At 46.0% G+C, this 72,089-nt stretch overlaps 1 long non-coding RNA gene across 1 annotated transcript; it reads right to left on the bottom strand.

Annotated features, from left to right (window-relative positions):
- Positions 1-51,069: 51,069 nt before the first annotated feature.
- Positions 51,070-51,757, bottom strand: LOC311594639. Its single transcript, XR_014778170.1, has 2 exons — positions 51,459-51,757; positions 51,070-51,376 (listed from the first exon to the last, which is right to left on the bottom strand). It is a non-coding gene; the product is annotated as an uncharacterized lncRNA (long non-coding RNA).
- Positions 51,758-72,089: the final 20,332 nt, after the last annotated feature.

The following is a 72,089-nucleotide window of genomic DNA, read 5'->3' as shown; positions in this document are numbered from 1 at the left end:
CTTAGGGGATCTATTCCCTTCTATAGTCTTGAAAGAGACTCTAGCTCACATCTAAGTGCCAAACAACAGCCACCGTGACTTTCAGACTGAGAAGGCAGCTATAGAATGGGATGATGGTGGGTAATCGGGTATCACCGTGGACTTCCATGCCATCACCTGCTTTTGCAAGCCTTGGTTGTGAGTGCCGGAGCACAACAGGATGTGGTCAGAGTGTTGAAGCTCAGAGGTCTGAAAAGCCCTGTTGGGCAAGACAGAACAAGGTATCTGAAAACCCCCACCTATAATAAGTGGGTTTTATGGATGTTAGGAAACTCAGTGTCATTGAAAATATATTTAGTTAATGCCTACTGTGCACACAATACCGTTCTAGGCGTACAAGAGACAGCAGCTGCTTGTAGTAAGGGTGCAATGCTCTTCAGACTGAAATAAGCCCGATCTAAGCTCCATTCTGGAAAGACTGTGGTTTTCCCACTCTGCCATTATTAGCTGGGGTCACTTCTGTCAGGCCATCTGAAGCAGTACCTAAGAGGGTTCTTTCCCTCCCCCACCCAGACAAGGTTTCTCTGTGTAGCCTTGGCTGTCCTAGACTTCCTTTGTAGACCAGGCTGGCCTCAAAGTCGCAGCAATCTGCCTCCCTCTGCATCCTGAGTGCTGCGATTAAAGGCATGCGCCACCGTGCCTGGCCTAAGAGGGTTCTCAAACAATGCATCTGTTGGAAAAAGACTGAACCAAACGATACCCCAGAAATAACTAGGTGCTCATTGGCATAAAGCGCACTCAGACCTGTCTAAACACACAACTCTAAATGGCATGTGTTGGGTTCTGAGAAATGATTCTGTCTTCTTGTCACTCGGGCACTAGTGGAAACCAGGGTGAAGACAGGGTCTGAGTTCGGAGCCTGGGGGTTGGCATCATCTCCCCACGGTGCTGGTTGCAACTCTTTCCTCTCTCTGGGCTGAGAAAAGGCATCTCATTTTCTCTCCATTGTTCAGCAGTAAGCGCAGCTGTGGGTGCTTTTCCTGCACATGCCCCCTGAGCTACCTGTGCTTCAGGTGAGAAGATGGGAGGGGAGAGTGTGCCAACAGAAGCCGCTTCCGGAGGCTGGTGGCTGATATAATGGCCCCTGTGTAAACCAATCAACGTCCTGTGGCTTGTTCTCTATGGTAGCTTCTGATGTGAGTCCTCACAACGTCAATCAGGGCAGAAGCAGGAGATCCTCAGGTAGGAAATCCCTATCTGCTATGGTGACTACAGTGGGTGTCTATAAATGTTGAGCATGTTCAGCCACACTTTACATGTTGAAGCCTTAGTCCTTAGAACCTCATGATATATTTGGAACCAGGACCCTTATAGGTGGCACTCGTTAAGACAAGAGAGTGTGTGTGTGTGTGTGTGTGTGTGTGTGTGTGTGTGTGTGTGTGTGTGTGTAGATTTGACATAGAGATGTACGGAAGAGAAGAATTCCTCTGAAGAGTGGAATTACATTGGATTGATCCTGGGGACCTGGAGCCAGTATCTCTGTAGGATCTTCAGAGGGACTGTGGCCATGCCTGAATTCAGCTGTCTGGTCTCTAGTATTGTGAGGCAAGAAATTTTTGCTGTGTAAGCCACTTTATCTGTATAGAAAGCCCTGGCAAACTAAGAACGTGGCCTGTGGCAAGGAAATTCTGAGGTAAATAAGTGTTCCTACTTTACGGAGTTGTCATGAGAGTTCTGTTGGTTAATATTCACACAGCATGAGACCCTAGGAGGCCCTAGGAGGGGGTGCAGGAGTGAAAAAGGACAGGAGACACGAAAAATGGGAGGCAAGTCTGGATTCTGATTAAGCCTCGTTTATTGAAAATTTCACAGGGTTTTATAGGCAATCTCAGGGGTAAGGACATTTGGGGTAGGCAGGGTTGCTATGGGAACTTAATGGCAGATGTCCTGTTATCTATCTTTGGTAGTAGAAACCTCAAGATAAGGAAGTAAGTTCTGAGGGAATGTAGCTGTAAAAGTAAGATAAACAAGCGGTTTCCCAGGACCAGCTACGTACCAGGCAGAGATGTAGAAAATGGAGTCTACAGACAAGGTGGGATTGCCTGATGTTTTAAGCCAAGAGCCACTAAGGGCAGCTCCCCACAGTGACAGGCACACAATTTGATCTTACAGTGGTTAAAAAAAATCCCTTCTAAACCAGGCATGGCAGCTCACACGTGTAATTCCAGCACTCAGGAAGGCAGAGGTAGGAGGATCTCTGTGAATTCGTGACCAGCCTGATCTACAAAGCAAGTCCAGGACAGCCAAGGCTACGCAGAGAAACCCTGTCTTGAAAAACTAAAAACCAAAAACCAAACAAAAAATAATCCCTTCTATTCCTTGTGGCACAACAGGAGGCATCACAAATTCTGGCATAGGTTCTCATTTGCAAATCACTGTTGTGATGGGACATTTTACAATATCTCTTTAGTGCAGAGCAGGGACACATAAGGTGAGTGACAAGTATGGGGCTACTGTGACTGTCCACTAGACATTAACAGAGCAAGTTCTCCATAACCACACAGAGCTAAGTGTCTCATGTGGCCAGGTGGGACCAGTGGGACCACAGGGAAAATTACACACATTTTCTTTCCTAAAGTAAAACCCTGAAATCAGAAGGACCCTACATTTTAAATCAATTCTTGTTTTCCTATGACTTAAATAAATAAATTAGTGTTTATGTTACTATCAGAAAACTCAAATTAGCAGGAGAATTTCACTAAACATAAAACACATGTAAATGAAAGAATTGAATATATTGGGGGAAAATGTCCAAAACCAAAGAAAAAATTTTTCATTCTTTTTTGCCCCAGAGGATCTTCTGCTTAAACGCTAGTAGTACCCTCTTTGCTATAGACCACTAGCTGTTGTGGAGTTTTTTGTTTTTGTTGTTGGTTTTGTTTTTGTTTGGGTTTTTTTTTTTTGTTTGTTTGTTTGGGGTTTTTTTTTTCTGAGACAGAGTTTTATTATGTAGCTCAGGTATCTTAGTTATTTTTCTATTGCTGTGATAAAGCACCATGACCAAGGCAAGCTATAAAAAGAAGGCATTTAATTGGGCTGACGGTATTAAAGGATTAGTTAGAGTCCATGATAGCAGGGTGAAGGCATGGTGGCAGGAACAATTGAGAGCTCACATCTCAAAACTGCAAGCAAGAGGCAGAAAGCACAGTGGGAGTCGCATGAGGCTTTTGAAACCTCCAAAGCCCAAGCCCAGTGACACAGTGACACACATCCTCCAACAAGGCCACAGCCCTGAATGCTTGCCAAACAAGTCCACTAACTAGGGACCAAGTATTCAAACATAGGAGTTGATGGGGGTCATTCTCATTTAAACCAACACATCAGGCTAGTCTCACACTCTCCACAATCCTCCTGTCTCAGCCCCTCAAGTGCTAAGATTAAAGGCACGAGCCATCACACCTTGCACTTGAGACTCTTAATTAAAGTGTATATGAGCCGAACAGGTTTCTGGGGTACAGTGGTGTAAATTTCTCTACCCTCCTGGCCCTAAAATGCCACTAGGAAGTGCATTCTGTCCAGTCACTGAACAAGGATTTGTCTTGAGCAGTTACTGTAGGCATAAGGTTATTGTGTAGTTTAAATTCTGACTTCTGTCTCAATGCTGTATAAACTCTGCTCCCCAATTGTCCCCCTGATATGTCAATAAAGCATCTTACAGCCAATAGATGAGCAGGGGAGAGACTAGGGCGGGACTTCCTGCCAGCCAGGCGGGGGAGGAGGAAGTAGAAGTGCGGGAAAGATCATGAGGAAGGAACTGAGGCTGAGGAAAGCTACTAAGTGCAAGGATCGCTGAGATGTCTTCTGGGAGTAAGACAAAGTAACAGAGAGGGTTAAGAACAGACTTAAACTGCTCAAGACTGTGTTGTGAAACTTATTTCTAAACAAGTATAAAAGAGTCTCAGTTATCTGCGTGATAGCCGGGTTAAGAAGTAAGCTTAGAGAAACAAACACTGTTTTGTAAAAATAACATCAACAAATTACTACATGCTGGGTACTGTTTTAGGTGTTGAAAATATGATCATAGATCAACACAGTAAAAGTCCATATATCCAAGGAAGTGTCAGAGAAAGAGGTCCAACACAAAAAGTAGGTAAAAGCCATAGTTATAAGTGCTAGTTAAAAAAAAAAAATCAAAGCAGGAATATATTATTCGATAAGAAGAGAGGTTGAAGGTACAGTCTGAGATAAGGTGGCCAGGGAAATCTCACTGAGAAATCGACATTTTTTTTTTTGTAAGTAGTTGAAAGAGGTGCGAGAATAGCTGTGCATCATCCGGGAGAAGACGGAGTAGAAGTGCAGAGCCCTGAAGCAAGAGTGTGCTTGGAGTATTGAGAAGAGGAGGGAAGCCAGGGCGGCCTGAGAGGGATGACGGAGAATGCAGCGAAGGAGATAAAGATGAAAAGTGGAGGAGTCTGACATCATCACAGAAACACCGGATTCTGCATTGGGTGTGAAAGGAGCCACAGGACAGACCTGCGCAGTGTGGTCTGTAAGAGGGAAGCTGGGAGGCTGACTTGGTAACTTAAAGCAAGAGGTGACAGTGACTCAGCCAGGACAGTGGCAGAGGGGGGTGATTCTGGGCCTATGTGCAAAGCAGAGCTAGTGAGATCTGTCAAGGTGTGACGTGCAGGTCCAGGGAGGACTTCTGGATGACTGGAGACTTGGGCCTGAGCAACTGGGGAAGCAGAGCCGTCACTGTCCTGAGACAGGCTCGCTCGGGCCTGCAGGGAGCTGGGGCCTCGATACGTAGGGGCGAGATGCCGAGCGGATGTCGTATTCATTTGCTACAACTGACACATCACCAGGGACACCTACGCTTAAAATAACTAAACTCCCTTCGCAGTTCTAGAAGCTAGCCATCCAAAATCAGTCTCTCTAGGCAGAAATTAAGGGATTGGAAAGGATGTACTACTCTCTTGTGAGCTTTAAGGGAGAACACACCCCTTGCTGTCTCTAGCCTCTAGTCCAGTGGTTCTCAACCTTCCTAACGCTGTGACCCTTTAATACAGTTCCTCATGGTGACCCCAACCGTAACATTATTATTTTCATTGCTACTTCATATCTGTACTTTGGCTACAATTACGAATCATAATGTAAGCATCTGTAATTTTGCTGCTATTATGAATTTTAAGTAGTTGTGTTCTCTGATGATCTTAGGTGACCCCTGTGAAAAGGTCGTTTGACACCCCCCCCAAAGGGTCACGGCCCACATGTTGAGGACCAGTGCTATAGTGGCTCCCCACATCTCTAGATATGTCACTAGATCACTTCAGCCCCACAGTCATATTTCCATTTCTTTGTCTGTGAGTCCAGGAGATGTCCTGTCCTTTCCTTCCTATCAGGACCCATGGTGATGCCTTTTATGATCCACTTAGATAGAACAGGATCATCGCCACCTCAAGACCCTTCTTCACACAACACGTATGCAAGGTTGGTGCCTTTTAAGGTGCACATGCGGAGCAGGGGCCTGAATGTGGGTGTTTCTAGAACGCTGTTTCTCAGCCTACTGCAGGGACCCGGGTGGGAATGTTGCCTCAGCCATGCCCTAGATGAGTCTGGACTTCAGAAATGAGGCACACCCTGTGTTAAAAGTGTGCAGCGGAGGTTAGGAGTGAACGGTGGAGCTGTACAGAAGCATGGAATCGCACCACACGACAGATCCACTTAAGAGGTTTAATAAAGGGATACAGAGACTGTCTCTGGAGACACACATGGAGAGAGAGAGAAAGAGAGAGGAGGGGTGAGAGAGAGATAAAGAGGAGAGGTAAGGCAAGAAGTAGAAGGAGAGACATGAAGGGTCTGTCTTTTATATGGCCCTGAGCAGGGCCATGTCCCCGAGGCAGGGCCACGCCCTCATGGCAGATAAGCAGTGACATCACAGGTAGGCCGACTGAAGCAGAATCCTAACACCCTGCACACCCTATACCTGCTAGGTAATGCTGTTAAGTCTGGAACAACAGGGAGTGAGGACAGACAAAGATGTCCAATGTGGAAGTCCCTAAAAAAAAAAAAAAAGGAAGTACCAGTTGATCCATCAATCCAAAGATCACAAAGAAATATCATTTCCACAGCCACTCCCATAGTGTTTGCAACAGACAAGACATAGAAATGACCTAAATGTTGTTAAATAAAAACTACATGATTCCTCTGTACTGAGCTTTAACAGACCACATTTAAAGCAAATATGGAGTCACTCAAGCTAACGTTCCCTATCACCATACTGGCACTAAGTCATCTCATTGAACTTCCAAGAGCTTTTCTAGGCCCGTTGTCCAGAATGGTACTACTGGGCCAACTTCCTTTTCCTGCCCCAACTCTCAAGACCATCTGTAGCTGATCTCTCTGGAATTCTAGGAGCCAGCAAGAGAGAAATGGATTTAAAGCTTTTCTCCGTCTCTTTTCCCCAAAGTCTACCTCGTGAGTCCTTCTAACAAACTCCCAATAAGAAGCTTGTTCTTAAAATTGAACCACTCCTTCATAATGAAAGGTGACTGTATCCCAACACAAGCTCCCCCCCCCCAAGCAGGGATGCCTCAGCCCTTAGGTAATTGTTGCACAGCCAGCTCCGAGGTTCTGAGCTGGTGGCAGTCAATGCAGGCAGTTTATATACTGACTCTGGAGATACCGAGCTAATTATCTTCAGACTAGGCAAGTTTCCAGCTCTCCCAGAGAAGTTTATTTATGCCTATTATAACTCAGGGCAACGACCACAGCCTCTGATTTTAATTCCAGGTTCTAGAAATTGTGAGGCATTCTTTCAGTGCTAATGGCGAGAGGCATCCTGAATTAGCAACAGCTTGTAAGGAGCCTGCTAAAGAAAACCACAAGGCTCTTGCTTAGGTTGCCAGAGGAAAAGGGTTAATGTACTTATCTTTTCAATGGGGCAACACTTAAGGGGTCACTAGGACCATTTTTAATGAATACTGAACATACAGCACCGGCTACCACAAACTAAGTGCTTGCTGGGTGACAAGTATGGACCCGTGTGCTACATACATGTGCACTGTCCTTTAATCTTCATACAAGTCCTGTGCAACAGTGGCTCTTCCCAGCCTCGTTTTGTTTGGTTGGTTGGTTTTTTTGTCGTTGTTTTGTTTTTGTTTTTTTGTTTGTTTTTGGACACAGGGTTTCTCTGTGTAGCCTTGGCTATCCTAAACTTGCTTTGTAGACCAGGCTGGCCTCGAACTCACAGAGATCCACCTGCCTCTGCCTCCTCGAGTGCCACCACGCCTGGCTCCAGCCTCATTTTACAGGCAGCTGAATGAGACTCAGTGGAACTATATGGTAAGCAGCCTTTTCCTTGGAAAGTGCAGATGGATACATAGCTGTATGCGGAAGGAGCCTGTAGCTCAGAAAGAGAACTAGACCCGAGGCCTTGGGAAGAGGCCCGATGTCTAGATGTCAGCCTGGCTCATTGCCCTACACCTGACCTTGCCAGTGCCTTTGATCTTCTCCATTAAAGGAGCTAAAGAGGTGGCTCATCAGCCAAGAGTACTAGCTGTTCTTACAGAGGATCGTAGGTTCAATTCCCAGCACCCACACTGGATGCTCACAACTGCTTGTAACTCCAGCTCCAGAGGACTGACAGACATGTGGCTCACACAAAGAAAAGGGAACACACATACACACACACACACAATTTTTATGGGGGGGGGGGGTGTTTCCAGACAAGCTGTCCTAGACTCAGTTTGTAGACCATGCTGGCGTCGAACTCACAGCGACCCACTTGCCTCTGCCTCCCAAGTGCTGGAATTAAAGGCATACACCACCACGCCCGGCTCACACAAATATTTTTAAAGTATACTTAAAAATCACATTTATAAAAAATATCCTCCATTAAAGAACATGAAATATTTCACTTGTAAGTCCAGAAAGAATACAGAAGAGAGTGAGCATAGGGGGGAAAGGTTGTTCCTTGTTATAAAATAGGCTTTGTAAACACAAAGGCATTTATTTGTGAACAGGGCAGTTCCCTGAGTACACTGGAGGCTGCTTTGTGTCACTCAGCTGGAATACCAAGTAAAGAGACAGTAGGGAGCCAGGGTGGTAGAGAACCTGTTTTGTGTGCCTGAACTCCTGAGTTCAATTCCCCAGTGCTGAAAAAAGACAAGAGGAAAATATTTAAATTTTCGAAACCATCCTATAATACGGGTGCTGTTGTCTTATTTGGAAAAACAGAAAATGAAAGCACAGAAGGATCAAGTCTTCCTGTAGAGGAATATTAATTTAGAACATGGCTGTTCTGACAAGAGATCACATCCAAAGATCTAGGTCTTTGTGATCCGGCTGGAATACAAACACGCCTTTATTCCAGGAGACAGAGGCAAGCAGCTCTGAGTTCAAGGCCAGCCTGGTATAGAGCAAGTATCAGGAAAAGAAAAACTTAGACCCAGGAGTGGTAGTATTCACCTTTAATCCCAAATGAAGGTAAAGTTAGTTTGTAGAAGGAAGCACCCATATTTGAAAGTGATGTCTAATTGAGTGACAGAAAAGCATGAATCAGATAAGAATTGACAAAATAGGATTTACTCAATTCACATGAGAAGAGGGAGGAAAAGGGAAGATACTTAAGAGGCTGTTTGTGTATTGTAGTGTGGTTATCCTATATTGTGTGGCCAATATCCTCCTATAAGTGAGTATTTACCATGCTTGTCTTTCTGGGTCTGGGTTACCTCACTCAGGATGATCATTTCTAGTTCCATCCATTTGCCTGCAAATTTCAAGATTTCCTTATTTTTAGTAGCTGAGTAGTATTCCACTGTGTAGATGTACTACAGTTTCTTTATCCATTCTTTGGTTGAGGGACATCTAGGTTGTCTCCACAAGGGAGAGTGCTTAATTCTCATTCAGAAGGGCGAACAGAATAAACACTGGAAGTGGTTGAAGAGAAGGAACATGATTGGAGCCTATCATAGAGGTGCTCTGGAAGATTCCACCCAGTGGGAGATTGAAATAGATGCTGAGGCTCACAGCTAAAAGTTGTGGTGGAGGGCAAAGAGTCTTATGGAAGAGTTGGGGGATAGAAGGACCTGGAGGGGCCAGGAGCTCCACAAGGAGACCAATGGAGCCAACAAATCTGGTAGTGGTGGTGGTGGTGGTGGTGGTGGTGGTGTGTGTGTGTGTGTGTGTGTGTGTGTGTGTGTATGCATATGTTGCTGAGACTGATGCATCAACCAAGAACAGTGCATGGTGAGGACCTAGACCCTCTACTCAGATGTAGTAGTCAGCACAATCTTTTTATAATATGGGGAGTAGGAGTCACCTCTGACATAGACTCTGGCGGCCACGCGTTGATCACTTCCCCCTGGTGGGGCAGCTTTGCCAGGCCACAAAGGAAGAGGATACAGGCAGAAGGTCAGATGACAGGGGAGGAGGGTTTCTCCTTTCTGAGGGCTAGGGGAAGGGGAAGGGGGTGGTGAGGGAGGGAGGGTGAGACCAGGAGGTGACCAGGGAGGGAGCTACAATTGGGATGTAAAGTGAACAAATTAAAATTAAAAATTAAATAAATTTGATCAGAGAGAGAGAGAGAGAGAGAGAGAGAGAGAGAGAGAGAGAGAGAGAGTTAGTTTTACCAGGACAGTAATATAGAGATGGGTTGCAGAGAGAGAATTCAGGTGAAGATGGAATGAGCCAGAAAATGAGAAGCCAGAAGATTAGAGCAGATTGCCGAGTTAGTTTGAGGCCAAGCAGAGCAATTCAAGGGCTGAGAGAGAAGTCAGGTTGAATAAGTCAGCTGGGAGAAACATTTGAGCCAGAACAGCTGAGTTGAACCAGCCAGCCCAGAGCTCAGAAAGAACAAGTAAGGGTGAGCTAATTAAGCAGCAAGTCTCAGAGGCTGAAAACATTCTAGGCCCTGGGTTATATCGTATAAAAGCTAGAGCTTCTAGGGCTAGGACTAGGTTAGCGAAAGGAGGCAGTGAGCCTCCCAGACAATAATTGAGCCAGGAAAATATAAGTTATTTTTACATCTTCCCAAGGTCACCTAGAAAGCCACCCAAGCCTCAAACCCCAGAAGAGTCACACCGGAGCTGTGCTTTTTACCACAGCCATCAAGTTCACTTGGTGGCATCTGATGGAGGCTCTAGGATTCACAGCAAGCTGGATCCTATCTTAGGCAAGAAAAGTCCTACTGGTTGAGGCAAAGAGGATATTAGGCCTGGACTCGCTCCCTGGAAGAAAAAGGATAATGAATGTCACGACCTGGCTACATAGAAACACAGATGAAGACCCTTGGGTCTTTCCAGTGTCAAGAATTTGTTGAATGCCAAATCACAAGCTGCAGTAAGTTGTCAGAGTCACTTTCCTTGGTAGCCTTCCAAGGAGACTGGGTTCTTCTTTTTCAGTCTTAATCATTAACTCTCAGATCATGTGTTACACATCACACAGTAATGTCTTCCTCCTCTTCCCACTCCCTGTCCCCCTTCTCCCCTTTCCTTGTATGTATGTATGTATGTGTGTATGTATGTATGTATGTATGTGTGTATGTATGTATGTATGTATGTATGTATGTATGTATATATGTATGTGTTTGCACATATACAGGTTCAAGAATGGCTACAAAAGATTAAAGAGGCTGCAAGCTGTTCAAGGAAATGTTAAAGAGGTCTGAGCCCCAGATGCTGGGAAAGACACAAGTGGGTTCATGGATGTAGAAGGATCCAATGGAGACGTGGCTGCCGCTGCTCTGTAGTCAGGCTGCAGGGCTGGAGTTGAACTGAAGATTCAGAACGTGGAGGAGGATGTGGAAGTGAAGGTCAGGACAGGATCTGCAGGGGCAAATGGGTGGGAAGATGGGCAGTGTGTCCACATGGACCACTGGGTAAATGAACAGATGTCACTGTGAGTAGTCCATGTCAGTAACGGGCACTGAGCTGAGCCGAAGAACCTGGCTTAGTTAGGAGTTCTCAGCCTGCCCGTCCCTTGATGCACACACTGGGTGATCAGATGACCGATTGGTGGAGCCATCAGCATCACAGCAGTAGGTGATCTCCTCACTTTGGGGTCCCCGTAAGGAAACTGTACGCTTTCCTCAGTAGGGTGCATCTGGGAAATTATTTATTATGATTCTCTTTTTATTGATTATTTGTTTTTCGAGACAGGGTTTCTCTGTGTAACCTTGGCTGTCCAGGACTTGCTTTGTAGACCAGGCTGGCTTCGAACTTTGATAAAGTTATAGAGGGATCTTTCAACTTTTAGAAATAAGCTATTTATCAGACTGAGCCTTGTGGGTGGTGTTGGACTGAAGGTGCTGTTTCCATGCACCCACTCACCCCCCACCCCACCACCTGAGATGCACAGCCATCTTCCGAGTTTGCACTCAAAATGGAATCAGTGTAAACTGAAGACCCTCAGGGCAAGGCACAGGCTGAAATCTCAGGGCTGTCCACAGTCTGTACAGGCTTAGGGCGGGGTCCAGGCTGATCTCAGCAGTAAGCAGGCCATATTGCGGAGGGCTTCCATTAGAACAATGGAGCCTTCACACGCCCAGCTAGAAGTGAAGTGAATCTGTGTGCTTAGCTTCACGGATGTGGAAGGTTTCAAAGAGAGACCTTGAGGTAAAGATCCTCCCCCTAAGAGCCTAAGAATGAACAAAGCTATCAGGAACTTGACACGGAAGAGATGCTATCCAAAAAGTGCTAATGAGGGAGGGTGGGCCAGACCAAGGGCGGGGATGGGGAATGCAATCACATTCCCAGAGTCATAACTCAAAGGCGGTCCAGGTGTTGGCAGTCAGAGGGACAGCTTGTCTAATCTCATGAATGAAGCAGTCCTCTGAGGACTTGTCCGATGTTGAAATGTTTTCTTGAGTAAGAGTCACAAAACGGACGATTGTTGTCTGATATTGCTTCACATTTATGAGACTGGTGTGGTCACGGCGTGCGTGCATAGGGCAGGGAGCGCGTCCCTGGTCATGCGATAACTTTAGCCATGTCCCAGTCCTGTCTCTCCAGTCTGACTGCTCCCCTGCCTCGTGTTTAACTAATGGCATTTAGTATTTGAGGAAGGAAAGAGGAAAGCATTTGAGGAGGTTTGCCTTTAAAAAAAAATGTTTTAGGAATCCTAAAGAAAGATTTCCAACTTATCCATTCTTTAAAAAATCGCCCAGTTTCAATAAAATCTCCTTAAAGACACATCAAACAAACAGAGAAAACCCTTGGGATCTGCACTCTGAGACTTATCAAGATGAAGCCAGCTCCAAAAGGCCAGGGACATTAGCTGCTGACTCAGCCAACAAAATCTCTGAGCCAGGATGGACAAAACCAAGCCAGGGTTCACAGAGTGAGCCAAAGGGCCCCAGGGTATTTGTCTTCCAGCTTCTAACTGTGAGTGTTCCTGTTGCCATGGGGACAGGGCCCTCTGGTAGAGAGAACTATTATATCCACCACTGGCTGCATGTGGAGACACATTGCTTTTTCGCTGCTGCTGTTTTTCTTTTTCTTTTCTTTTTTTTTCAAACAGCACTTATAATTCCAACCAACAACTCTGAACACCTATACCCAATTAAGAGTAGAAGGGAACGCAGGAATCCTACTTTGGCTCCTTACCCTAGCATTTTTCTCCTTTGGGGAGGATTAGAAATTAGAAACAAGAAAGGGCTGCGAGACACCAAACTGATCCTCCATGCTGTGTCATTGGCGGTATAAACTCTAGGAACTCAAGTGGGCAGAGTTTTGGCTGTAAAGGCGCTAGAGTCCATCTGCAAAGTGTTCTCCACGCATCTAGAGCCACTTCCATGGTAATCTTAGAGCCTGTGGGGGGCCCTCTGTGCTCCCTGGGGGGGGGGGGAGGGCCAATGCTGCAAGCTGGTTTAGCAGGATTCCTGCCTCTGCCACTAGCTCAAGGCCAAGCTGCTGCCCTCCAGCTTCTTCCCAGAGCTGATTTCCTAGCAGGACTTTTGTGACCATCCAGATACGCTCTCATTTAAATTCAAGCTCACCCCCCCTACACACACACACACACACACACACACACACACACACTCGCGCGCGCTGATCCAGGAGGGAAGGGAGGCTCACCGTGAATTGAATGATAAATAATAAATATGGAAAAAAAATCCAACAACACCAGTACTTATTTACAAATGAAAGAACACTAGAAATTATTTCTGATGGCAATATAAAAGATTAAATTCAAGCAGGGAGTGGGAGAGGATGTTTTTTCTTAAAACTCCTAAAGAAACAGCTCCATTGTTTCTCTTTTAAAAGGCACAGTCTGTCTTGAGTTGGGAATTCAGTGGGCAGGAGGAACTCTAGCCCCTAGGGTGCTATGCCTCCCTAGAGGGGCGCTCAAGGAGACAGGGGACAGAAAAGGAACTCAGATCTAAAAGGGGGCTCCCCTGAGGTCAGTCAGCTTAGCAGCCATTTCCTTTCCTCTGGTGGTTTTCAATTTTCTACCATTTTCCTCCTCTCACGCCATAGAGTCAAAGCCATTATTCTATGTGGAACAGCATCCCTGGTGAGGCGGGTAGCTTTGGGACATGAACTGAGTCATGAGATGGAGATGTTAGACTCTGCTCCCCTCTTCACCAGTCAAAAGCCAACGAGAGGGGCTGGAGAGATGGCTCAGTGGTTAAGAGCACTGCCTGCTCTTCCAAAGGACCAGGGTTCAATTCCCAGCACCCACATGGCGGCTCACAACTGTCTGTAACTCCAAGATCTAACACCCCCACACCAACGCACATAAACTAAAATTAAATAAAATATTAAAAAAGAAAAAAAAAGCCAACGAGAACTAACCTAGACCGGCCAATGGGTCGGGACACATGGCTCAGCCTGCCTGAGAACCAAAGTGGGCGGAGTCAGGAACTAAAGAGCTACAGATTCCTAACTTGGCCCTGTGAGCACCTGAATCCATTCATCTCTGGAGCTCGACTGTCCTGGGCCTGCTCTTATGTTTGTTACTGTATTGTTTACTCTTCTGTTGTTGTGATAAAACCATCATCATCATGGTAACTCACACATGAAAGGGTTCACTTGGGCTCCCGATTCCAGAAGGTTGGCATCCGTGATGGCAGAGTGAAGGCATGTTACCAAGAGAAGGACGCTGGGGGCCTCACATCTTGAACAACAAGCATGAAACAGAAAGGACACACTTGAAGCAGGAAAGCCTTTAAATTCTCAAAATCCATGCCCAGTAAGTACTTTCTCCAACAAGGCCACACCTCCAACACGGCCATCAACTGAGGACAAGCATTCAAGTGTCCAAGCCTGTGGGGAGACAGTCTCATTTAAACCACCAGACACCCAGTGAATGTGTTTTGTTCATAAGTCAGTTCTATCTGTGTTTCCGTCCCTTGCATTTGAACACTCATCAAGACGGACTGGTGACTGCCACTAAAATAGCTTGTCTGACACCGCTGTGTACCAGAAACAGACCTGACTTTGAATTCATGAGGAAATGGGATAAGGACGTAACCACTTACCCTTGAGGAGCTAGAGCCCAGAGGAGGCTACTGGGTACCTGGGCCTCATATTTCTCTGATTCTAGCCCTATGGAGTGAGAACTAAGCGTTCAAGAAGACTTGAGTAAGACCCTCAGAAAACTAAGAGTTAGTCTAGGGACGCCACCTGAGGACTACTCCCGGACGCCATACCTTAGATGTTGACAGCCTTTGGACGTCACTGTGTATGAATGCAGACTAGATACTGTCTTCATCGTGTCAAAATGCTCAAGAGAGGCACCTTGAAGGAGGAAGAGGTTACTTGGCTCACAGTCTGAGAGGATTCAGTCCACTACGGTGAGGGAGGCAGAGCTGCTTGCATGGTGTTAGGAGCATGCGCTGTGACTCCTTACAGCTGTGGACCAGGAAGTAGAGGCTTTTGAGTCGAAGCAGAGTGAAACCATAACCCTCAAGCCTGGGTTCCCAGGGACCCCTTTCCTTCGCCTATATTTCACCTACCAAAGTCCCAGAATATCTCAAAACAGTGCCAAAAGCTGAAGACCAAGTGTCCAAACGCATGAACCTGTGAAGAATATTTTACAGTCAAACCACACAAAACAAGTACAATACGTGGACGTACACAGATGCATATGTATGCATTAGTCACTTAAACGACATCCTCTGTGGATATAGTGAGATTTATCTTACTGACAGCCAAAGCTTTTCTAAGAAAATGAACGCTTATTAATTGAGAAGTAAGAGAGTGGTTATTTACTTGTTAAGTATATATATTTGGGGAAGTGACTTTCTTCGAAGGTAAGAATTACAGCCTGCCAAACACCTCAAAAGCTGTTTACCACAACATGGAAAATGCAACTGTTTGTGCATTTGAGAGAGGCATGTGTGTGTATGTGTGTGTATGTGCTTTGTGGGTAGAGGTCTGTGCCCATGCATGCGGAGATAAGGAGTCAATGCCACATGTCTCCTTTCTCACTCTCCATTTTTAACTTTTGAGACAGTGTCCCTGGCTGAATCTGAAACTCACATCTTCAGCTAACCTGGCTGGTCCATGGGTTTCAGAGATCCAAGCCATCTCTTTCCTCCACCCAACCCTGACCCCGCCGTCCACACTGGCCTAGCAGATGTGTGCCACTTCATCCTTCTTTTTTTATTCCACCTGGAGATCTGAGCAGAAGTCTTTGTGTTTGCACACCAGGCACTTTAACCAATTGAGCCATCTCCCCAGCCCTGGAAAAAGCTATTTTTAGATATGAAAGTTAAAAATGATAATCAAATAAAAAAAATGACATCGTAAGAAATACAACTTCAGAAATGGGTAATGAGGAGGGTGCTCCAACAAACAGCTCATTAGGGGGGACCTGATGCCTTGCTGGCTTGAGTCATGAACATCTGCATCTTCTGGGTCCGTGATTAGACAGAGCCCCACTGGACCTGAGGAAGCTCTGTAGCATGTGGCTCCAGCCAAGGCTGCTTCTGTCTCTTTAGTCTGCTGCCGTCCTAGACCTTTAACCTTTTGCCTTTACCTCCAGCAAATACTCGAACTAACTAGTTCTCAAGTTTGGGTCTAGAACAGCATCAGCTCTCATAAGGAGGGTGGTCTCACCTGGTTGGTCTCTCCACTTCCACCTGGGCCCTCCCTGCAGATCACAGACTGAGTCTTTGAAGATTCGTCAGATCCAGATGGAACCACACCTCAGATCAAAGCCCCAGGATGGTCTTACAAAGGCCCAAGGAACCTTTGGCTCTTTGGCTGTCTGCTCCACAACCTGTTTCTCTGAGTCCATCTGCTCCCTCCCCTCCCCTTCGCTCCCCCTCCCTTCCCCCCCCCCCCCATCCCCTCCCCTTCCCTCTCTGTCAGCCTCACAGGCCTTCCCTTGTATTTTGGCCAGGCTTTGCTGGGCTGATAGCATATACACCTTTATTCACAGCTATTCAAGAAGCGGAGGCAGGCAGCTTTTTTTTTTTTTCTCATTCTGTAGACCAGGTTGGCCTCGAACTCAGATCCACCTGCCGCTGCCTCCCAAGTGCTGGCATTAAAGGCGTGTGCCACCAACCACCTGACTAAGATCACAATTTTAAAGTCATGCTTGAGCTACAGGTGAGTTCACGGGCAGCCTGGGCAACTTATCGACACCCTCTCTCGAAAGCAAAAGCCAAAGAGGGCCGGACTGTAGACGTCAGCAGCGTGTAGGCCACTGATAATGAAGAAGATAGAGCTGGTTCAAAGAACATCAAAGTGCGTATATTTATATGTAGTCAGTCTGGGGAAAAAAGAATATCGAAATAAGATTGTAAATTAGGTACGAGAGTAGTTCAGGTTCTAAAGGACAGTGCAATTGGAAACTTCAAACTATCTTATTTGCAAGGGTCCTCCCTCCAGATACATAAAACACATCATTGCACCCTCATTTCTTTGTATGTGTATGTGTGTGTACATGTGTGCACTTGGGGAAGGGGTACTACATGTGTGTATAGAGGCTAGGGGTTGATGTTATCTCTCTCCACCTTACTTTTTTTAGTCAGGGTCTCTCAGTGAACCTGAAGTTCATTGTTTCAGCTACACCAGCTAGACAGTGAGCTTCTAGAATTGACTGTGTCTGTCCCTTCAGCCGTGGAAGTACAGACATCTGCCACCATGCCTGACTCTTAACATGGATGCTGGAGATCCCAACTCTGGTCTTCACACCTGCACAGCAAGCACATCCTCACTTCCAAGGATTAATCTTCAGTTTTACAAGTTCACAAAACATCTATTTAATTTCCCTTGAGAGTGAAGAGGACAATCAGGGTCTTATAAAATATTCCCTCACCACTATTAATGTACCCAGTTCCCAGAATGATGGAGTCAATATATTGTTGAATTTGCTTTTGAAATGCTACTATATGGCTATTGATAACAGACAGAATATTGTCTTATTTTCTTTAAAGCACCTGTAAAACTATCTTGCATATAGCAGGCCTTGGAGTTCAGCAGTTTTATATATATTTATGTATATACTTTTTATTTATATATATTTATTTATATATTTTATTTATTTATTTGGTTTTTCAAGGCAAGGTTTTTCTATGTAGCCTTGGCTGTCCTGGACTTGTTTTGTAGACCAGGCTGGCTCAAACTCACAGGGATCTGCCTACCTCTGCCTCCCGAGTGCTGAGATTAAAGGCTTGCACCATCATGCCCAGTTTCTGGGTTTCCAGAATTTAATTATCGCTGAAGAGTCTTCTTTTACAGTCAGTTGTGTTTGCTTCCAATCAGATCCTTCGACACAGTCAAGACCTTCCCTTGCTCATTTTAGATTGACCAATTGCCATTATTTTGTGCTGGCAACCTCACTCTTTTGACCTTTCGGGTTAATACCTATGGTTGCTACACAAAACATGGGCTGAGAGGACTTCCCAAATATGATTTTTACTTTTCTCTGCCCTCACCTATAGCTTCCATGATGTCTGTTTGGACATTAATTAACTGAATATTTTTTTATCCAAGAGCAGGATTAAAGGGGTGGTTAAAAGGACGTAGAATGATTATGCCATTTCAAACCGCAGAGGGACATAAAAATAAGGGCTCTCTTTTTAGTCTAAACTCAACAAACAAACAAACAAACCAGCTACCTTGATATCCAAAGCATCATGAAATATAAAGTAGTCAAGGCTTCGAAAACAGCAGCCTTGATACACTGTAGAGGGGACACCCAGAATGGCAGTGGGAGGTACAAGTAAGGAATCAGATTGTCTGGATTCATAAACTCAACCAGATCTCTGAATAAGTCAAGAGGTGTTTCCCGGGTTCTCCATGTTCTCGTCTGTAGGAGTATATTTTATCAGATGTTTACAAGGACATTAAGATAACATGTGTAAAGTGATTAGAAAGCTGTCCTGTAGGTGTTCAATGAATTTTAAGGGTTCAGTTATCATTTGTAGGTGATAAAAGAAAAGTATTAAGATGATCTAGTAAGGAACAAGCGTCAACACGTTACTATCACTAACGTAATGCAAGTGAAAAGGGCTTGTAGTGAGCTGTCATAGTTACTTTTCTATTGCTGCAATAGAGCACTATGACCAAGGCAACTTATAAAAGAAAGAGTTTCTTATGGAGGGGGCAGGCCTTAATAGTCCCCAAGGATTAGGGTCCATAGAGGTGGGGGTAGCATGGAAGCTAGTGGCAGATTTGGTGGCTAGAGCTCCTATCTCAAATGACAAGCACAAAATAGACAGAGATAACTGGGCATAGCACATGGCGCTGGGATCTCGAAACATGGCCCCAACAACATATTCCCTCTAGCAAGACCTCCTAAGCCTCCCCAAACAGAACTACCACCTAGGGACCAAGCACTCAAATGTCCGAGCCTGTGTGGGACACTCTCACTCAAAGGTCACATATCCTCAGTCAAAGGAAGGAAGAATGCTGGAAATACTATAAAGTGAAAATTGAAAGAAGTGAATTACTGGTTGAAAGCCTCTGAACCCTTTCTTGACAATTGTCTGAGAGTCAACTGGGTGAGTTGCTTTTTTCCCCAGATCAAATGATAATAATGAGAGTATTAAAGCTCAACAGAAACGAGTATGTGTGTCCTTTCTTCCAAAGGACGTGACAAAATTTTAATCCCACAGAGGAAAACTTCTATATCAGACCAAGTTTGTGGCCATTTTATTAGAGGAAAGACGTGTGTTATACACCTTTCCCACTGATCCCTGAGGGATTGTCTATGAGAGGGTAATGATGAGTCATATTATCATCCTAAAATCATAAGAGTGAAGCCCTCTCCCACAGGACACTAAGTTTATACAACTAGGTCATATGGCATGACAATTGACAATATCAAATGAATCACATTCATAATAAACAATGAAATGATGTCATGGAAAATATAGTCTCTGAGTCAAGCAGAGCTGCAGCCAAATCCTGAGTCGGCTGAGTTTCTTAGCCCTATTAGTCTTATTTTAGTTGTCTGAAAATAAAGATAATGCTGTCAGTCTCAGAAGTATTGTATGGAAAGGCAAGCCCAACTATATCAGTGTACGATGTAGTACTGACACATAATAAAAGCTCTAGATCATATTGTTTTCCCCTTTTTCCTACTCTATTCTCATTGCCTGTTGTGGTCCAGTCCTTGACTTGTGATCTTATGCACTATCCATAACTTTCCAAGCTAGTTGTCACATCTCTATCTCCTATGTTATGTTTCTTGGGAATTCCTAAGAGGGGAGCCAATTTAGCATCATTAGGCCTCTCCCATATACTATATGGATACATACTTACTAGAAGACCATGTCAAGAGGAATATTTGCAGTGGGCTCAACATATCTAGCAACCAGAGTTCCAGTAAACCTTTAGATATGGCTGAGATGATGACTCTCTCCTTCAACTCTTGGTTTTGACCTGGGTTTATGCTCATAGTATAAATGGCTCCATCGGCTGCTGGAATGCATCCCATAGGCCCACCATGAGTCATCATACTGTTCCTTATGGCTAGATGTGTAAGGTGTTAACATTATCTCACCATCTCTTTGCTTTCTTTACTTGCTTCCAGCTACAGCATTGAAACTTTGTACAGAGGGTGAATAGGGAGCTACTAGAAGCAGTTAGGCCGCTATGCTTAGTCATAAACCTTGAATTAGAATTGTATCCAAATTATATATACAGATTTGGTTCTTATTAAGTTTGTGTTTCATGAACATTCTCCATGTCCTTGCAATATGCTAGAGCCTCAATCATTATTGAAACAGTAGATTAGCAAAAGTTCCTTTTATCTCACTCTGTGTACTCAAAAGATATGACTATCATCAGGCAAAACGTTCATGCTAAAGAATTAGGACACTGGGAAAAAAAATACCTTATGGAGTGAGAAGGAGGGGGCAATAAAATGTGTATAGTCAGAATTAGAGACTGGGCTCGAATCAATAAAATAAGACTCAGCGAAGGAAAATAAATGGTTTCCATATGTATCAAGCTTAGGATTGGTATTTAGGGGGCTGGCTGAGCACGGAATCAGTAACGGTTTGGAAGCCCACAGAGGGCTCCACCGCAACAGCAGAACACAACACGTGCGCTGGGTGTGTAGGTACCTAATCGTTCAGCCAAAAGGAATGTGTTTGTTACGCTAGCTTTGGCCTTGGCCAAGTTCAAACCTAGTTGGAATGCTAAGCGTATTCCTCTTCAAGTTCCACATTTCAAAATCAATGCAAACTAATCAAAGATGTTTCAGAGTGGGGAAAAAAATGAGAACTATTACAAATTTGAAAAATAAGACTTAGGAGAAAATACACTGAAGATGGCCTGTGTTTGGTTTGTGAGAAGGACACCAAGGAGAGCAATTAGTCTTTAAGTATATGAAGTTATGTTACAAAGAGGACAAAAATGACTTATCTTCTCCATACCCAGTGGAGAGTTAAAATACTAGAGGCATGGCGCCGGCCTTGCTTCGAGAGCACTGATAAATCTGTGGCTTAGCCCATTGAGACAGTCACCTCCACTTGGTCTAAGTCTGGCTTTGATTAAATGTTTTACTTAAAGGCCCTGCTCACCACCACACACCAGTATAAATGAGACGTACCCCCACAGAAACCATGAAAGGAGAGAAAAAAAATGCCATGTCCTCTTGAAAAGATAATATCAAAATTAGAATAATGTGTCTTAAAAAATAAGGGATAGGACTGGGGGTGATTACTGGTTCCTAGTTGTTTATGTGTGACTGGGTTGGTGGAAGCCTCAGGAGCCTAATGTAAGTAAGGTGCCTATCTCCTATGCACACGTTAATTTGACTAATACATCTGAGTTATAGGCATGAAATCTTTTACATGATCCCAGGATCTTTTACATGATGCGAGGTAATATAGTGTGCTGGCTAGTTTTATATCATCTTGATATAAGCTATAGTCATCAGAGAGGGGGGGGACCATTAATTGAGAAAATGCCTCTGTAAGATTGGGATGTATGCAAGCACGTAGAGCGCTTTCTTAATTAGTGATTGATGGGGGAAGGCCCAGCCCATCCTGGGTGGTGTAACTCCTGGGCTGGTGGTCCTGGGTTCTATAAGAAAGCAGGCTGAGCATGCCATGAGGATCAAGCTAGTAAGCAGTACCCCTCCATGGCCTCTGCATCAGCTCCTGCCTTCAGGTTCCTGCCCTGTTTGAGTTCCTGTCCTGACTTCATTTGATGATAAACAGTGCTGTGGAAGTGTAGACCAAATAAGCCCTTTGCTTCCCAAGTCACTTTTGGTCCTGGTGTTTCATCACTGACATGATCACCCTAACTAGGGCACATAGCTTTCTTGTGAATCCCTTATCAGTGCCGTTAATACTCCCTCTGCAGACAAAGCCATACACACTTCAGAATTCATGGTGACTTTCCTCTATGCTCTTGAGTCCACTCTCCAGACCCTGGCCTCCTTCTTTGCTAAATCTTTCCTGTCCTGTGTTTCCATTCTTCATCCTATTTTGTACCAAGCACTTTTGCTGACCTCCCAATTAATGTCCCATAGGAGCCATTTGTTTGATCTCATTCTCTCTGTTTGTCTTCTTTTCTACATTCTTTGATTCCGCACCAACCCTTTTACCCCACTTCAGACCCAGCCAAGAGTCCCAGAACTTAGTCCAGGGAAGCAATTTGCATAAATCTTGATCATGCTCCCTCATGAGGTCACTCTGACTCTGAAATGACCCTAAATATTTAGATGGGCTACTCGGGATGAGATGGGCAGGTGCTTGGCTCAGACCCGGAGTCTCTAACCTCTCAATCTATGATGCTTTAGACTGTAAAGGGTGAAGATGAGAGAGCCTTGCACACGTGTCTTTTCTCACTGCTGTGTTCAAAAACTTGAGAAACGCAACTTAAGGAAGGGTGGGCTTATCTTGGCTTACAGTTCCAAGAGATACAGTCCCTCATGAAAGTGTTAGAAATAATGCCAGTGTCACATGAAGGAACACCTACACAAAGAAAAAATATCTCAGCGAGGCAACACCCTTGACCAAGAGAGTGTGTTTGGAAGAGCAACCACACAGGGCAGGGAGAGTACCTGCTTCTTATTCTAAGGCAGGTGGTGACTGCTGCTTGGGCATCCTTATGGTCTCTCACAGTCGGCTAATTTTAAAAGAATTGGTCCAAAGGAAGTAAAGGAAAGCTGGAAGGGGATTGACCATTTGAGATTTTAAAATGAAACAGAAAAGAAAATGTGTAAATGAAAAATGTACTAGGATTGGGGGAGTTGAATTAAAACATTTACATAAATGGGATTTTGATTCTTTGTTGTAAACAAAAGTGTTACGGCATCGAACAGAAAAGATTAATGTTTGATGCTTCTTACAGCAGGAAGGCATGGCCACAGGAATAGGTAAAAGCTGGCCGTGCTGAGCTGTGGAGTCAGGAGGCAGAGTGATGGCTAGTGCCACTCAGCTACTTCCTCATTTTTAAGTCCACATCACCATCCCATGAAACAGAGTTGCCTACATTGAGGGTGGCCTTCCAACCCCTCACTAACATAATCCTGAAATGTCTTTCCAGGCACAGCCAGGGCTTTGTTTCCTTTGTTGTTCCCAAACCTACCACATTGACAATCAAGACCCCAGGCTTTCCTGCAACCAGAAAACGGTGCTTTGGCTCTTTCAATGAGCATGGCCTCTGGGGCTCAGGTCAGAGAATTCCAAGAGAATCGAATGCCAGTCATTGGGCAAGGCTTCAAGAATGCCAGGTGTGGACTGCACAAACCTACCTAGACACTGAAGAAAAGTCCTGTGATTGCGTAGGGCTTCTTGGGCTGTTAAGATTTGGGAACTAGGAAGCCACAGCAGAAACAAGGGGTCTGTTGTTTCTTTCTTTTCTTTCTTTCTTTCTTTCTTTCTTTTCTTTTCTTTTTCTTTCTTTCTTTCTTTCTTTCTTTTTTTTTGTGTGTGTGGTTAACCTTTTTTTTAATTAAAAAAATAAAATCATTCATATTACATCTCAATTGCTATCCCATCTCATGCAGCCTCCCATTCCTCCCTCCCTCCCGCTTTCACCCCATTCCCCTTCCCTATGACTGTGACTGAGGGGGACCTCCTCCCCCTGAATATTATGCTAGGGTATCAAGTCTCTTCTTGGTAGTCTGCTATCCTTCCTCTGAGCACCATCAGGCCTCCCCATCAAGGAGACATGGTCAAATATGGGGCACCAGAGTTCGTGTGAATGTCAGTCCCCAGTCTCCACTTAACTGTGGAGAATGTCCTGTCCCTTGGCTAGATCTGGGTAGGGGTTTGATGATGACTGTACATATTGTCCTTGGTTGGTGCCTTACATTGAGTAGAACCCCTGGGCTCAGATCCACCCATCATAGTGTTCTTCTTGTAGGTTTCTAGGACCCTCTGGATCCATCTATTTCCCTATCTCCTATATTCCTCACACCTAGAGTCCCACTAGGATGTCCTCACCTCTATTCCACTTTTCTGGTAAGTGAAGACTTTCATGAGACATGCCCCTTGGGTCCAGTTATAAGTGAGTATATACCATTTGCGTCTCTCTGCTTCTGGGCTAGCTCACTCATTATGATCACTTCTAGTTCAATCCATTTGTCCACAAATTTCGAAAATTCCTTGTTTTTAATAGCTGAGTAGTATTCCATAGTGTGAATGTACCACAGTTTCTTTATCCATTCTTCTACTGAGGGACACTTAGGCTGTTTCCATCTGGTGTTACTTTCAGACAGGCAGAACACAAGCCTCGGAACCTGGAGGTCAAAGCAGATGCTGAAGGGGGTAAGGGGTCAGGAACTAAGAACCTGGAAACTTGAAATGGGTCCAACAGCCCAAACAAGGCGAGGGTCCACAAGGCAGGGTGTCAGCTGTCACAGGAGAAGGCCACAAGGTGGGGAGTGTGATTTATTGACCCTGGTTAGCAAGTACTCTCAAGCCTGGCAGGCAGCTGAGCACACCTGACAGCACTTTGCCACAGCTTCCACAGACATGGCCAGTTCTAAAGTCATTTCAGTACCCAGCCTGAGATGAACCAGTTCCTGTGATACATGATTACTTAAAAAAAAGAAAAAGTTTTAAAAACAGCTACACTGTGTCAAGCCCAAGAAGAGCCCAAAGCCAGGCAGGAAAAAGAGACAGGCAGGAACCCTCACAACAAGAAGAGTGTGGCCGTGCAGGCCTTCACAGCCTACTGCAGGAGTGGAGAGGCAGGCAGAGACCACAGCGTGCATCTGGAAACGGGTGAGGAAGAGCTGGAGCTGGCTGAATGAAGGCGTCAGCACCAGGATAGCCAAGTTTTAGGTAACAATGTCAAAGTGTGCCTGGCATTATTAGAAATGCCTTATATACCTGAACTCATCACAGCTACCAAAGGAGTCCCGTACCATCCCCATTTTGCGGGGCAGGGGGCTGGGGGTGGGGAAGGAATACGAGTCCCAAAGATATTAAATAACATGCTGAAGGTCCCTCAGACAGTAAGTTGCAGAGCCTCTGTGGTCTGTCCCTGGAGCTCGTGCCTCGCTGACTCATCGGGGCAATGTTAGGACTGGACCTAATGTAAGGGTCTGAAAATCGCTGAAGGAAGACCCCAGACTCAAATATTATGCAAAAATAAATAAATAAATAAACAAACAAATGCTATTTATTCTGCAGAAACAGCCTGTATGCAGGGATCAACCAAACATACAGAATGGTGGCGACCCCAAGGGGAAGCTCTCAGGCTCTTTTAAAGGCTTCTACGGTAATTCTGTCTGTGGCAACGTGACTCTAACTGGGACTGGGCTGTGTTCACAGAGGCTAAAAGACTCTAGCCATGTCCTTCAGGCAATGTCTGGTCCTCACATCTACAAGGTCTCTCCTGAGAGACACCTATGGCTGAATTTGCCTAGAAAGTTATTTAGTCCTACGGAAAGATCTTGAGTTACTGGATTATTGTGAGCCCTCTCAAAGGAGAAACACTCCACTATTAACAAATAGTCTCCTGAGGCTAATAATGGCTACCTAGCAAGGATGCTACTCAGTTGCTTTATTAGTCACAGTTCTCTGGAGGAGCAGAACTTATCGAATGAGTATATACACATATACCCATTATTTTCTATCATATAAAGGGGGTTTATTAGAATCATTTACAGGCTGTGACCCAGTTAGTCCAGCAATGGTTATCCACCAATGTAAGATCTAAGAATCCAGTAGCGTTCAGTGTATGAGGTTAAATGGCCCAGTCTTCAGTATACACCGGAATCCTAAAGGAATATGCTGTAAAGCCAGGGAAGGCATGGACTTGCCACAGAGAGTGAGCGCACGTAAGCAATGAGATCAAGCGTCCTTCCTCCGTATCCTTTATAAGGCTGCCGGCAGAAGGTGTGGTCCAGATTACAGATGCATCTTCCCACTGCAAATATCTGTATTAGAAGTGGGCCTTCTATAGGGTGAAAGCGGGAGGGAGGGAGGAATGGGAGGATACAAGTGATGGGATAACAATTCAGTTGTAATCTGAATAAATTAATTTAATAAAAAATAAATTAATTTAAAAAAGAAGAAGTGGGCCTTCTAATTAAGAAAAAAAATCCCTCACAGATGTGCCCAGTCATTTACATTGTTATTAATTCCAGATGTAGTCAAGTTGACAACCAAGAACTACTATCACAGTTTGTAACAAACAAACAAACAAAAAAATCAAAGATGGAGTATCAAAAAACTGAAGGCTCTGACCACAGCCAAATGTCATAATCCCTCACCAAATTTCTAGGTGTGAGCCAGTTTGTGGACATGGAAACTTAACTGAAAGAGAGGCTGGGTCCTTAACAGAAAGCACACATAGCATCATAGAAAGGGCACACAGTCATGATACACCCAGTTCTTCCTCTAAGAGCCTCATGGCCATTTGCCTCAGTAACACTGGAGCAAAGGTGGATAGCCAGACCCAGCTCTCAGTCTTTGAATTGATAACTGTATCATCAAAACATCATCATGATGCTCTTGTTAGACCAAGGGAGCAGGAACCCCAGCTAACAATGAAGATGACCTGAGTTACCAGTGTCACTCAGAGTGGAACCATTGATTCAATGGACCTTCTATAGACTTTAGATGTAAACTGAACACCTATAGACGCAGACTGGTCCCTTGGGTGGTGGCTATGGGCATAGAGAAGCCACTGAAACTGTATCTCATCCTTAAGTCTAAAGCCATGTGTACTATGAAAGACAGGAGACAAACCCGGCGGAGATTCAGGAACATCGTCATCAGAATCAGTCGTAGGTGGCCAGTGCTGCAGGAAGTGCGAAGGCATCCCTCCAAGCAGATATATTATTGCATCTTGCAGGTCCCAGCGCTAAGGCATCCGCTGCAAAATGAAAGATACACTGTCGCAAACGCTTCCCACTCAAAAAGAAGGAGAGCAGTGTGTTGTTCCAGCAATAGTACCCAAGACAAACTCAAATTTCTCACCACAGCTGGAGCGAGGAGTCAGCAGGTAGAAAATTCCAGAAAGCCACTGACCCTCAGAAATGACTGACAGTAATTTAAGTTTAATAGAAGTGACTAAAACCATTTAACCCAAATGCCTCCCTACCTTACTTCCCCAGTGCGGAATCTCCCCGAGACTTCTGCATCCTTTAATACAAGAGAACATAGAGTATTTTTTTTTTTTTTTGGTTTTTCAAGACAGGGTTTCTCTGTGTAGCCTTGACTGTCCTGGACTCGCTTTGTAGACCAGGCTGGCCTCGAACTCACAGCGATCCGCCTGCCTCTGCCTCCCGAGTGCTGGGATTAAAGTCGTGCGCCACCACGCCCGGCTAGAGTATTTTTTTTAAGCTTTTGGTTTTTTTGTTTTTGTTTTTGTTTTTCATTTTTAGTCTATTCAAATGAACACATCACTAAGGCTTCTCCTGGATCCTGGGGGAAGGATCTGTGCAGGTGATGGCCTCACTAAATAAAGGCTAATAGCCTCTAGAGCAATTCACCCCCGGCTTGCAGGGGACACTGGAGAATGGAGCAGGGCAGGAACGCCTGTGCCTTACTGCTCTCCAACCAGAGCCTCGTTTCCACCCCTCCATAAATATTCTCCCCCTGTGACAGTTGCCAAGGGCTTTTTGTTTGTCTGTTTTTATCAAACCAGGTTCCACCAAACGCTCTTATAATGAAGAACAGCTGGCAAAGCACAGGCGCTGAGCAGGGGCCAACTCTTGAGCCTCATTCAGAAAGCGAGTAATAGAGACCCAGAGCTGACTCCTGAGTGGCTGCCCTGGGTGGGGACGAGAAGTCTCTGGACATTCTTGGCCCAGTCTATAATTCAAGATCTTTAGCCCACGACATGGGAGCTTGCCGCTTCATTTTTCTCCCCATCTGCAAATCGATGCTGTTTACTAGGCAGTGACTGCCGAGTGAATGGCATTATTGAACTGCAAAATGTTAGTATTACTGTTTTTCCTCTTTGATCTCCTGGGGGCAAGATAAATGTATGATATCGTAATTGTTTCCATGGCAGCAAGTCATAGTGTCCCAAACAGGGAACTTCGTGACTTCATGGCTGGGTTGAGTAGAAGGAGAAATCAGGTTGGGAGTGAGAATTTTGCTCAAGCATAAATATTGTCAGTGAGAGCAAAGGGGACCAGAGCACAGCGCAGACAGGCGAGATTGCTTTGGGTTTAGCTGTTCTTGCAAGTTCACCCCAGTGAAAACCCCTTCGCCAGGCTTGTAATTTGTGTAATGACGCCTCCTTGCCCAGATGCACAGAAGGCTAATGGGGAAACTCATCGGTTTGGGGAATGTCTCAGCAACGTAAATTCCAATTGTTCTGCAGCAATATCTGCATCTCTGCTCTAACAAAAATTAGCCTTTTGTCATCAGAAAAAAAAAATTCTGTCAGGAATCCTCACTCTGTCACTAGTATCTGCTTAGCCTTATTTAAGTTGCTACTGCCTTTATTCTCACAATTCCAGATTGTATAATAATTATTGTGTATTGTTTGTGGAACAGCAAACCTCCTTTCTAATTTTGAACCCTTTAAATTTAATTAGTTCAGCCGCATAGAATAGTGACTTGGGGTTTTCAACCCCTTTCTCTCTCTTAGCACCCTCAGTCTCTATGTGCAAACCTTTCCAGTGCTCTACCAGTGACAGTCTTTTCTCTTTCTTTTAACATGTAGATTTCCAAATGCTTTGAGTTTCTGCCAACTAATAAACTTCCCGTCTAGCCTAGCCCAGCAGCACCCACCGACTTCACCCTCCACGCTCCAGGAAACTCACTGTTTCTGCCAGGGTCTCCCGGGGTCTCACTCTTATTTTGAGAATTTTATCTTGAAAAATTTTGTACACTGAGTTGTATGCTGTATGACTCAGCTAGAAATTTCATCGGGGCGGTCAGCTATGCCAGTCTGGGTAGATTACAATACAGCAAGATTTACATGAATACTAATCTAAGATTATTTGCCCACGTGTTTAACATGAGAAGGCAGAGAGGCCACTGAAGGCAAAGGCTTGCAGCAATAATTTTGGGCAGACTTCATCCACTCAGAATGGAAAGTAAGGCTTCCCAAAGCAGTTACGCCTTACTATGGAAACACTGCCAACTCCACCTGAGTTTCTAGCTTGATACCTGCCCTACAGATTTGCAATGTCTAGGTCCTCATCATTAGAATAACAACAACAACCAGTTCATTAAAAAAAAAAAACTCTCTCTCTCTCATGTGCGTGTATACATGTTTATATGGGCGTGCGTGCGTGCGTGCGTGCGTGGGTGTGTATTAGGCACATAAGAAACACAGTCCATGTTCACTGGCACTTTGGGCACTATACAATGGGCAACACAAAGACCCATGAGATGTGCTTGGGTTCCCACAACGAGATGACCACCCCCAGGAGAAATGAGAACAACTAGGTCTGAAACAAGTTGTTCAGAAAAGATAATAATAATAATAACAATAGTAATAATAATGCCTGATTGTCTCATGGTTCTTCCTGCTGTATGTAGTGTATTTTATTCATGTGTAATAATATAAATGTATACGTTAAAAAAGAACCATTTAAAAAAGTAATAAAAAGTAATGAAAAGTAACACGTAGATTTTCCACGTAAATGCCCAGAAATTGGGCAAATGAAAAAGTCAGTGAGATGGAGAGGTCGATGAACATTTCATGAGAAAAGTGAGTGTTGAGCTTGCCCCGGGGGATCTGAGGCTTCCCAGGCACAGGGAGTTCAACCAAGCAGGCAAAAGCAGAAATCAATGTGATCTTGGCCCTGGGAGCAGAAGTGACAGTCTGCCTGAGACTGTGTAGATCTGGATCACTTAGGAATCAAGGTTGAAGAATAAAGGGGCGTTCACAGCAACAAGACTACTAGGATGGGTGCGAAGGCTCTGCGTGGTAAGGAGAGGTCGTGGACTTCTGAGAGAAAGGGAACTTAGAAGTTGCCCGGGCTTAGTAAATTAGCGGCAAGCCAGGGAAACATGGCCTTCCCTTGCTCCTAAAACAGCACGCTCTCTACATGGGCAAGAAAGACAGAGTCCTGAAAATAGCAAACCAGCTACCAAGAAGAGACTTGATACCCTATGAGCATATACAGAGGGAGGAAGTCCCCCTCAGTCACAGTCATAGGGGAGGGGAGTAGGGGGAAAATAGGAGGGAGGGAAGAATGGGAGGGTACAAGGGATCGGATAACAATTGAGATGTAATATGAATAAATTAATAAAATATATTTTTTTTAAAAAGAAAAGAAAATAGCAAACTAGTGGTCTGGTTTGGTTGGTGGACTGTAGGAGCTGAGTGAAGACAAGAGGGAGGATCCCAGGCCTGTGGAACAAGGACCTCTGCCAGGAAATACAATTAAGAGTGTGGTGAAGGGAGGCGACGAGGCCATCTGAACCCAGCATCCTCTTCTGTCTCTCCCACGCCTTAGCACATTTGGCAGTGCCAGGGACTCCATCTTGAACCATGCTCGGGTGTTTCCTCTGACACTGTTTTCCTCCTCATCTTTCAACATCCCCCCCAACACACACACACACACACACAGATCCTCCTCCTAACACATCAGTGTGCTCCACACAGATCAACGGCCATCTTCTCTTTGCAGCCATATACCCTGGAAATGGCCAGTGGTTTCCTAGCCTTAGTGCCCATCATGACTGAGGGAAGAACGGCCTCCAAACAGCTACTGCACTGTCCAACTGGGGGCCACTGTGTCTCAGGATCCTCAGCTCAGTCCTGCTTCTGTGGGGGTCCGGCGTCTCAGCATCCCTTTGTCACTGATTCCTTTTGGTCCTCCGCATTCATTCGCTGGCAGGCTAAGTTCTGCTCATCCTGCCTGGCCCTCTCCTCCGTCCTTGGGAGACTGCATTTTTACATCCACCACCCTGGGTTGTACTATGTCCTCTGTCCTGGATAATTACTCCTGCTTTGCATTTCTCATCTATAATGCGCCTTAGAAGCCGCAACTAGATTAGCATTCCTGAACTGCAGCTCGGATGCATTATTTATCCCTCTCAGTATTCTCCGCCTCCTCCCGGTGTCTTTCAAACGAACTTAAGAGCCCCCAGCTGCTCTTCTGCATCTGCCTTGCCATTCTTCTTTCCCAAGCACTGTCTCCACTCAGCCGAGACTTCCCATCCACACCCAGAGCTGTCTTGCCTCTGGCTCTCTGTCCATGCTATTCCCTCCTCTAGGATCTGTACATCCAAATACTGCCTGATTTTTCAAGGCCCATTCCAAAAGGTCTCATCCTTCTGAAATCTTCCCTAAGGCAAAAAGAAGGGATTACACACACACACACACACACACACACACACACACACACACACACACACACACACATCCTTCATCTGGAGTCCCACAAAATATAACACGTGACTCATTGTTTTTGACGGTAAGTTATACTTCCTGCGTATTTTGCTTATGAGCCAGAGTTACGAAAGTCTTCATGAAAAGAATAGAATCCTTTATACCATGCCCCCCTGCAGAGCACTTAGCAGTGTTTTGCGTGTATTAGGCAATAAGCAAATACTTCCTTAATTAACACTCTTTGAGGGGGCTGGGAGAATGGAGCCCAGTTGGTAGAGTGCTCGCCTCGGATACACAAAGCCCTGAGCTGAGCTTACTCTCTGTACCATGTAAAAAATGGGCACTGTGGCACGGGCACACATGATCCTATTCCTGGCAGGTAGGAGCAAGAAGGTTATCCTCAGCTACACAGCGAATTTGAGGTCAGCCTGGGCTACATATGACCCTGTCTTTTAAAAAGTAAGTAAGGATCAGCCAAATGGCCGAGTGAGCCTGGGCGTCCGGCCACCAGCCTGCTGACCTGAGTTCATGCTCTAGCGCTGACATGGTGGAAGCACAGAGCTGGCTTCTTCTTCTTCTTCTTCTTCTTCTTCTTCTTCTTCTTCTTCTTCTTCTTCTTCTTCTTCTTCTTCTTCTCCTCCTCCTCCTCCTCCTCCTCCTCCTCCTCCTCCTTCTTCTTCTTCTTCTTCTTCTCCTTCTTAAGATTTATCTATTTATTATATATACAATGCTCTGTCCACATATACACCTGCAGGTCAGAAGAGGGCACCAGATCTCATCATAGATGGTTGTGAGCCACCAGGTGGTTGCTGGGAATTGAACTCAGGACAGAGCTGGCTTCGGACTTTACGTGTTTACCGCCCCCCACCCCCATACATGAAAAATCTTTTCAATGCTGAAGTCAATAACTAGGGATGAGAACGTGGCTCATTGTGTGCTTGCTTTACAAGCTTGAGGTCTTGAGTCTGGATTGCCAACACCCAGGTAAAAGATGGGTATGGCTCCACATTCATAACCCGGGTGCTGGGGGGTAGAGGCGGGCAGGTCCTGGCAGCTTGCTGCCCAGTTAGCACAACCAAAGCTGTGAGCCTGGTTCTGTAACAGACCTTGCTTAAGAAACAAATATGGTGGCAGGCAGTAGAGACAGATACCTGAAGTTGACCTCTAGTCTTCACACATGTGTGCACAGATGAGCACATAAACGCACATACATACACATCAACCCCCTCCACACACGCACAAGAAAACAGAAAAATAAATAGGATTATAAAGAAAAACTCTTGAAGATGTGGTGCTGGTATGGGGAAAGTTTTCAAAAAGAAACAGTGGGGGGAAAAATACCTGAATTTCTGACTTACAGTGACAGAGGAAACATAAAATGGTAACCAGCACTGTTGACAGCAGATGGTGGCTTGGGCTTTAGAGAACAGTGAGGCAGCTACATGAACTTGGCCACTTGAGCATTTAAGACTGGGAGTGGACACAGACGTGAGAGAGAACATCTAAGACTACACACAGACCCCACTTGGGCGGGGGGGGGGGCACGGGAGGAATCTGTTTTATCTTTCCATCAATAATAAAACACCAGGACAACTGACTTAAGGGGAAAGGTCATCATTCGCTCATTGCTTCAGAGGGTGCAACTCATGACCGATTGGCCCTGTCGCTTTGGGCCTGTGGCAAAGCTGTACCTCATGGCAGAGGCCCCTAGCAGAAGAAGCTGCTCAGCTCATGGTAGCCAGGAAGCAAAGAAAAGATTCTCTTCAAGGGCACATCTCAGTGACCTCAGTGCCCCACACTGTTCCATCACTTCCCATTAATGCTATGGGTTGGGGATTAAGTCTTCAATATACGGATCTTTGGGGAACATAATCAATATCCAAACAAAAGAGAAGTGTGAACCTGAGCCTGAAAAATAAGAGAATAGAAAATAAGGAAACTACAACCAAAGAGAAAGAGGCAAGAATGAGGACGTGATAAGAACAGCTTTTCCAAAAAGAAGGGGCACTAATGAGGGAGAGAGAGAGAGCGAGAGCGCCATAGGTCAGTCACTGAACATCTACAATGAGCCCCGCACTGTTGGCTGTGCTTGAGTCCAGTGATGAATAGAGCAAGGTCCCCCAAAGACTTACACTTCAGTGAGGAAGAACAGATGACGTGAACATGCATCAGACCCTTAGAAAGGAAAGACAATGTTGGGTAAGTGGACGGTGATGCAAACGCAATCCTACACAGGGTAGCTAGCAAAACCTCAATTTGAACAGAACTCCAGATAGGCCAGGGACAGAACAGCACCTTTCTTTCTAGGGCCTTCTCTTGGTCTGGGAGGTAAGTGGTAAGAGCATAGGATAAGCAGGGGGAGGCACATCAAACGGAGACTTGAGGAGGGAGCTAAGGCCGAAAACAGTCACTGGCATCGAGCAGGTACAACTGTGGGGCAGATGATCAGGAGCCAGGCAGAGCTTCCGGAGGAAGGACAGACAGAGCCAGAAGCAAGGCCCATGAGGGACTAGGCCTCAGGGCACGTACAGCTGGTATCAGCTTCCCCATTTGTCTCTCCAGAACAGTCTGGCCCTTCCTGAATACCCAGCTCATCAAGGGTACCACGTTGCCAACCCCATGACAGAGAACCTCTGTGTGGTCCTCAGTGCACGGTCTTCCACCTTCAGTCTGCTGTATCAGCTCTGATTGTTCCTCAACCCGTCTCCCCAGTTCCTCTCTTGCCTTGCCCTGATGTGGCTAACATCTAAGGATGGGCACTGATTGGTTCCCCCTGAGAACTTTCTTCCTCATCAGACTCCTTCCTGAAACTTGACCCACCCTCCCCCCCTTAACCGTTTACCATCAGTATAATCTTCCCACAGCAAAACTGCTTTTTATGAAACCATTATTTTGTGTTGCTTCTATTATCCTTCTTGGTTGGGATTCTAACACCTTCCATGGTGCTGTACCAAAGACTGTGGATTTCTGTCCATCCTAATCTCTGAATTCTTCTCCTTTGGCTTTCTGAATTGGTCCAAAATCTATTCCTGAGCCACCTCACACATTCAGCCACGATCTGATGGATGTGCTCTTTAAAACCAGACCTTCCCATCATTCAGGTCCCAGCTTGTCGCTGCCATCTTGCTATGGTGTTGCTGTGCGCTTCCTCACCAGTCATTCCCCACTCCAGGCATAGAAATATGAGAAGGGCGGCTAAGGATGGAGTGAACCCATGCTTTGTGGGACAACTCCTCTGAAGCGCTCTGTACCCTGTTGGTTTTCCCCACATGGAATTCAGTTGTGTTTTTGTGTTTCTCTATGATTAGGAGCCTAATGGGAGACCCATGTTGGGCTTAACATCTTTTGCTTGTTTTGATGATGTGGCTGTTTCATGGCTGTTCTCTCTCTCTCTCTCTCTCTCTCTCTCTCTCTCTCTCTCTCTCTCTCTCTCTCTCTCTCTCTCTCTCTCTCTCTCTCTCTCTCCCCTGTGTGTGTGTGTGTGTGTGTGTGTGTGTGATTAGTCCCAAACTTGACATTAGAGTGGGAAAGGCATACACTGACAATTGATACACAATTGAGAGGTGAAAGATTACACCCAGGGCTGAACTCAATCTCAATCTGCAGAGGTGACTAGAAATTTTAGAAGGAGAAATGGATGTCAGTGGGAAGGTGAACAGGGACAAAGTAGCCTTAGAGAACTGAAAGCCATAAGGTCATTATAAAATTACTTAAAGCTATAAAATTAGGCTTTTAACATTGCTTATGTATGGGTGTGTTCTGATATGTGTGTGTGTGTGTGCACACGTGTGAGGGCCAAAAGTGGACATTTTGCCCTCCACCTTGTGTTTTGAGACAGAGTCTCTCACAGAACCTAGAGATCCACGGTCACTGTTTTCACCCTTTCACCCTCCCGGCCTTCCGGCTCCCAGTGCTGGGATAATAAGTGCACACTGTCATGCATTGCTTTGGGATTTATATATATACTATGGCATGAACGCAAGTCGATGTGGGTTTTTTTTTTAAGTAATTGTTATAAGAGGAGACTTGTCTGCTCAAAGCTCACCTGGGTTTGGTAACAGGCATTTATTGACACTTGGACCCTCCTTCCCACAGAAACAAAGATTCAGGGGCCCTGTCTATAGGCACTGCGTGGGACAAGCAGGCGATTCTTTTGGTAGCTTTGAGTTTTCTAAAGTCAGCTTGTTTGGGGAGCCTGGGGCCATCCAGGGAGTAGAGCTTTTGGATGTTAGAAATTATGTTAGTGTTTGTCCAAGTCTTTGTAGGTCAAGGTTGAGGGCTTGTCAAGAAAAGGACTCAAAGGAGCCTGCTTGGAGTTTAGCCAAGAAGAGAATCCTCCTCCAGACAATAGTTGATGCTGAGTAGGAAGTAAACAAAGTATCCGTGTAACATATGTTTTATTTCTGACAGGTACATTTTCATCTCACCGTGAGACTGTGTGTGCAGTCATGGGCTGGGCAGCTTGGCTCTGAGAGTGATGGTTTTGAGCAAATCCTTAAGCCTTGGTCAAACTATGAGGGACACACAGGTGACAGGGAGATTGCCACTTACGGCTTAAAGCCACAGCAAGGCATGAAGCACTTCCATGTTGAAACTTGGTTAAAGGTCATCTAGGCCCCAGCCCAGTTATCACAGAATATACATACCAAGACGGCACTGGCTTTAAATTTCTCCAAATTTACTCTATTACCTATTCTTTCATTGCCCATCTCTTGAGCTCCTGTTCCCACCACAAACCTGCAAAGGTCACACACAGGTCAGGAGCTGTGGTTTTAGCCTTTCTCCAGTAGAATTCTCCTGGCTCCTGCCAAAGGCAGAGGTCATTCTCCCGCTCTGTTTTTTCTTGAGGATGAACATCATCGACAGAGTTAACCCTGCCTGGACATCACCACCCAGGAGACCAGACCCTGGAATCCGGGGTGGGGGGTGGGGGGTGGGGGGTGGGTGAGGCTGAAACCAGAGCCAGAAAAGAAGGAGGAACCTACACTAGCCAACTGCTGCTAGGCGGAAGAGCTAGGGGTCAAGGAGAGGAGTTTTTGTTTTCATAGGCCTCATGTGGGAGTAAAGGCTGGCAGCCCAAGGAAGACGCCATAATGAACAGGAGGAAGTAGGCACCCAGGCCTTCGCCATAGCTCCCTGGGGCACACACATGCACGCGCGCTCGCGGGCACGCGCACGCACACAGGCACGGGCACGGGCACGCGCACGCGCACACGCAAGCACTGTTAAGAGAAGTTGATACTACCATGAAAATTTCGGGCTTAAATCTTTGAGCCAAACAGGGAAGCCTTTTAAAAAATCAAAACCAGTGATAGGTTTGAAGGAAAAAGAAAACGTTTTGAGTATCATCTTCACGAGTGAGTGGTACAAATGAGATGAACTCTCCAGACCCATGTGGGTCGTGTGCTTCTCTACCAGGGAAGACAATGGGAAAGTGCCTCGCCTTTGTTTCTTTGGAATTTGATCAGGCTTCGCGTTTCATTGCGTACTCTTTGCCAGATGCAAATTCAGAGACGCCCACTAGAGGTCGCTGTTCGTTACAGTCAAAGCGGGCTCCCCTGTTGGGCGGGAAGCCTGAGCCTCATGGTCTTCACTGCAGAGCAACCTGCAGGCTTTGGAGAAGGAAAAACCAGCTCTGTCACACCCGGGGTAGGTACGTGCTGCCTGCAAGGACATTGCTTTTCATTACAGAAGTCGAAAGAAGAGATGACAAATCATCAAAGAATTTTCTTCAAAAAAACCCCTCACAATTTGACTTTTTAACCGGTTCCTATGCCTCTCCTTCCCCCACTGGCCAACTGAACCATTTCTTCCCAGGCAACCAACAAGCAATCGTACTTGAGAAAAAGCCAAGCCGAAATACAGACTATATGCCTGGAGATAGCCACTATCTGACACCACTGGGCTTATTTCCTTCTCGGCTGGGGCTATGCCCAGAATATAAAATAGCTAAAAACAAAAAAACAAAACAAACAAAAAACCATGAGGAGACAGCAGAGCAAAGACCCTCAGCAAAGGCAGCGTCTCTAGATGGTGAGAGCTCTGAAGATGCTACTCAAGGACGAGAGTGTAGTCAGAGTCATTGAAAATATTAATGAACCAGAGCTCTCCCGGCTGCCTCCTACTCTCCCTAGCTGTGTCCACCCGTCCTTTCTTTGGTCCCAGCTCTAGAGACTGATTTCACCGTGGACCATTGTCAGCGGGTGGTATACAAAGCCAGGGCTGACACATAAGGCAGCAGAGCCATGGTTTGAGGGCCAGCGCTGAGCTGGTTTGCTGAATTTTCATTCCTATATGGGCCTTCAGATGAGCGTTTCTCAATTGTGGGTCGCAACCTTTGGGGGGGGGGGGTCACCTAAGACCGCGGGGAAACACACACACACATTTGCATTACACACACACACATTTTCATTACGATTCACAGCAGTAGGAAAACTACAGTAACGATGCAGCAACGAAGATACTTTTATGGTTGGGGGGTCACCACCACATGGGGAACTGGAATAGAAATCTTAAGAATGACGGCTTTAGGTCCAAGGAAGAACTCGGGGGCAATGGATGTGAAAGCGCGTGTAGACAGGCGGAGAAAGCCAAGCTCAGTGGAGCTCATGCCACGAACGCAACCTCTGTCTCCCGGCCACGCCTATCATAGCCCTGGGCTGTGGCGGGTCACCAGGAAAGATTCCTGATTCACAAAGGACACTGCTTTGTAGCCGCAACCAGGAACCGGAAGCAGCTGAACGGCCACAAAGGCTTGGGGGGCTGTGTACTCTGGTCGGAGGCTGAGCAGCCATTGCTGTGCTGGAGCGGAAGTTGGGAGTGCGCGTTGTTCCAGGGGGAGGAGACTCTGTGTGTCCCCTGCCCCTTCCTACTCCCATCAGGCACCAGGACCTTGTCAATCACAGAGGCTCCCGTGAATGGGATTAGTTCCCCTTTAAAGCAGACCCAAAACAAGGGGTACAATGCCACGTGTCTTTAAGCACTCAGGAGGCAGAGGCAAGTAAGTGGATTTCTGTGATTTAAGACCAGCCTGGTCTATACAGTGAGCTCCAAGCTACCCATCCGTTTTACCAGACCTCCAATCTCTCCATGTCCTGGCATTTCCTGTTTTCCTATGTCTGTCTGTCTGTCTGTCTGTCTGTCTGTCTGTCTGTCTGTCTGTCTGTGATAATAGCCATTCTAATGACTACTCTGAGACTCGATCAGGATAGTCTATTGTGGGAAGTGACCGAAGAGGCAGAGGCCGGTTCGATGCAATCTGAAGTGTCGGGGTTCACCTGCACCCAAGGGAGTGGCAACCTTGAGTAACCGGAGCACTAAGTTCTTCTACTTTTTCTTAAAGCCAGATTTGTAACAATCCTATTGGCTACTTAACATGACCTTTAATTCTATTGGGTAGTTCTAAAACTATGCCGCAGCCCGGAAGTGTTCAGGGTCAGAGGGGGATTTTGTGGTTTTGACTGTCTCAGGGTGGGGGCGAGTGGGGTAAGTTCCTATTTGTGTGGGCTCGAACTGCAGGGTGGAATTCCTCAGGGCCTGCTCCCTTTTAGACCCTGCTTCAAAACGGAGTTAGGCTGGATCTCTCACTATGATATGGTTTCTCATGTGATTTAATTTCGTTTTCCCTAAGATCGAGTGATAACATGCAGAAAACATGTAAAACAAAAAGGAGAAAGCATAGTTTAAAAAAAAATGCTGGTAGCGATGAGTGAAAACAGTATGCTTGCTAAGATAAGAAATGACATAAGTTGTCCAGCTGAACTAACAATAAGCGTACTGTAAAATGAGTGACATAACCCGACACCTCATTGGTTAAGTGGGAGTGCAACTCCCCCCAACATAGATAGGGCATATAAGCTGACTACAAGACCACCTCAGACTGGCCGTGATGTTTACCAAGACCACGCCACTGTGCTGATCAAGTTGGACCCATGTCCCCAAGTCCAAAGATCCATCGGAGATCAGACCAGATCGGGACCCAGACCTAGAGATGGAAGCCCGCTGTGGACCACTCAGCACCAAGACAGATCTCGAGCCTTACCTGTGAAGCCAGGGGCCAGGCTCCAGCTGTACTCAGCAGACAGGAGAGGTATCAGGATAAACGTGTGACCAATAAAACATCTGTAAAACCGCGATGCTCGTCTCCTTGAGGTTCTTCCTGCCCTCGACTCATGACATACTGGATAGCTTTTTGCGTTTATTGGCTATTTATAGGTCTTCTTTGAAAAGATGTTCCAAAAATTGAAACCCTTTGCCCATATTAAATGACCATGTGCCTCTAAGGCAGTAGGATGCAACCCAGAACAGTTACTTAATTTTCTCTGAGTTTCAGTTTCCTTATCTAAAAGACAAAAATGTAGGAAGAGATAAATAACACTAAAGACCTTCAGAAAACATATGAAAATAAAAGAAAACATTATATGAAACATGCTACTGTAGAAGTTCATCTACGCGCGCACACACACACACACAAACACACATACACACACACGGGTGGGGGAGATTAAAATGGGGTTACCCATAGCAGGGCCTCGATACCCATCACAGTTTGAATAGGAATAGCCTCCGTAGGCGTGTATATTTGAATACTTGGTCCCCAGTCAGTGGAACTCTTTGGGAAGGATTAAAAGGTGTGGCCTTGTTGGAGCACCTCTGTCACTTCCACATTTCAAAAGCCCATCCCATTTCCAGTCAGTACTCTCTGCCCCGTGCTTGTGGATCAAGATGTGAGTTCTCAGCTGTTCCTGTGGCCATACCTTTGCTTGGCCATAAGCTAATTAAACACTTTCTTTTATAAGTTGCCCCAGTCACGGTGTCTTATCACAGCACTAGAGAAGTAACTAAGGCAATGACTCTATTAGACACCGGGGACTAACAGGTAAAAACCTCGGTGCCAGGAATGGAGCTGCTGGCTAGTGAGGTCCTCCGAACAGTGCAAGCTATTGCCAAACTCCCTAGCACTCGACAGTAAGGCCTTATTGCTGAAGACACCACACACTTGAATATGGAGAGATCAAGCTGGTACTGACCTAGGAGCTTCAGCCATTTTGGCTGGATTTCACAGGGCTGCAAGGTGCTTTAAGGAATACCTTAGAATAGTAAAGAAGAGAAACAGTCGTCAGCCTCACCCAGCTACAACCCCTGCAAGCTACAATAGTGTGAGTAAGAGTTACGAGAGCAAGCCGGGTGTGGTGGCGCACGCCTTTCATCCCAGCACTCAGGAGGCAGAGGCAGGCGGATCGCTGTGAGTTCGAGGCCAGCCTGGTCTACAAAGCGAGTCCATGACAGCCAAGGCTACACAGAGAGACCCTGTCTCAATAAACCTAATATATATATTTGCGAGAACAGAGTGAGAGACACCAACCACTTCCTGACTGGACTTAAATCTCACTCCACAGCTTGAAACCCACACCTGGCATCATTGTCAGGCCTGGATGGCTGGACCAGTCAAAGGCCCTAGGAGACAGCCCTATTATTTCTTGAATGGACATATTAGTAAGCAAGTTCCTAATGACTTATTACATATTATATTATAACATATTATTATATATTATACATACTTATAGATTAGTGCATCTTTCAGCCCTCATCAGAGAAGCTTTATTGGCAGTAGATGGTGGTTAATATGGAAACTCACAGACGGCCAAGGTGCAGCAAATAAAAGACCGTGGCTTGCTCAAGCCTAAATGTAAGGAACATACACACGGCACACTCTCCTCCCAGGGCTTGGGGTCATTGTGGAAGAAGGGACGAGTGGAAATAGTTGTAAAAGCCAGAGATGAGTATTGATTAAAGGAACCAAACCTCTGGACATCAGGGGAGAGGCACACATGAACTCACGGTGGTTGTGACACCACACACAAGACCTGTGCAAGCCCACACTACCTCAGAGCCCACTAGGACGGGGAGTTGGGCACAGAATCTCAACTCCAGTCCTGCAGTTATTGGCAACTTTCAGCCGCTAGAAGAGGGAGAGAGAAAGGTTGTTTGTTTCGTTGTTTTGTGTGTGTGTGTGTGTGTGTGTGTGTGTGTGTGTGTGTGTGTGTGTGTAATATATATATATATTTCTCCATCCCCCTTGATAAGTTGGCCACTCGCCAGTAGAAGCCTACATGTCCAAGCATATTTGGGCAGCTCAAATTGCTCTCAATAGTAGGTTTTAAAAACAAAACAAACAAACAAACAAAACTAAACCCACAAAGTTGGGTGGCTGGAGAAGGGGTTGGAACAGAGAAGTGTTGGGCACGTGGGGTGAATATAATCAGAATATGAACAAAAATCTTGAAGAACCAACAAACATTTAAAAAAACCAGTTACTTATCTTTATAGAATTCCATGAGAATTAAGTAAGTGTATATGTGTAAAGCACTTCGCATAGACACTCTCTAACTTTAAATTTCATTTCTACTCAAGTTGGCCTGGACACAAGAGAGACTGGATCTAGTCAGCAGTCAGGGGACAATTTCCTGCTGGCCCTCAAAACGGCAATGGCCCTGTTCATCGCACACAAGACAGGAGAGCAGGGGGTTTGGTAAGGCCAAGCACGCAGTTTCTAGAAGGGCTTGTGAGACTGCATGGCCAGTCTGAGCCCAGAGCTCTCAGGACCACATCCCATCAGTCTCTCAACTTAAGATTGCAGCGCTGGGTTCATATCCTTGTGGGATGCACGTGGGGTGGCTTCCAAACCACGTGCACGGCCTGTATCGGCATCCCAAACTTGTGTCAGCAATAACTGTGAAAGTCAGTTCTGAAGACTGAAGGTGAGCAGGGCGCATGGCTGCTTCTAGCTAGGCCAGTGGTTCTTTCTCAACCTTCCCGATCCTGCGATACAGTGGGGAGGGGGGGAACCCCTAAACAGTTTTGCTTGTGTTATGATTCATAATGTAAACATCTGTTTTCTGGTGGTTTTGGTTTACAACCCCTAGGTGGAGAACTGCTGTTGTAGGCTATCCTGAGACAAACTAGGTCGCGGCTTTATACAGTGTGCCACTCCCCTGCATTTAAGGCTCGCGGTGACCTGTTTGCACCCCCTCCTTAGGTCCCGCATATGTGAGAGAAACCAACCCAAGAAGAAACTTGTGACTCTGGGTCTTGTCTCACAAAGACACCTCTTGACAAGGGTACAAAGCCCCTCAGGGTGTGATCGGCCTCCTTCACTCCAGACAGCAGCATTCTTACCAAATGGAGCTTACCTTCCTGTCGCTCAGCGTGTCCTGTGCCTGCCAATAGATATGCTGTTCCCAGCTCCTGAGGTAGCAGGTATCAGAGAAATAAGTGAATAAATGAGCAAAAGTCAAGCCACAGGAACATGTAAGGGGAAGGTTTTGGTTTTGGTTCTGTTTTTGTTTTGTGTTTTTTTTTCTTTTATTAATTTATTCATATTACATCTCAATTGTTATCCCATCCCTTGTATCCTCCCATTCCTCCCTCACTCCCATTTTCCCCTTACTCCCCTCCCCTATGACTGTGACTGAGGGGGACCTCCTCCCCCTGTATATGCTCATAGAGTATCAAGTCTCTTCTTGGTAGCCTGCTATCCTTCCTCTGAGTGCCACCAGGCCTTCCCATCCAGGGGACGTGGTCAAATATGGGGTACCAGAGTTTGTGTGAAAGTCAGTCCCCAAGGGGAAGGTTTTTACAGATTCTCAGAAACAGAGCACCTGGCCTAACTGGCTGGTGGGTTGACAGTGCCTTCTCTCACAGAGCCTGCAGCTGAGGTTCATGCCCAGTGTCTTAAGCTGTCCTTTCTTGAGCAACGGTACCCATTCCTGTCAGCTTCATAGATGCTTAGGGTTACATCGGAGTCTTAGGTTTTGCCATTACGCATTCTGCCCACTCCTCTACACAGTTCAGCATCACGTCACCTGACCAAGCCATGTGGTCCCTTTCCAAACAGCCTGCCATCTGATGATTCAGATCGTGTTTCCTGTTTGGTTTCCTGATGTTTCAACTCGCCTCCTTTGCAGCATCCGGCCCACGTTGGCTGATGGTGGTTCTGTACCGAAGCCCCCTCAAGTAAAAGATAGCTTCACATCCTCTGATGTTCTGATGACTTCTCTTCCTTCCTCGGGCTTTTTTCCCTCTGTGTCTTCTGGTAATGGTGCGCTCCTGAAGCCTTTCCTGATAGTGCGATTAATGAACACAGAACTAACCGGCTCCAGTTACCAGCGTCGCCAGTGCCCACAGGGAAGAACGCTGATAACCTCCCAGCGTTGCTCCTCACAAGTGCCTTGGGAAGAACAGGCTGGAACCAGGTCTCACGGCCACCTCCCATGACTGAAGCACAGCAGAGGATTTGCGCATTTTAAGCAGCGTTCCTTGGGAGGAAAAGACTCTGTGGGCCCACACAGGCAAACCTAGAGTACGAGAAAGGTTGCCACCCAGGGTAACTGCTGCATTGCAGTTTAGCTCCATGGCTGTTGGTAAGAAACGCTGCTTCTCAGGGTCTCTCTCCGCATGTGATGCAGCCAGGCTGGGACCCGAAAGTGCCCTTAGCATCGTCTCTTGCTGAGCTCTTTCAGCTGGCTCTGCATGTGTGAATCCCAGGGCTCCTGCTCACGCCTTCACCAGGGCAGATACCTCCTTAATCCTCATCCGTGATCACTGATAATATCAATGTCCTCGCAAGCCCAGTATAAGGATTAAAATAAGGAATCAACCAGGCGTGGTGGCGCACGCCTTTAATCCCAGCACTCGGAAGGCAGAGGCAGGAGGATTACTGTGAGTGCGAGGCCAGCCTGGTCTACAAAGTGAGTCTAGGACAGTCAGGGCTACACAGAGAAACCCTGTCTCGAAAAAAAAAAATGAGTCAAATTGTTCTGTGGGGCCGGTATAACCAACCACAATTTCTATATGTACGTCTATTACAGGCAGCCATGCTCTGTACCCTGTAGGTGCCTGAGGGAAAATTCAGCAACATGTTCCTATGAGGTATTGGTACCAGCAAAGCTTGTGACACCAAAAAAGGAAAAAGGGAGTCAGTTTAATGCATCCATTCATCCAGAAGTGAACATATTATGGGTTATACTTCTCTGTATATTGGCACTTTAAACTATGCATGAGTTTAGTAGTCTATCAAAAGCAAGTTATAGTGTACATGTTTATGTACCTCTTCATATTTCTCTTTATTAACGATAAGTCCAATAATTACTCTTATTTTATTTTTTTCAGACAAGGTCTCATCCTAGCCTAGGTGTTCAGGAATTCTCTATGTAGCACAGGCTAGCCTGGAATTCTAGGTAGACTGAGATGACCTTGCACTTGTAATGACCCTCCGGAATGTGCCACTGTGCCCATCAATAACCTTTTCCATATAAATATTTTCTATTCTATATCTCTACCTCTTAAACAATTGTGTATTAATTGAGGCAAGGCTGATGAAGGTGCTGACAGTCACTTTTCGGTAGGGGTGGGGAATCCTGACAAGGACCGCAGCTCCCAACTCTTCCTTTCCTCTTCTGGCCACACCTGAGGCAGCTGATCCTTCATCTTCAGTGGAAACAGCTCTCTGATGTTTGTTTTCTGCTTTCTCCATCTGATGGCAAAGAACGAACAATTTCCAGCTCCCGATGGGTCTCCATTGAGCACACAGCTGTACACTGCCAGGTTTCACTTTCCAGGCAGAAGCCTAGCCTCTCTGTTTGCAGGGGTGAGGTGGGGGTGGGGTAAGGTGGGGGTGGGGTGAGGTGGGGGTAGGGTGGGGTGGGACTTCTAAGCGGCTGGGATGGAACAGCTCGAAGAACACTCCCTGCCTTGTCCCCACGCAGACGGGGCTGCTGGCCTTGCAAGAGAAAGCTCAGTCAAGCAGCTGATGTTTTTCTGTTTTGTTCTTAACATTTCTTGACCTGGATACATTTTTTTTTTACTGTGAAATACTTATTCTTTAGGCATGTAGGTCAGCGCCAACTGGATGTCTTCATCACCCAGATTAAATTCTCCAGAGCACCGAGCCACCCTTAATCCAAAATATGACAGATTTGTGGAGTAAGAAAGGAATTCGTAGGCAGGGCCACAGACAGTGCCAATTGCTCACCTGTGAGCAGACCGCACTGCCACACGCTCTATTTCGTATTACTTCCTCTGGCTACAGAGCCCCACGTGACATCCTGTCACACCTGATGTCTTCCGACGTGTGCCAAACTCCGCAGAACTCCCACTCCTTCCCCTAACACCCTCACACCTCTCAGCGCGCCCCCCCACCCCCCCACCCCACCCCCCAGTCCAGATTTCCCCTGCCCCTAGAAACTGTTAAAAAGCATAGTAAGCTGCCTCACTCACAGAATTTTCGTGAGGCTGAGCAGCCATGGGGATTTCTCAGGAAAAAGCGGTGGTGAACACAAGAGGTCTGTGGAGATTTTCACTTTTCTGAGACTTGAAGTCCTCTGGGCTTCCTTCCTCCTCCCTCCGCCATCCCAGATTAGATGTCAGTCTGTGACCTACTGACCTACCTACCACGGGAGGAGCCTAGTGTCTGGGGAAGACGGCAGCCTCTCTCCCTTGGTTCTTTTCCATCCCAACTGCACTTTTTGCTTAACATGACCCTACTGCATAACTGCCTCTCTCTCTCCAGCTACTCAGTGGTCTGCAATGGAAGGCTGATACTTGATTCTTAAGGATCTCTGATGCCGGTCCTCTAGGCAAAAATCATGTTTGAGCATGCTTGAAGGCTACAGGGAAAAGCAACGGGGAGCCAAGCTCCCAGTTCACCCATGAAGTCATCACTGCTGCCTGCATAAGGCCGCTCATGTCTGGAGTGTCCCCGGGTGGCCACAGTTGGCCCCCAACCCTCAGGTATCACCTTCTACCTTCAAGGTTGTCCCCGTAGGGCTCTCTGTGTCCCAGCTGTCCTGCAGCTACTCCTAGTCACTTGGTTGTGCTGTGCTGAGCTCCAGCCTTTCTCTGAAGCATCGAAGGTTGAATCCTCCACTACCAATGTTAATATCTTCTTTTCGCCAAAGAATAAGATTGGGGGGGAGGGGCACGCTTGCCCTCTCAGTAGCAAAGTGAAGCCCACGCTGTCACTCGAGTAACATAACATTTTCTTTATTACATTATTTACAACACCGTTACAGCTTTCCTTCCTTTTGGAAGTTGGCACACACCTGAGCGCTAAGAGACATGGTGGAAGGCTGGCTGCACACAGCATCCCACAAACACCCTGTGTGATAGGTGAGGGTCCAGTTTGTGTTTCACAGCAGTAAACAAGAACACTTGTCAGACTTGGACTCGGTGTGGGGGATGGGAAATAGAGTACCGGAGACATGGGGGTGTTGTTGATGAGTCCTGCAATGTAGAAGCATGTTCAAAACTGACTAAGGATAATAATGCCATAGTTTAGGACTGGTGGACAAAAGATAGCAGGGTTTTAGGTCAAGAGTTTCCAAGACTCTTAATATGTAAATTGTTGTTTGATCCTGTTTCTTAACGGATCGTTCTTTTGGGAAGTTTCTGCAATGATCAATAAGGTTATCTGTATGTTTTTACCTCCTGAGGAGTTTCCTGGGTAAACAGTTATATGAATGAAGACGGGAAAATAGAATCATATGTATACGTTACAGTGTAGAGGTCTGGTTTGAAATAGTAACAAGATTTAGCAATGGCGAGTTCACTGTCCTGGATTGTATCTCTCCACTCTGATCCCAGAAAGCCAGCCTACTCTGCTGGCTTTTAGAATCTGTAGCCCTACAGGGTTCCGCCTCTCTCACCGCTGCCCTCACCCCACTCATGTCACTGCATGGAAGGTTCCCCTTCAGTGCCTCACTTGCCTGGCCTTGAAGCTCATTGTGATTTTATGCAAACAGAATCCCATGCAGCCCTCCAGCCATGTCGGACATGCCTGAACCTACACACAATAGCATCTGACATGGGTCCTTTCTCTACAACTGTCACAGGTATTTTGACAAGGAAGGAAATTGTGCAATCCTGGTACTTTCTAAAGGGATGCCAAGTTTAGGAGTGCCATGGGGAACTAGTCTGCGTTCGTTACTTTCATTACTACAGGAAGTGGCAGAGATGAGAGATACCCTCTTTGCAATGTATCATTCTTGCTAAAAGTTGGCTGACTGGCCACGGGTCGTATTTTCCAGCTTTGCCTACCCCTGTGTGGCTGGGTCTCACGAAGGGAATAAGGAGCAGAAGTGACATCTGGCCTTAGAGCCCAGGGCTTTGTGTTCTCCTCCCTGTCAGCTCAAGGCGTGAAAGGCTTAAGGGACATCAGAAGAGACATAAAGGGCCTGACATCATGAACACATCAGTGTCCTAAGGTTTTTTTATTGCTGTGCTAAAACACTGTGACCAAAAGCAACTTGGAGAGGAAAGGGTTTCTTTCATCTGATACTTCGACCTCACCAGTCTATCATAGAAGGGAGGAGTGCTGCTCACTACCTTGCTCCCTATGCCTTGCTCAGCTAGCTTGCTTTTACTACCCAGGACCACCTGCCTAGACATAGCACCACCCACAGTGGGCTGGACTCTCCCACATCAATCAATCTTAGAAAAGCATTTTTTTTTCAATCTAGGTTCTCTCTTCTCAGATGATTCTAGCTCAGTGGTTCTCACTGGGGGGGGGGGGGGTCAAATGACCTTTTCACAGGGGTCACCTAAGACCATCAGAAAACATAAATAATTATACATTACTGTTTATAACAGTAGCAAAATTATATTATGAAGTAACAAAGTAACTAACTTTATAGTTGAGGGTCACTACAACATGAGGAACTGTATTAAAAGATCGAAGCATTAGGAAGGTTGAGAATGGCTCTCTGTTTCAGCAGCTACCCAAAGTAGTAAAATGTGAAAGAAAATAATTGATGCCATCACTATTAAGAAACTGGCCCAGGAGAAATACCAGGCTCTGGCTTTGGGTGGCCTTGATGGGAACAAATTAACTTGTCTTTAAGCATACTAACAAAGTATCATATCATTAGCTGATAACTCTTGTGAAGCAGCTTGCCTCTCAGAAGGGCTGCTGTCAAGAGTCAGGTAAGTTTTCATTGTTTCTCTGCTACTGGTGGCCACAGAGATGGTCCTGGCTTACGTGTCTTGGATGGAAAGAAGCTAAGTGCAAAATCACATTCCAGCCAGAATTGCCTCTACGCATGGGCCATTTACATCAATGCTGGGTCTCATGCAGAGTCAGATAAATACTCTCTCTCAGAGCTGTAATGGAAGTTTTGGTTTCTTTGTAAACTCCGTTTTGTTATGTAAATATGTTTTTTTTTTAATCCCAAGTGTGGGATTTCAGTTTGAGGTTTAGTTTGTCCACACCTATTGATTGTCCTGTGCGAGGTGTGGCTTTTGCCCGCTGATAAGGCTTTCCTTATGTAGCACGGAAAGGGGTGTGGTCACAGGAGGTGTAGTCACGGAGAGGGGCGTGGTCTAGGGCTTTGAGGATATAAATGAGAGCTCAGAGGGGTGTGGCGTGGCATGTCATGTTCGCATGTGGTGTGTAGCAGTTTGAAGAGACCGGAGACGGATGGTGTGTTGGTTTGGAGCAGACAGACATAGAGAAACGCTTCGAGGTACTGCAATTTAGAGGAGACTGCTGGCTGTATCTGCTATTGACGGAGATCGGTATAGCCCCAAAGACCCTTCAACCAGAAACAGTCAAGAGAAGTAAAGAAGTCCCCCCACTAACCTTCTCTCTCTTTCGTAGGGTTGAGAGGTTGAGGCCTAAACACACCAAATAAAGGAGAGTCTTAAAAAAAAAAAAAAAGCACAGTCAGGCATGGTGGTGCACATCTGTAATCCCGACACTTGGGACTTAGGGTGGCAGAGGCAGGTGATCTTTATGAGTCCCAGGACAGCCTGGTCTACAAAGTCCAGGACAGCCAAAGCTGCACAGAGAAGCCCCGTCTCAAAAACAAAACAAAAGAACACCACACAACACAGAGCCTTTCTGGATGACAGTCGATCATCTATGGCCTGAAAGAACAAACGCTGGGACCAATCAGGAGCCCTAATCTTGGGGGCCGTCCTGCACTTTTGCACAGCTGTACAAAAGCCTTAGTCAGCTGCTTTGGGGGTGAGTCTCAACACAAAACACATTGCCGCTCTGTGGAAGGAATGTGTCCTTGCCTTAGGCTGGGCCCAAGGTGAAAGCAGTTTTGCGTAGCTTGACCCCACTGAGACTCCACTAAGATAAAGATCTTAGACTCAGAGAGAAAGGAAGTTTCAGCCCAAGACAAAAGACAGGCTCCAGTGACTCCGCCCTGGATATTGTACTGCAAAAAGGACTATGGATTAGAAGGAAAAGGACTTTGAGGAAAGGGAGCAGAAGAGATCAGAGGTGCGGGGAGCTGGGGAGTAGACGAACACCCGGGAGGGGAGAAGGCTGGAGTTTGGGTGAGGAGCGGGCGGACTTCTTCTGTCGGGCTGAGGATCTGCAAGATTCCCAGAGAATTACACCAAGGGATTCACACCGTAGAACTGATACCCAGAAAGCTTCATTCTTGTTCTCCTTAATCTCTTTTCCCTCCTGTTTAGGTAGTCGGTTGTAAGGAAGATACTTTTGTTCGATTCAGTTTAATTGTTAAGGAAACAGAGCCAACTCCTCTCTGCAGGCGGCAGTGGCTGCGCTGATTCCAGCCCTCTGATCTAAAACCATCTCCTCCACCATTCTCTCTGTAAAAACAGGACTGATGAAATTGGCCGAGTTCATGGGGAGGGGTAGTTTATCGATGCCGGATGATAAGAGCTGTAAACACAGAGTTACGGAGCACTACGTAGGACCGGCAGGTGCGCTACATAGGACCGGCAGGTGCGCACGCTAACTCGTCTTGATGTCTCAAGGCTTCTCCCTAACAAGGTGCAAGAAACCAAGACATCTTCTCAAAACTCTCCTTCCTCAGGAAGACGTTTACTTGGAAAAATTAAACGTAGCATCGGGTCCAAGTATTACAAAAAGAATCGACAGGCGAAATAATGTAATTAGAAGATAGCCAGTTCGTACTTGCTCATTCATTAGTAAGGGCTTGAGGTGCTAGCTCTCTGGCAAACTGGTTCTGTGACATTCTAGGAGTGAGGGAGTCACGTGGGCACCTGCAGCGCATCCACAAGTGTGAATCCTGCCTTCCCCGGAGTTATGGTAGGGCAAAGCCTGATGAAAAGGTAAAAGAGTTTCTGAGGTTGAGAAATAAAGCTGGCTTCAGGAGACAGATTCGGTTCTATTTTTAGATACTATTTCTTCATCTTTTTTGACCTGACAAATGCCAAGTTAGACAGGACCCTAAAGGAAGTGGCCTCGTCGATCCATGGGACACAGCAGCAGAAAATAACTGAGAGTCCTTCAGTTTAGTGGCTGCCATCCTGGGTCAGTTGTACCCTCTAATTTCTAGGGAGCAGTCCCCCTTCCCCTGCTTGAAGAGTACAGGGAGTGTCTTTGTAGTCTTTTTTTTAAATATAATAATTATGTGTATTTGTGTGCCTGTTTGCATGTGGTCATGAGTACAGGTGCCCGTGGAGGCCAGAAGAGGGAGTTATAAGTGGTGTGAGCCACCCAGTGTTGGTACCAGGCCCTCTTTATAAGTGGCTTTATAAGTGGCTTTATAAGTGGCTCTTGACCACTGAGCCACCTCTCCAGCTCCTGCTTTTGTAATTTCTTAATTTCTAATAACATGCCACTTTAAAATAAATGACTAGACCTTCATTTGTTCTCGATCCAAATGTACTTTTTGCCTTCAGCTTTCCAAATAAAACTGAAAAGGCTTAGGCCCCCTAAGGGCTTTATGAAATCACAAGGGGACTGCGCCACTCACAGACTGTGACATTCTTCCCTGACCTCCTGAGAAGAAGCGAAAAGGTGCCCAAAGGCAATCATGTCACACACCTTGCCTAGCCCCCAAGAGTGCCAACCAAAGATAAGAAAGAGCAGCTGTTGTCCTAAATTGTTCCTGCTTGCAGGACAGAGACTCCTGAAGATGGCTGAAAGGCACATTTATTTTTGTGGGAACACACAGGGGAACAACAGCTATGACAACAAAAATAGCAATTTTTAGCTCTGTCTAAAAACAGATACATGACATGTCCCCTCATGGACTTCCAGGCAGGTAGAAGACCCTCACACCCACAGCTCCAAGGTGTGCAAAATGCCCTGCCCAGTCATTCTCCTCCTCTGCTCCAACTGCTCAAAAGGCCCATGTCACCCAGAGCAAGACATCAAGTTCTTATCATGACGCGTAGGTAGGCCGCGTGTGACCACATCCTTCCTCCACAGCCTCTTGATCCTTTAAAAAAAATTTATTATCAAAAAAGTTTAAACATACTTAAAACAATAGCATGATGAATTCTATTTATCCATCTATTTACCCATCAGATGTCTGAGTTTTGACCCCTTTGCTGACTCAGTTCTTCTTTAGTGTTTTTCTTGTATTTCTGGTCCAATCTCCCCCAATTATTTTCTGCCTTCCCAATCAGCTCTGTGAGGGTTAGGTTTCCGTCAGCTTTGTTCACTAATGCATCCCTTGTACCCAGAGAAGTGACTGACACAGAATGGATGCTCATTAATAGGAGCTGGGTGATGCAATCCGATCACGGTGGCACCTAATTTCTTTCCCACATCCTTGCTCACACATCTGACCTGGACCGCCATGAATAATGCAGTCACACACCCTTCCTCTGACTCCACCCGACGAATGTCAAGTCACTGCACCCACTGTGTGTCCCTCTCACAGCTCTCAATGGTTCCTAACTCCCCAAAGACAAAACCCAATGGCTCCATTCTGTTTGTGTGCCATGTCACAGTATTCTGGCAAGACTGTGAATGAACTCACCTGGTGTCTTCTGGCCACCACAGATCATGTGATATGAAAGTGGGCAATCCCTTATTCATATCCTTTGCTAAAGAAAATGAATGGTTGCCATCTCATCCTTTTAGATGGGTGGGTGACTCTCCAAGCAGCCTCTGCTCAGCCTGGCCATATCTGAGTTATTGTGCACACCATAGAAAAGACAGCGCCTGCCGGGAAGCATGCACAGGACTTACTGCTATTTGGTTCAGTTTCTTCCTTCGTCCATTTTCAAGATTGTCAGGCAGCAAAGACACTCAGGCATCAGATACGCTTCAATTAAGACTTCAATAAAAGCCAGGGATGTTGCCAGCCACAAACGACAAGTTAGAAACCTGCAGGACCAGTAGTGTGCTACCTCTCCAACAACCACAACTATTGTTGGGTCACTGCCACTCCCTCCAAACAGTGTCCTGTCTCCCTGTCAAAGAGGAGTGGCTCCCGTCTTAGCCTTCTTGTGTAAAGCAGGTCACGGCCTGGCAAAAGCAGATCCAAAGAATAAGGCCACCACATCAAAGCTCATGGCAGAGCTGCCACATTCTTTCCAATAAAGGCTTTTTATTTTGAAGGGGCTGGTGTCCTGACAGCTAGTGTTCTACCTGGATGCCACAAGTAACAATAGTTAGGGTCATTTTCTTTCAAAGTCATTTTATAAGGTTTGGAGCTGTGAGAGCTAATCCAGATTGTTAACAATAGGGTCCTGGGAAGATGGCTCGGCAGCTAAGAGCACTTGTTCTTACGGAGGACCTGGGTTCAATTCCCAGCACCCACATGAGGGTTCAAAACGAGGACACCCTTTTGGGGCCACTGGTGGGTCAGAGCATGTGGTGCACATACATACATTCAGGCAAAACACACATATGCATAAAATAAATAAATCTAAAACAAACAAACAAACAAAGTTAGCACTGGAACTCTTGATCAGAGCTGCAGCTGGGACCTCACAAGAGCACATCCTTTTTCCAGATTCTCTTATGGGCAGAACTGGCATTCACAGGGTTTTTGTCTGATTCAGTCATCCCATGGCTACTTCCATGCCGTCTCATAATCAGAGTCCCTGGCACCTATTCTGGGAACGCAGACCACCCCATCTACTCCAGGCTGTCTCCTGAGATCCCCGAGAGGAATGGGTTGACACTCACAGCACAGTCACAGGCGTCCATCTGATCAGCCAGCACCTGTGCTGCACTGGATGCTAAGTATTGTAAATGTCACTCCTGCATCTAAGTTAAAACCCACCACAGCTGCTCCTTATGTTAGCCCCCGTTGGCTCCCTCTGACATGGAGAAAGAGATGTGTCCGGGTGGGAGCTGGACCAAGATCTCAATCCCACATAGATGCAGGGTGGCTGGAAAGAGCATCATCATTCGGCCAGTGGTCCTGTTTCCTTCTGCTTTGCTCATCTCTCTGGCATTGTGTGCTTTGTCTGCAGCTGTATCAGCTCCCAGCAAGATGCTCAAACAGAGTACAGGAGTGCTCAATAAACTGACTGAGCTCTTGAAGCCCAGGTGGCGCCTGACTTGATGAAGCAGGAGGACTCTCCACCTTGTTGAGATTTCTGAGCACTGGTAATCCCCTTAGCTATTAAATTTCTTTACATACCAAATGCTACCCACCATGCCCAACAATGCTCAAGTCCCCAACAGGCAGCAGGTGACACTCACAGCCATCCCCTGAGACCTGTGAAGGACTTCAGTTTCCCCAGGAGTCTGGGATTTTCCTTCCCAGTTCACCAGCCTGACCCAGGACAGCATTTTTTGACTAACTCAGAATTCCCCTTAGGATTCCAGCTGGTACAGGTAGGTCAGAGAGGACTCTGAAGTCACAGCGACAGGGATGACCTGAAGGCTCAGCTCCATTACAGTGGTGCTCCCAAGTCACAAACTCTTCACACTTAGCACTCGGAAGTCACAGCACTGTGACAGCCACTGCATGTGGCAGTGCTTTGGAGATGCTCCAAGGTCACAGACCGGGAAGGAGGCCTGACAGTGGGCCTTTATGAATGAGAATAAGAAGACAGGCCATGTGAGAGGAGTGGGTACATCTAGCCCCCCCCTCCATCCCTCATCCCCTCCCAGAACCTTCTACCGAGCTTTGTTCACCTAGGAGCTATTGTTTCCATCACTACAAGGAGATAGTAAAAAGGCGTGACATTTGAAAATCCCCTCTCTTCTGCTGGCAAAACCACCGAGAAAGCGTCAGCCTGCGATCGGGTCCCGGGGGAGTTTAGTTGAGGTTTGTTATGGTTTGAATCTGGCATGTCTCACACAAGCTCATGTTTTCACTGGTTGGTTCCCACCTTATGGCCATGTTTGGAGGCTGTGGCATCTGCAGGAGATGGAACCTGGCTGGAGGAAGAAGAAAGTGGGGGGGCCAGCCTTCAGCAATCACTTCTGAGGTCTCTTGTCCTGGTCCGAGTTACACGGGGCTCTGCGCCTCATACTCTTACTGCCACTGAGTGGCCCCGCCCTTCCCAAAATGGACTGTGGTCTCTCGGACTGTGAGCCAAATTAACCTTTCCTTCCTTAGTGGCTTTCTCTCAGGCATTTGCTCACAGCAATGCAAAAATAATGAACGCAGGGACCAGTGTCTTCCAACACAGGTTTTAAGTGAGCTGGTGACACCCTTCTCCTCAGTGACTAGCTTCTTTCTTTTCTTTTCTTTTCTTTTCTTTTTTTTTTTTTTAACCAAGACAGGGTTTCTCTGCATAGCCTTGGCTGTCCAGGACTCGCTTTGTAGACCAGGCTGGCCTCGAACTCACAGAGGTCTGCCTGCCTCTATCTCCCTGAGTGCTGGGACTAAAAGTACCCACCCACTAGGACTAAAAATGCACCACCACACCCAGCGCAGAGCCTAGCTTCTGTGATAAATCCTCTCTACTTCAATACTTAAAACAACAACAATAGCAAACTCACTCAGCTAAGACAGCAGATGGCTTCTAGAACCAGTGCTAACAGCCACAACTGAGACCAGAACCAGTCCTGATTGTCACAGGACAAATGGACACCAAGATCAGGGATCTCCTTGGAGTCTGCAGGAAGTGGGCCCATCAGGGGTAGTCTCAGCGACGGGCCAAGAACGGAAGCTGTGACATTCTAGTCGGGAGCGCGCAGTCCGGCCAGTCTACCGGAGTTGCTCTTCTTTCTCCACCTTTGCCTTCAGGGTAAGTGTGAGAGCTGGCTGCTTCAGACCTCTGCCAACCCCTCTTCCTCCACACTCCAGCCTACACGCTGTCTCTTCTTCCTCTTCTTCCTCTTGGCTCTCGTGTTTCCTAAGAAGATGGCATTAAGGCCAAGAATCATCTGCTTTGGTTCCAAGGCCCACACAGATGACGAGTGACACAACTGACCGGGCCTCACAAATTACAGTTTTTAACCCCTTTCATCCTTGCATTGGCACGCACTGTGCTGACTTTAATAGCCCCTCACAAAGCAGTGCGTGTCATTATACCCGCATTAGGGCTTAAGAAACCGAGTCACCCACAGGCCACAGGCTGAGTCAGTGTGAGAGGGAGCCTGAACTCCTGACTACCAAATGCCTTGCCCTCATACCACTGCAGGGGCATTTCTTATTTGAAGCTGCTGACTCTAGCCTTCTCTAAGGTCTAATTTGTATTCTGTAGCAAACAAGGCCATTGTAACCTAGCAGAGGGAGAAGACGGAGAAGGGATTGTTTGAATCTTCTCGAATATTGGAGAGTATCTGAGGTGACAAGATACTAAGAATTCCAGCCCTGGGCACTCAGTAAGGAGTAGAGCTTGGGCAGGAATTTATTCTCTGGTCTAGATGATTTTATACAGTAAAAAAAAAAAAAAAAGGCTGCACAAGGGCCTGAGCTAGACCTCAGTCAGTGGTAGAGCACTTACCTAGCGTTCACGAGGCCCTAGTTCAAGTCCAAGAACTGCCAAAATTCAAAACAAAGCCATACAACCTTACACAGCAGAATGATGGAGGACGAGCATCTGACACAGGTTGGGAAGGAAAAGATGGGGTTAAAGGAAGTGATGTCTGAGCTGATCCTACTTAGAGATTCATGCATCCAAACAGACATGGGAGTCAGCAGTAAGATACCAGGCAAAGGGAACAGCGCCATCAAAAGTGAGCAGGCTGGAAGTACACATGATATGCAGGGAAATACAAACAGATTGGCCCTGCCCAAGCACAAGGCAGGGAGTGGTAGGTGGAGTGTTGGGCAGAGGGAGGCAATGTAGGGCAGATCTGCCATGCACACCCAGGTCCCAGACTCACTCCATCCAACTAAAAGAAGCTGCCTTCAGGTCAGTTTCTTTCTTTCTTTTTCTTTTTCCAGATTTATTTAACTATGTATACAGTGTTTTGCCTGCATATACAACTGCACACCAGAAGAGGGCACCAGATCTCATTCTAGATGCTTGTGAGCCACCATGTGGTTGCTGGGAATTGAACTCAGGACCTTCGGAAGAGCAGGCAGTGCTCTTAACCTGTGAGCCACCTCTCTAGCCCAGCACATCTGTTCCCTATACTGGATCTGCCACTGGACTCTGTATGGCCTTGTCTTTGCTTCTCTGCTCTAGTCCAGAGCTTCGGTTGCCAACAGCTGATACTCTGAGGGCAAATGACCTAACCTCCTTCCTGGCTTCAAGTCTATCTACATTGAGACCTTGTGTCAAGGGGCAGTGGTGAGGGAGTGTATGCGACTTAGATTTTTTGTCACTACTGTTATGGCTTGGATTTAAAGGACATGTTAAAGGCTTGGTCCCCAGCCTGGGGTACTATCTGGAGGCAAAGGAAGCTTTAGGAGGCAGAGTCCAATGGAAGAGATTGGGTGCCTGGGAGGTGACCTGGCACCCCAGCCCTTTACTCACTCTTTGCTTTCTAGATGCAAGAGGTAAGCGGTTTTGCCACCTTCCCCCCACTCCCCACGGTGATGTCCCTTCTTGGCACACCCCCAAAGCAACTGGCCATGTGACTGTACATAGCCATGTCGGAGCCAGAATAAACCATTCTTCCCTTTATAGTCTCTGTGTCTAATACTTCGTTACAAGAAGATACTAAATAAACATTTCGTGTTCGTTGTTGCTACTTTCTGCCATCTAAAACATGGTTTAGCGAAGGTTCATTCAGATATCTCAACAGAAAAAGAAACGATGTCTCTCTGAATGCAGAAAAAATACTGCACACATTGTGACCTCTTAGATGGTACCTCTTTACACAGCTCTGTCATGAATATAAAACGTGCCGCTTCAGAAGAATGTGGTCATGCTCAAGTGTAACCTTGCCTTGGAAAGCTAACCTGCACTCTGTGTTTGAATCAAATGCCACTAAATTAGTGAATCTCAATCTCTCTCTCTCTCTCTCTCTCTCTCTCTCTCTCTCTCTCTCTCTCTCTCTCTCTGTGTGTGTGTGTGTGTGTGTGTGTGTGTGTGTGTGTGTGTGTTTCAAGACAAAGTTTCTCTGTATAGCCCTGGCTGTCCTGGAACTCTCTCTCTCTAGACCAAACTGGACTTGAACTCAGAATTCTGCTTGGCTCTGCCTCCTGAGTGCTGGGATTAAAGGCCCAGTTGAATATTTCTCTTTTTATACTATAATCAGGAAAAGGAAAATGGATGTATCTCCAGGGCAACATTGTGACTTTATACATAAAAACATAAGCATAGACCTGTAAATCTGTTTACTCATCCATCTCAACCGACAGTGTTGGCCATGGCAACAACTGTCTTATTCGATAAATAAATGTCTAATAGGGTTCTAAAAGGGACAGGATCTGAGTTTCTGCTACCGACTATCAGTTTGTAAATGGATACATTCAGATACCAGAAGCCCAAGGTTTGAGGACACACACAGAAAGCACAGATGGAGGCAGGTTAATCCTCCCTCCACCGTGCACTTAGGTCACATTTATCAGTGGAATTATGCTGTCATGGGATAAAAACCCATTTTATAAAGCAAGGTGCCAGACATCCTAGACCCTCTCTCCAGGACATATCCTGTGATGTGTTCTGGAGCACGCCTGCAGCAACGACGGCTCACCAACACAACCTACCCACCCTCACAGGAGGAGCCCTCACTTTGTAAACCCTCAAAGCCTGTCAGGTTAAGCCAGGCATGATAATTGGGAGGTAGGCACAGGAAGATCAACAGTAACAAGACAGGAATGAAATTTAAGAATGTGATAAATCCCCAGCACTTGGGGAGGCAGAGTCAGGCAGATCTCTGTGAGTTCAAGGCCAGCCTGGTCTATAAAGCAAGTCAATACTACACAGCCAACACTACTAAAGCCAATACTAAGTCAACACTACTAAAGCCAATACTACACAGAAAAACCCTGTCTCAAAAAACAAAATAAAACAAAACAACAACAAAACAAAACAAAAAAGAGTCCAAGACAGGTTCTGCTCCTCAGTGAGTTCAAGGCCAGAATGCTCTACACAACACCCTGTCTAACAAGCAATCTAAGCCAATAAAGTTGTTGATGAGAAACTCCGGGAAAGTGTCAGAATTCTCTTTGGGTGCCAGTCTTTGGGGAGGTGTGTGAACTAATATTCCCAACTCCTAATACTAAGAAGAGTTGAGGCAAAGGCTCTGCATTTGGTTCCAGTTCCTAGCATGACCAAAGAGAAGACATTGCCCAGGAAAGTCACTGTTTGCTGAATGAAATCTCGCAATTAATTTTTTTAGATTTAGTCATTTCCCCTGTGTGTGCACATACACGTGCATGGGCCTCGGCACACATGTGGAAGTGAAAGGGCAACTTGCAGGCATTCTCTCTGTTCAGGGATTGAACTCAGGTAGTCAGGTTTGATGGTGAGAGCCTTAATGCTCTGAGTCATCCCTTCAGAACTGGATGCTGATGGAAAACCTCTGGCGGATTTCTATAGCTGCCCAGGGCCGATGGGTTTCAGGCATGGTCACCAGTGTGTGGCAAGTAATGGATACAGAGATGCTCAAAGTCAGCTGGAGACACCCCAAGACCAAGTTCTCAGCATAAAGGAGGTTTATTTGCCCTAGAGGGGCCATAGAGCAGAGATAAGAGACAAAAACAGGAGAGAGAGAGGACTAGGGAGATTGGGAAGGGGTATTTATCTCTGTGCTGCAACGCATTGCCTCTGCATAGAGAAGATACAGTAGGGCTCATGGGAAAATGGCGGTTCATAAAGGTACAGCGGGAAAGCCCATGTTAGGATGAGTTGGTTCATTGTGAGTGGGCATGCTAATTAGGTGAGCCAAAAGGGGATATGACAGCTGGATCTTGGTATAGTCAGCCTCAGGAGGAGGAACTGGCTAAGTCAGGGAATAGCCCTTGGTGGCTGGCTGCCTTTAGGAGTGTAATCTAATGTTTTGGTTTGTTTTAGCAAGGCAGAGGGAACAGGGAGAAGGGCAAAGCCTGCCAGAGCCATGTTTGTAGGCTAGCCAGAGTCCCTTCGGTGGGACTTTTAGGAGTTGTGGCCCAGTAGAAGGAAGTTAGGTCATTAAGGGTGTTCCCTCAAATGAGAAGCTGGTCTCTTCTCCTAACTCTCATGACCCCAGCCATCTTGAGGTGAGAAGCTCCCTCTGGCAAGCACTCCTCACTATGATGGGCTTGGCTGCCCCACCACAGGCAAAAAAAAAAAAAAAAGTTCAAGCAACTGTGGATTGAAAGGGCCAAAACCGTGAGCCCAAGGATGATTCCTCTCAATTATTTGTTACAGGAATACAGACTACCTACCATCCCAGCCTCATCCACCTTGTCCACAGGAAAGCTAGAGTTCTGCTACCGTGCTGTTGCATTTGTATTTGCCTTGTCCGCCTGTTTGTTTAGTTAGTGGAAAAAACGAGATTTGGAGCACACATTTTCTCATTCATGGGAATTAACAGGTGAAGGACTAGGCACGTCCACATCTGCTCAGGCACAGAAGTTGTCAATCAAGCATCGCAAGGACCAAGAAGGTTTCACACTGAGCTACGCGTAAATAACCCAGGTAACTGCGATTGTAACTGCCCACTTCTGCCTCGGGGTCTGGTGTGCTCACTATCTGTCACACAGGAGGCTCAACACCTAGACTTTTAAAAAAATGAGCAACTGGGTGAGTGAGTTTGTATGTTGGCCGATGCACCATTACTATCTGCTCAGATGCAATTTCAGCGTATCCTAGTGTGTAGGCATCTGAGAAAATAAGGAAGGCTTTTTGGGAAGACGAGGAAAACAGACTTCAAATAAGTGACCACAGATCTTCAGCATGTGTGTGTGTGTGCACACTTAAGCACGAACACACATACTAAAGTCCATGCACAGTGAGAATTGCAGGACTGAAGATTAGAAGAAGATGACCTTGAATCCTGAGAAAGCAAACCGTTCATACCTAGTGGCACCAAGGGGGCTTGGTTTAATATTTTCAGATAAATGAAATAGTAATAAAAATTTATAGAGCCCAAGAAATTTTGACCTGAATTATTGTCTTTTGTTCCATTCAGATTCCCTCTTGTTTTCTATATTGTCCCAAACTCCTTACCCTGCCAAGTGATTTCGTAACTATGGAAACAAGAAGGCCTGCGTAAAGCTCAAACATAGTGTCAAATTATAAGGTGATCTGAACTTGTCCCATGGCTTCAGAAGAACATGAGGAGAAATGACCACATCCCAGTATTGCAATATGCTTAGATAAACACGTATCACGAATGCATCTTCTTTGGAACCGGTGGATATGAGGACGGGCATGTGTGATTAATAAAAAAAAAATCTCACAGATACCACTCTGAATGGAAAAGAAAGCTTGCCTGGAAAATTCCAAGCTTGTAAAATCATAACTGTCAATAGTCACAGCCAGTAGAGCCCACCCCTCACACACAGCCTGCCTTGTTTGCGTAGCGCATCCATCCCAGCTCCCTAGACCTGCCTCAGAACCACACGAACATCTCGGGAGGGCTCTCTTGGGGTGACTTCTTGAATGGAGGTAAAGCACAGAGGAGGCTTCCTTTTGGAGTCTTTTCTCGCCTTCGAATCCCTGCTTTCCCCACTGGAGATCTTGTTCTCGTTTCCAAAGCCAAGTTTTGCCTTGAGACTACCACATATGTTCCTGACGTCATCTTTTGGCCTTGGGTCTGTATATGATTCAGCGGTAGTGGAATTCGCTTTAATACTCTGAAATCACTTATTACACTGATAGCTGGGGGCGGGGGACAGGAGGAGAGAGAGAGAGAGAGGGAGGGAGAGAGAGGGGGAGGGAGGAAGCCTGGGAACATGAGCCAAGACGTGGCATAGGCTGTAGATCTGCCGAAAAGCCACCAATCTATGAGAACCCTTAGACAGAAAAGACCGAACATGACAGAATGGGAGAAGGGGAGGGGCTAGCTGCTCTGTTCCCTGCCTCCTGCTCTGCCCCCCACCCCCGCCCCCGAGCTCCCTCCCTCCAAATCATCCTCAAGTGTATCATCACCGCACTCGGGAACATTCCTGTCGAGTAATGAGAACGCATAATTATACGCTCCAGAGCTGTTGAGGTTTTCTCCTATTTTCAAAACAATGAATTTCTTGTGGAAAGATAACACAATTTGTGAATAAACTCAAGTTCTTTCCCTTGAGCATGCAGTCAGTTGTTTGGAGGGTGAACCCAGAAGACAGCTCTATTGATTTTTATTCCTTGGACGCTGTAGCCACGTTGTACTGCAGTGCCCCTAGTCTGAAAACAACATCTCACACACACACAAACACACACACACATGCACACACACAAACACAAACACCAAACACACACACACACACACACACACACACACACACACACAAACACACGCACACATGCACACACACAAAGACGCACAAACACAAACACATGCATGCACGCACACATAACGCATACACACACACAAACACACGCGCACACACACGCACAGAGTTGTTTATGAGTTCACAGGTCCCACAAAATGCAAAACACACAAGACCGACTTCTACAGACTACCCTTCCCACTTCGCATATTTCTGCTTCTCACCTACAACGGGACTAATAAAAGCGTGGGCAGAGTTTTATGAGTCTTCGTGGATTCCCCGGGGTGGCTTTCATGGATGAGAAATCACGAGGGAAACTGAACGAGTGTGCAGCCACCCATGGCTCCAGGGCTAGAGGATCTTTCCTGCAATTATCGTCCCAACATTCCTTAAAGCCCAGCAGAAACTGGACACAGCACAACAGTTGTTGCTACAGCTAAAGAAAACAGCATCCAGTGTGTCAAAACTGCTGATCCTTTCAACGTTTCTGTCTTCACAGCACGGACGTCTGATCCCACAGATGAAGAAAGCAAAACCCAATGTCGTAAGTTGCGTAGCTCAATCTTTGTTCAAAGTTGTCTCTGGAGCCTGATCAGCCTCTTTCCACGATCTCAGGCCACCCTTCCAGGAGGCTGAGTTGCTTCTACACTAGCATGTAAGTGGGGCTGGAGGAATGGTTCAGCAATTTGGAGAACTTACGGCTCTTGCAGATGACTCAAGTTCGGTTCCCGACACCACATCCCAGCAGCTCACAAGCACTGTACCTCCAGCTCCAAGGGATCCGACTCCCTCTTCTGGAATCTTCGTGTACCTGCAGTCACATGCACATAACTGCACACAGGTACACAGATACGCACAAATACACATAATTCTAGAAATAATAAAAATTTTAAAAAACCAGATTATTAAAATATTGTGTACGTGTGAGTCCCAGGACCCTGGCTGCTACACTCAGGTTACCCTAAATTCAGCAGCCCACCTCAGAGGGCACAGGAGACAGAGAGAAAGTGACAGAACAAGCCAAGGTACAAGATTTAGTCCTCAAAGGCACATGCCAAGCACAATTCCCTTCAAGTAGATATTGCTTCCTAAGTGATAAGTTTCCCACTAAATTAAGAACGCAATATCCCATTAAATTATAAGGGCATGAATGAACTGATCCACTGATGAGGGCAGAGCTTTCAGGATTCACACTCCCTTCCCAAAAGCCTTGTATGCACTCCTGCACTGCGGGGTTAGGGTGGAGTGGGGAAAGGAAGCCTTCCACACATGCGCCTGGGGGCAGCCTCAGACCCCCAAATTTAACGCTCAGCCACTTCTACACTGGGCATGATGAAGCTGGATTTTCAACCCAGATCTGTTTGCTACAGATTAAAGCCGGTCGGACAAGGTTAATTCGACTCTGTTTAAAAATGGACTGTTAAAGTCTTTTTTGAGAAATCAAAACTCCAGAGAGACCTTTCCTCGCTTTAAAAACAATCCGTCTGTCCTGTTCATCTGTGTGTGGTCAGGGTGACTTTCGCTTTCATCTATTGCTCTCTCCCAAGGAAAGAGAATTACACCGAAAATAAGAGCAAATTGGGGGGGGGGCAGGGGGGAAGCTGTACAGACTGGCTGGCTGGAAGAGCACACAGGAAAGCCAAAGGACAAAGGGAAGCCTGACAGGACAGAAGGAAAAGAGTGAGGGACGGGGGCACAGACAGGAAGGGACTCTCACAAAGAGCTCAAAACTTGACTGAAGGCCAGGGAAAAACAAAGAGGATCTTGGCAGGAAGCCTGGCTTAAGAAGTGGCAAGAGCCGCCATAGCACCATGCTCGGTGAGGGTGGGGGTGGGGGGAGGAGGGTGGGGGGGGGTTGAAGGCTTAGAGGGAAGACAAGATTCTGAGGAGATGAGGAGAGGGAAGGAATGAGGGAGGGAGGAGACAGACAGACAGACAGACAGACACACACACACACACACACACACACACACACACACACACACACACACACACACACACCCTAGCACCCCTTCCCCTTTGCCTGCCCTGAGCTCAGCTCACCAAGCAAACCCAACTTGATACTTGAGATATGGAAGACTGAACTCGGTTTCTATTTTTAGTAAGGCCTTTTCATCTGCAGTTGTGCAGCCCGTTTTCTACAGAATCTTCATTTCCCAGCTGCTGTAAAATCCTAGTCAAATTCAATATTTCAGAGGTGTCTCCCAGTACTGGGGGTGCTTTATCCTAACACAAAGATGAAGATGGCTCTCAGGTGCCAGTGAACAGCTGCGCCGCCGTGCAAAGCAGGGTCCTGTTCACCAGGGCCCAGATGCTAGGCACGTTGCTGGGCAGATCCATCAGCTCAGGAGTGGAACTCACTTTCCCCCTTTGGTAGGGGACAGAATCTCTGTTTCATTCTGGGACTTTTTTTTTTTTTTAAATCACCCCAGTCACTACACAGCTGGTCGTAGAGTCAAAAGATTCCATTCAGGAAAGCACCCGACAGCCCAGCATTCAGAGCCTGAGTGAAAATCCCTCCATTTATTTAGAAATTAGTCAACTGAGCTGACAGGTAGCCACTAGTGTATGTACCCTCGGCTGCTTTGCCGTCACAGCTCTGTCCCCTGCGCGAGACACACATGTGCCCTCATTCTTGGCTAAACTTCTGAGCGTTAGAGAGGTGTCCGCAGATAGTCCAACCTCTCGCCCTACTCACGAGCCTTAAGATAAGGACACATTTGTTGATAAGCACAGTATAATTTCCATGCTGGTGAGAGTTCATAAACGGGCCTTATTCTCTGACATAGGATACATTCAATGACGCCGTCATATCTGAGCTTGGCCCTGGCCGTGCAGGATCTGACTGAGAACAACTGTATTTGGTTCCTACCCCCTTACGACACTTTTGCTCTCTCCCTCACTCAGTCTACCGCCCCCTTCAATCCTCTGATAACACTGCTTGAAAGTCCAGGTCAGCTGCTTAGCACAATACTCTCTCTCTCTGCATGTCACTGGTTGCTTTGAGTGATCACACTCATATTAAGCAACAGAAACATCGTTACCTTGACTCACATGAAGCTGTTATTTCTGGTCAAAACCCAAAATTCCATATAGTTCAAGTTAACGCATGCAGACTACTGTGTCCCCTCCCGTTACATAGTATCCAGAACATACAATGTTCACTGGGCTGTTACTGGTGATGTTAAGTTTGACCCTATGGGTAAGTATCCAACAGGGTTTACATTATTCTACTTTCTTTTAAATTAAAAAAAAATCTGTGGGGCTTGTGCAAGTCCCACCCCCAACCCCCAATGTTTTACTGCTTATTGATGAGTGCTGTATATGTGGTGGAGGTAAATTATTCTTTGTTTCTATGACTGCTTACGTATTGTCTAGCAAGCATCTTCTATAAAGTATTATACCTCTATACTGTTTATGGTACACTGTTTGCTTGCTTGCTTGCTTGTTTGTTTGTTTGTTTGTTTTCAAGACAGGGTTTCTCCGTGTAGCCCTGGCTGTCCTGGAACTCACCCTGTTGATCAGGCTGGCCTCAAACTCAGAGCTCTGCCCGCCTTTGCCTCTGGAGTGATGGGATCAAAGGCGTGTACTGCCCCACCTGGCTACAGAACCTTTACATTTAGGCCATTTTGAATTATAATTTTGTTATTTGATCTGTTTGTATTTTAATAGGCAGTAGGAACATGTGTTCTTTTCCTTTTTTATTAGTCCACCTAATTCATTCCTACCATAATCCCTTATAGTGCTTTCCACATTTCAGATGCTTTTAAAGAATCACCAGGTTGCCTTGGCCTTTCTAACGCCTGTACACGTCCCTGGTGGTGTGTGTTAACTGCCAAGCTTTAACCTAGAGCTCCAGAGAGGCCTTTCAAAACTGTTCATCTATAATCACGAATTTATGTTGGTTTTGCCCTGCCTCTTCTAGAAGCATCCTCAACAAAGGAATTTTCTTATCTTATTTTTGGTTAATGTTCCCTTCCTCTCCTGTCTTCTCTCTGAGTTTTTCTTCCTTTCTCTTTTTTCCTTCTTTCTGGTTATTTGTCTTTCAAGACACATATATGTCACCACTATGTTAGACTGTGTGGCTAGTACCATCCAAAACTCTATCTAGTAAGATACAAACAGAGCAAATACAAAGTTATAATTCACAATGGCCTAAAACAGTTATAAACCTATAAAGGAAGACATAAATTGAGTGAAACCTCCACATTTGACACAGTGGAAGACAATGATTTAGGTTCAATATCAAGCTGTATTCTAATTTAATTTCAAATAAACACAAAATTTTTATATAATATTACAAGACCAGCATAATAACACACATAACAGAGGAGACATTGTATGTGTAAATATTACACTGAGTTTCTAGTAGACAGAGTCAACTTTATTATTTATCCTTCCCATACAAAATTTAGAATCCTGTGTTTGATCCTCTCACAACTAACAGGCCTTGTAGTGGCTTATTTCTTCTGGCCCATCTTCCAATTTTCTAATTTTCTCTCTATTTTTATCTATTTTTCAAAAAAATAATATAATGTTTTACATTTCAACACAATGTTTTCTAGAAACTCTACATGGCTCTTTCTCAAAATTGTTCAAGTTCACATTTTAGTAATACAGTAAGTATATGGTTAGGCTCCGTGTGTGTGTGTGTGTGTGTGTGTGTGTGTGTGTGTGTGTGTGTGACAGAGATATACTTGTAGAGACCAGAACACAATTTCAGATGCCATTTACTTTTTTTCTTTGCAGACAGGTTTCTCATTGACCTCCAACTCCCAGAGTAGCCGGGGCGGGCTGCCTAGTGGGTGGAGGGGGCCCTTCAGGCTCTGCCTCACCAGCACTGGAATAGCTTTCCTATATCCCCAGTGTGTGTCTTTAGACTTCTTGGACAATCACTCATTATTCAGAGTCTCTCCAGATGTTTAGCTTTTATCTGTTTGTTTGTTTGTTTGCTCTGTCTTGTTTTGAATTTATTTCCCGTTTAGTATATATTCCTTGTGCGGCTGGCTTTGTTTTGTTCTCTATGTTCATGTATTTTCCACAGAAACTTATTTGTGAGACTTGAAGTCTGTTGTGGAGAGGTCTGCCAGGCTACCTGGGGCCACCAACCAGCCTTAGACCTAATAGAAATCTAGTCTTGTGTTTCTTCTTGACAGGCAATGTCTTTCACACCCCGGGCTTTGTCTGTCACAGAGACCAGCTCTCTTCCTAAGCCATAGCCTCAGCCCTGAAGCTCAAAAAATTTGAAGCCATTCAAGTAATAAGAAACTTTTACTGGAAGGCAGATTTTTGTGGCTAACACATGTGGGGGAGGGGTCACTTCCCCGATGCCATCTCTTCTTGGAAACAAAGCTATTACTTTTGTATGCCTCTGGAGGTGGAGGCAACATGTCCCTTTGTAGTTACCTAGACACACACACACACACACACACACACACACACACACACACACACACACTTGCAACCCACTGAGGGCCTAGGCCTTTAGAGTCTCTGTTGCAGAGGGGAGTTCTCCTAGGAGATGGCCTATGCTGGACAGCCTCTTTCTTGACTGGGCTTCAGCAGTTTGGCAAATGTCTCTGCAGATTGGTATAAGCAGTTTCTTCAGATATTTCATCTTCAATACGACTGGCCTGATGATGAGATTCTTTACAATATTCATTTTACCCTTTAATCTTCTTGAGAGTACCTGCATCCGAGGAACTGTCAAGGCATTATTGTTGCTTTTAATAAGAACAGCCGGCCAGCACTTAGTTGATTCTGAAGGAGGCAAAATTAATGAAGTTGAGTGGGTGTGGCCATGCAGGCCTTTAATCCCAACACTCAGGAAACAGAGGCAGGCGAACCTCTGAGTTCTAAGCCCTCCTGATCTACAAACTGTGTTCTAGGACAGCCAGGGCTACACAGAGACCCCTGTCTTGAAAAAACAAATAAATGAACAGAAAGACGAAAGAGAGCAAATGCTGTTTGCTTAACTCTGTTCGGAAAATTAGGTGTGCCTCACTTTGTCCTGGTTTTCTTTTGCACTAATCCTTATTTTCCCAAACAGCTTTGTGAGGACGGCTGGGATTCGCCTTCTCCACAGGCCAGGAAATGCAATATGACTTGCCGATTCAAGCAACAAACGATCAGCACATTGTGAAGATGATTGAACTGTGGATTCACGCGCTGCTACAACAGCACCCCCTCCCCGCCCTCCCACTCCTCCCCGCCCCCTGCACAGCTTTTGAACAGAATTCAATTATTTTTTTTAAGGCCCTAGAAGAAGGCTTGGGTAGGCATTTGAGTCTCAAGGAACTAACACGCAAGCAGTGAAGCAGGACTGAGCGGTCAGTCCCGTGACTCAGTGAACCTGTTCACAACACTTTCTTGTGCACCTGCTTGAGGTACGCTAGACACAGCACATGCGCAGAAACTGAGTACCTGCCCCCAGGCAACTTCCTGTCTGAGGCCGGCTAAAACTTCTAGGTTACGGCGAAGAGGCTAACGGTTCTTTTCCATTCGTCTTTTGGTTGTTCTCTGTGTTTGTTCCTTGCTCACCCCAACCTAGGGTACAGTTTAAGGGAGCAGTGTGGACACTGAGACAATTCATCACCCCACCTTCTCTCTTGTTGGCTGAGGTCCCAACCAGGCTTCATTTCCTCATAGGCGCACGAGAAGCGCTTCCCGTCCCCAGCCCAGCGCTTACACACTAGAATCCATCATGAGGCGCCATCTCCGCATCTGTCTGTCCTCCTTTGTTAACCAGAGTCGCTCCCCAAGCAAAAGTGAACCTCTTGACAGAGATACAGTCTACTGCCAAACGGGCTACAGGGACTGATACCGGAGAGAATTCAAAAACGGAAGAAGAAAAGAAGAGTGGCTTTTCCCTTCACACTCATAGAACACACATCCTGACGGCATCTGTGTGTAGTTGGAAGCCAGGCATGACCTCATCAATAAGCAGACGTGGCAAATGATCCAAGAGATGACATTAAACTTTAAGCAACGTCATTTCATCAGGACAACTGGGAGCTGGGGACATTCAAGACACATAGTTTTGTGTTTAATATAAGAAAATGATAATAGCTGCCAGATATTAGATTATAGCATATGAGGTTTATTAAATGAACATGGGGAAAGGAAAGGGGGAGGGGTACCCCAGAGAGAGAAAGACAGACAGACAGACAGAGACAAAGACAGAGGAAGAGAGTGGGAGAGGAAGAGGAAGAAGGGAGGGCAAGGTAGGCGGTCCTTTTATGTAGCCCTGGGCAGGACCATGCGCCCCTCCCCCACTCCACCCCCCCACTCCCCCACCCCCCCACCCCCGCCCGTGGCAGGTAGGTAATGACATCACAGGTAGGCAGACTGAAGCAGAATCCTAACACATAGATTGACTTTTCTCTCCAACGTGTAAATCACATAGAGGGAAAGGGATCAGAGGGGCTGTGTTAAATCCCGAATGGGAGGCTTCTCCGAAGCTGGGATATTAAGTAGGCTCTGCTCCACAGCCGGTATCTGAGGAGAGGATGCGGTTGGAAGGACTAATGTTGAGAAGTCAAAAGAAGCAGGTAACATAGTTTTGGATTATGTTGCAAAAAAAACAGAAACAAAAACGGAGGAAAACACAAACTAGAACTAAGAGAGATGCCTGCGACTTGCTTACACCAGCTGGGAGCCTGAAATCCGCTGCATTCCCTCAAACCCAACAGTAACTTGAGCCACCACTACCCTCCCCTCCCCATGGTCCCGTTCTCACGCCCCCATGCACCGCCCCCACCTCACATTTCAGTTTAACACACAACACCCAACTCACCAATTTTAGGATCCTGATTCTCAGCCTCAGCTGTATATTACAACCACCTAGGGAGTGCTTAAAAGCCCCAATGCCCAGGCCAATTAAATCAGAGGCCAAACGTAAGCATTAGTAGAATTTAAAGCTCAACTGCCTGGTGACTCCAGTGTGCAGCCAAAGTCGAGAGCCACCGCTTAGGAGTGTACCTCATTAATAATAAATTGAATACTGCCTACCTTGTCTTCCAAAGCAGGGTCATTAAGGAAAACGGACTGACTGGTTGGGGTGGGGAGGGGTGGGGCACAGGAGGTAGACTTTCACATCAGTAGTAACAGTGGCTATGTGTACAGTGTGGAAGGCTCCCCCAATTTAGAACAAAACAATTGGGACCTTAAAAAGGAAATAGATGCACAAAGTCGACCAACGATTCACAGATTAAAAAAAAAAAAAAAGTAAACAATCATGAGAATATCCCTTTTTGCTGAAAAAAAAATTTTCTAACTTAAAAGCAATCTTGAGATTAGATTTTTTATAACGATTAAAGCAAGAGGGAAAGGCTTTAAATGACACTTAATTTTGACGAGATTGCAGTGTAACCAATGTGCTCACATATTCCGGATACTCTTGTAAATGGGTTTCAGAACATCCCTCGAATAGCAAAGGGTGGCAACAAGGAAACTGGGAAGGTATTCAAAAGGAAAGGTTTATCTCCAGGAGGCATTTCAACCTAAACAAGAAGATGTGTATTTGAAGCCAATCTCTGCAATGAATTTTAAATAGAAAACAACAAAGCAAACAACCTAAACTTACAAGATCAGGGTAATGATTCAATAATTCTTTGAAATCAACACCATTGTCATTAAGGGAAGAACAGGAGGGCCCCGGGGGAAGAGGATGCTCCCCAGCCACCTTTGTCTCTAAGGGGGCCTGCCCTGGGCTCAGCACACTCAGGTCTCTCCCAGCAAACTGCCTTGGGGCATGCCCAGAAGCTGTTTTCTGACCTGATTCCCTCCCTCACACACCCCACCTCCACCCGCCCCCCAGAGGCTCCTTGTCAGGTCTAACTGCCCCATTGCTAGTCTACCAGGAGGAGTTAACAGAGAAGGGGGTGGCCCACCCACCCACCTCCCAAGGCTCCCAGGGTGTCTGTCATCAGTAAAACTCCTAGATCTCCCACCCACCACTCTAACATAGTTGTGGACAGTAGACATCTAGAATTCTGAAATGCTGGTTGTCAGAATAAATGGGACTTAGTTTCTGCCGATGCATAGAATGTTCTGGGAAGAGCAGAGGCCCTCTGAGAGCTGCCTCACAGGCCGCCAGGCCTGCCAGGAGATGTAAAGAACTGTTTATGGTTGCTGGAACCTAACATTTGACTCTGTCTCACAAATAAACCAAATGTGTTTTCACATGGCTTATCTATAAATTTCACTACTTTTTGGTTCACGTACATTTTACGAGTTAGCACAGCACTATGCTTTTGGACTCTCGGTGTCTGGGACCTAAGTTCCAAAACAAACAAATCAAAACCCAACAACTTCATTAAGCCTTTCAGTGGGGTCATTTTTATACTTCAGAATGGAATTACCTTGCATTTTCTGTTTTACAACATACCTAGACCTGCGTTAGATCACAGACCCTCTGGTTCTCTCCCTCCGTTTGTCCTTCTTGTCCCCCTCCCTATAAAGCAGGCCTAGCCGCCACAAAGCTCCCTTTGAATAAGAAGCTGAGGGCTCGAGAAGCATTTCCCGAAGCTTCCACACCAGGAGAGTCACAATCTCCCATCATTCCAGCTCTGGGAAATCCAGTTCCGTCTTCTGGCCCTCTGAGGAAACCCCCAACACACACACACACACACACACACACACACACACACACACAGAGAGAGAGAGAGAGAGAGAGAGAGAGAGAGAGAGAGAGAGAGAGAGAGAAAGAAACTGTCTGCAAAGACTGACAGACTGATTAGAGCTGCAGTGATGTGGTGTTAATCATTGGGCAGGGATAAATCCACTACCACAATTGTTGAGCAAATTTAAGCAAGCTTTATTAAATCCTGCCCAGGACAATGGACGCTGGCCAGGTCCACACCCAGGGTTTCCTGAGAATGACCATGGATTAAGTTAATCCAGTGCTTATAAAAGCAAAACCCACAAGGCTAAGTACTTCCCCCCTTTGTCCAATGGAGGGCAAGCATACATCCTGATGTACCTCCTTGCCTGTATGTGATCAGGCAGATCCTGTGCGGTTGGAGCAATCAAGCTTGTTTACAGAAGTGAAAACACGAGGCTTGTTACCAACAACAACACACAGAATTCCGGGACGTTATCCGTCCTTGGTCAAGCGGGGCTTACAGGTTAAAAGCGTTTTTGTTTTATAGATCTCTTAAGTAGAGGAATTTAAGTTTAAAACACAACTTTCACCACCATAGTGGACAGGTGGAATGTTGCAGGTTCTAATTGTTTGATCTTAGCCACCTTCACCTCACGTAGTTACCATTCCTTGCCCACCTCTGTGTTGTAACTAACAACCTATGACTGGTAGAGTTTTTTTTTTAAGGCAAATAAAACCTTTTTTAAAAATCTATTAACTTTGTTAGAAACCGCTGACATTTCAGAACCAGGCGCTTCCCCCCCCCCCACACACACACACCTTCTAATC

Source organism: Acomys minous (genome assembly GCF_964271855.1).
Source record: "Acomys minous genome assembly, chromosome: 3".
NCBI lineage: Eukaryota > Metazoa > Chordata > Mammalia > Rodentia > Muridae > Acomys > Acomys minous.
Note: the sequence above shows the minus strand (reverse complement) of the source record. Positions and strands in the feature narration are given on the sequence as shown.